This window comes from Ursus maritimus, unplaced genomic scaffold (assembly GCF_017311325.1).
Source record: "Ursus maritimus isolate PB19 unplaced genomic scaffold, ASM1731132v1 scaffold_6, whole genome shotgun sequence".
NCBI classification, from domain to species: Eukaryota; Metazoa; Chordata; class Mammalia; order Carnivora; family Ursidae; genus Ursus; species Ursus maritimus.
In genome coordinates this window covers 57,937,836-58,009,924 of record NW_024426774.1, presented here as the reverse complement: position 1 = coordinate 58,009,924, position 72,089 = coordinate 57,937,836, and the positions used below count along the sequence as shown (strand labels likewise).

General features: G+C 38.0%; 1 protein-coding gene across 1 annotated transcript; it reads right to left on the bottom strand.

Annotated features, from left to right (window-relative positions):
- Positions 1–14,806: 14,806 nt before the first annotated feature.
- On the bottom strand, positions 14,807–59,493 carry XPO1 (exportin 1). Its single transcript, XM_040623442.1, has 25 exons — positions 59,326–59,493; positions 55,970–56,101; positions 50,472–50,573; positions 46,941–47,013; positions 31,646–31,707; positions 31,393–31,437; positions 29,780–29,961; positions 28,707–28,755; positions 28,510–28,629; positions 27,350–27,478; positions 26,542–26,700; positions 25,203–25,400; positions 24,665–24,803; positions 24,291–24,472; positions 24,049–24,205; positions 23,789–23,952; positions 22,911–23,045; positions 22,446–22,629; positions 22,027–22,133; positions 20,104–20,298; positions 18,220–18,388; positions 17,425–17,559; positions 16,973–17,132; positions 16,797–16,893; positions 14,807–15,868 (listed from the first exon to the last, which is right to left on the bottom strand). Exons 2-25 carry the CDS (start codon positions 56,093–56,095, stop codon positions 15,722–15,724), a joined length of 3,216 nt encoding a protein of 1,071 aa, XP_040479376.1. The 5' UTR covers positions 56,096–56,101; positions 59,326–59,493; the 3' UTR covers positions 14,807–15,721.
- Between the last annotated feature and the right edge of the window lie 12,596 nt (positions 59,494–72,089).

Below are 72,089 nucleotides of genomic sequence, written 5' to 3'. Positions count from 1 at the left end.
TGGTCTCAGGGTCCTGGGATGGAGCCCCGCATTGGGCTCCCTGCTCAGCGGGGAGCCTGCTTCTCCCTCTCCCTGTTCTTGTGCTCCCACCTGCTCCCTCTCAAATAAATAAATAAATAATCTTAAAAAAACAAAAACCTACAAAGGACATTCTAGAACATTCTTATTTTGTACAGTATACCAAGTTCAGGCTATAGTTTATCATTAGTATTATTTCCCTTTTGTCTCCAATAGATTCAGCAGATTTAGCTTTATATTTTAAAGGAATGTTAAGAAACATTTCCATCTTTTTGTCCTAGGTGTTTTTTATGTTATAAATTATCCAATTTATAAATATCAAAACTATAAACTTACTACCTATACAAGAATATCAAAGCAATAAAGATAAAGCCAAAGTAAAAAGTTAACTAACAACTACATAATTAAAGGGTAAGGATAAACTGGGATCCTCCAAAAGGGCAGTCTTCTATTGTGACATGAATTGAAACGGCAGAAATGCTGCAAGTGTGTCTCCGATGTCACTATGGTAGGAGACCCATTTATCAATGATCATCATGATATCTTAGGACAACTGGCTTGAAGTAACAAGTTTATAGAATTTACATCCTGAATTTCATCACGTTGCAGCAAGTAAGGCCATTTTTCAATGCATATCTACATACATTATACGTGACAAATGCACAAACCCTTTGGTACAAATATTTTGCTTCTAGAAATTTATTGTTTGGGACACCTGGGCAGCTCAGTCAGTTAAGCGTCTGCCTCCGGCTCAGGTCATGATCCCAGGGTCCTGGAATCGAGTCCCTCATCAGGCTCCCTGCTCAGTGGTGATCCTGCTTCTCCCTCTGCTGCTCCCCCTGCTTGTGCTCTGTCTCTCTCTCTGATAAATAAATAAATAAATAAATAAATAAATAAATAAAATCTAAAAAAAAAAGGAATTTATAGTTTGTATATACTCACACATGTAGAAGTTTCTTCAGAGTAATGGCAAGAAGAAATTAGCACTCACCTCTGGACCAGAGACTATGCTAAAAGCTTTACATATATTAACTTATTTGATCCTCATAACCTTAGGAGGTAGGTATTATTCCTATTTTACAGATGGGTAGGTATAAACTTTTGGGGAAGTATTATGGGTAGATATGTTTTGGGTAGGTATTATTCTCATTTTATACATGTTTGGAGAAGTTAACCTTCATAGAGGTTTGGAGAAGTTAAATGATTTGCATTACAATAAGTAAGGTTTTTTTTTTTTAACAAATAAATTCTTATAGACAGATCACCACAATAAAATAAAGTGAAATTTAAGAATGGGAATTTTGGCAATCTGGCAGGCTTCTGTTCTGTCAGCAACTATACAACATACTAGTGAGATGGAAATAAATATGCGGCTCAGAATACTAATAACATGTCTATAGAGTATTGCTCAGTCATAAGTAAAAATTAACCTGATGCATAGGTATTATTCCAGTTTTATAGATGAGGAAAATGAGGTTTGGAAAGGCTAAATGATTTGCCTGAGGTCACAAAATTAGTAAGGGCTGGAGCTGGAGTTCAAACCCAGGCCATATGGCTCTAGACTCCTTTAATCACTATATGATACTATCTATATGCTCATCAGAGTATTATATGGTTAATTTAATTATGGCATATACATCCAATGGAATATAATGCAGCCATAAAAATGGGGAAGCTTTTATTCTTTTTTACAATTTTATTTAAGAAAGAGAGAGAGCGCGCACATGCACACACAAGCATGGGGAAGGGCAGAGGAAGAGGGACAAGCAGACTCCCCACTAAGCACAGAGCCCACTCCCAGGACCCTGAGATCATGACCTCCCCCATGACCTGAGCCAAAGTCAGATGCTTAACTGACTGAGGCACCCAGGCACCACATGAGGAAGACAACACGAAAGCTACATCACTAAGTGAAAAAGACCAGTGTATAATAATCTATTGTTTGTGTGAAACTATATCATGAACCCAGGGACCTGAGATTATATGCAAAATTTGGGCTATATGTGTATTTGCTGAGGGGAAGTTTGCTAACTTCTTTTTTTCTTTAAGACTTTATTTATTTGAGAGAGAGAGAGAGAGAGAGAGAGAATGAGCAGGTGGAGGGGCAGAGGGAGAAGCAGATTCCCTGCTGACCAGGGAGCCTGATGTGGGGCTTGATCCCAGGATCCCAGGATCATGACCTGAGCCCAAAGCAGACACTTAAACAACTGAGCCATCCAGGTGCCCCCAAAGTTTGCTAACTTTTATTGTATTTCCCCAAAAAGTGACGAAGAATCTCTAGACTATGGAGTGCCTGGCTGGTTCAATCAGTACAGCATGCAACTCTTAATCTTGGGGTTGTGAGTTTGAGCCCCACATTGAATGTAGAAATTAAAAATAAAATTTTAAAAAAATTAAAGAAATAAATTTATAAAAATTATCTCTTGGTTATGAATGAACACTTAGTCTTACACAAACTGTATATACACTGTCATTTGTATATACGTATAAAAATACGAACAGGAGGGGCACCTGGGTGGCGCAATCGGTTAAGTGACAACCTTTGGTTTCGGCTCAGGTCAGGATCTGGTCATGAGGTCGTGTTGTACCAGGCTCCCTGCTCAGCTTGGAGTCTGCTTGAGATTTTCTCTCCCCCTGCTCCTCCTGCTTGTGCCCTCTCCCTCTCTCTCAAATAAATACATTTTGAACAAAACATGAACAGGAAAAGACTAAAATAAATAAAGTAAAATAATAGCATCTTACACCAAAAATTCCAGATGGATCAAAGATTTAACTGATTACAAAGGAAAAAAGAAATTACTATAAGAAGCTATAGGGAAATATTTTTATAACTTACTAAGTGTAAGCCCTAACCCAGATCCATACGATAAAAGACATAAGTTCGACTACATACAAACAAGGAAAAATTTCTCTTTCTTTAAATAACTTGGGGGGGGGGAGCGCAGAGGGAGAGAGAAAGACTCTTAAGCAGGTCCCACATCTGGTGCTGAATCCGATGTGGGGCTCAATCTCACAACCCTGAGATCATGACCTGAGCCAAAATCAAGAGTGGGATGCTTAAATGACTGAGCCACCCAGGTGCCTCAAGGAAGAATTTCTTTATGGCAAAACCAACCAACCAACCAGCCAGCCAACCAACCGAAAATTTAAAAAATAGATAGTATATGTAAAGTCAGAAGAGAAAGGGAAAATGTTTGTGAATTATATCTTGGATGAAAGACTAAGTTTTATAAACATCTCCTACAAATCAATAAGAAAGACCAACAACTTGGTAAAAAAAAATTAGTGAAAAATATGTTTTACAGAAAAGTAAACATAAACGGCTTTGAAATATATGAAAATACGGGGTGCCTGGGTGGCTCAGTCAGTTGAGTGTCTGCCTTCGCCTCGGGTCATGATCCCAGGGTACTGGGATTGAGCCCCGCGTCAGGCTCCTTGTTCGGCGGGGAGCCTGCTTCTCCTTCCCCTTCTGCCACTCCCCCTGCTTATGCTCTCTCACTCTCTGTCAAATAAATAAATGAAATATTAAAAAAAAAGAAATATATGAAAATAGTCTCAATTTCACCCATACTAAGAAACCACACTAAGATACCCTTTTTCACCTATCATATTGGCTAAAGTATAGAAGTTTGAGAAGATCTCTTGTCCGAATGTGGGGAAACAAGCACTCTCATGCAAACTGGTTCAACATTTGTGGAAAGCAATATATCAATAATAATATCACAAACATATATATTCTTCGACTCAGCAATTCCACTCTTAGGAATTTATCCAGTAGAAACACTTCAACCTGTGTGAAGTGCCATGTACACATTCGTTGTGGCACAGTTTATAGTAACAAGACAAAAAAACCTGCATGCCCCAAAATAGGAAACTAAATCATAACACATTTATACAATAGAAAACTCTGCAACTAATACTCCCAAATAAATCGAGAAATGATTATATACTAACATGAGAGCAACTCCAAGATGTATTGTTCAGTGAATAAATGAGTTAGAAAACAGTATGTAACATATACTATTTATTTTATCAAATAAAAGGTAGCAGGAGAACATAACTATGTATTTGCTGGTATGTACACAGAGTATCTGTGGAGCTACTTAGAAATGATAACACTGGTTTTGTCCAAGGATGTGGCTGAGGGATTGGGGTAGAGAGGAAACTTCCTATTTATTCTTTGCACCTTCTGAATTTTCTGTCACAAACGTATTATCTTTTTTATTTTTTTAAATTCATTTGCTTCGGAGAGAGAGAGAGCTCGCCCATGCAGGAGCAGGGGGGGAGGGGAGGGAAAGAATCCCAAGTAAACTTCCGGCTGAGCGTGGAACCCAAGTTGGGCTCTCAATTTTCATCTTATTTTATTTTTCCTTCTCTTCCCCTATGTTCATCCGTTTTGCTTTTTAAATTCCACATGAGTGAAATCATATGGTATTTGTCTTTCTCTGACTGACTTATTTTGCTTAGCAAAATACCCTCTATTTCCATCCATGTCATTACAAATGGCAAGATGTCATTCTTTGGATGGCTGAGTACTATTCCATTGGATATATATATATACACCACATCATCTTTATCCATTCATCTGTAGATAGACATCTGGGCTCTTTCCATAGTTTAGCTATTGTGGACATTGCTGCTATAAACATTGGGGTGCAGGTGTCCCTTCGGATCACTATATTTGTATCTTTGTGGTAAATATCCAGTAGTGCAATTGCTGGGTCGTAGGGTAGCTCTATTTTCAACTTTTTGAGGAACCTCCATACTGGTTTCCAGAGTGGCTGCACCAGTTTGCATTCCCACCAGCAGTGTAAGAGGGTTCCCCTTTCTCCACATTCTCACCAACATCTGTTGTTTCCTGAGTTGTTAATTTTAGCCATTCTGACTGGTGTGAGGTGGTATCTCATTGTGGTTTTGATTTGTATTTCCTTGATGCCAAGTGATGTTGAGCATTTTTTCGTGTGCCTGTTGGCCATATGTATGTCTTCCTTGGAGAAGTGTATGTTCATGTCTTCTGCTCATTTCTTGACTGGATTTTTTATTCTTTGGGTATTGAGTTTGATAAGTTCTTTATAGATTTTGGATACTAGCTCTTTATCTGATAAGACATTTGCAAATATCTTCTTGCATTTGTAGGTTGTCTTTTAGTTTTGTTGACTGTTTTCTTTGCGGTGCAAAAGCTTTTTATCTTGATGAAGTCCCAATAGTTCATTTCTGCTTTTGTTTCTCTTGCCTGTCATTGAGGGTTTTTACTAGTCATCAGGACATCCCACTTGTACACTTTATCATAGCCTAGAAACTAACTGGAGACCCCTGAGGTTCTCCTGGTGCAGCAATTCTTAATTGTTTTTATGCCATGAACTCCTTGGGCAATCTGGGGAAGGCTTTGGACTCCTGAGAAAATAAAATACATAAGATTATAAAGAAAATCAATCATATTGAAATAAAGTTATAAAAAGATTTATTTTTATTTTTAAATATTTTATTTATTTGAGAGGGAGAGGGCATGAGCAGGGGGAAGGGCAGAGGGAGAAGCAGGCTCCCCACTGGGCAGGGAGCCCAATACGGGGCTTGAACCCAGGACCCTGGGATCATGACCTGGGCCAAAGGCAGCAGCTCAACAACTGAACCACCCAGGCATCCCCATAAAAAGATTTTTAAAAAGATTTATTTATTTGAAGAGCACCTGGGTGTCTCAGTTAGTTAAACGTCTACTTCTGGCTCAGGTCATGATCTCAGGGTCCTGGGATCCAGCCCCATGTCAGGCTCCCTGCTCAACGGGGTGTCTGCTTCTCCCTCTCCCTCTGACCCTTCCCCTACTTGTGTTCTCTCTCTCTTGCTCACTCTCTCTAATGAATAAAATTTTTTTAAAAAGATTCATTTATTTGAGACAGAGAGAGCGTGAGGGGAAGGGGCAAGGAATCCTTGCACAGACTCCCCACTGACTGCAGAGCCCAAAGCAGGGCTCGATTCCATAGACCCTGAGATCATGACCTGAGCTGAAATCAAGAGCTGGTTGCTTAACCAACTGAGCCACCCAGGCACCCCTATAAAAAGATTTTTAAGACATTATTTGTGATATGGTAATACATGTGTTTATGAAAGCATTAAGTAATAAGGTATAGCTGGGGGAGTCAAGAACTATGGTAAATTTGGGGGCACCCGTCCAGCTCAGTCAGTAGAGCATATGCCTCTTGATCTCAGGGTTGTGAAGTTCGAGCCCCATGTTGGGAGTAGAGATTACTTAAAAATAAAATCCTAGGGGCGCCTGGGTAGCTCAGTTGTTAAATGTCTGCCTTTGGCTCAGGGCGTGATCCTGATGTTATGGGATCGAGCCCCACATCGGGCTCCTCCGCTGCGAGCCTGCTTCTTCCTCTCCCACTCCCCCTGCTTGTGTTCCCTCTCTCGCTGGCTGTCTGTCAAGTAAATAAATAAAATCTTTTAAAATAAATAAAAATAAAATAAAATCCTAAAAAAATAATAACTATGGTAATTTTGAAAAAGTGATGAACACAAATATTTCAAAATATCAGCAGTAACTGTGATATGTGACCTATTGCATCAAGCATTCATTACTTTCATCTTCTTAAAGAAAGTCCCTCCTAGATCTAGACAGACCGCCTTCCATTCCTTGGTGCTTGGCTGGTTATTTGGGGATTTCTTTTCACCATCATCCTGGGGGACAGCTTTCCCACTTTCTGGTGTCAATGTCCTGTTTTCTGTATCTTATGTCTTGTTTATTCCCTTGTTTTGGTGGAGTGTATCCTCCAACTGTTTCTGGGAAAGACTTGTACGGGAGGAAAATTATTTAGATCTTGATTATCTAACCATTCAATATTTTATGATTCATACTTGCTTTGCTGAAAAGAATTCAAGGTTGGGAATCATTTTCTTTCCCAATTTTGACAGCTTTCCAGTGTTAACTATCAAGAAGTCCATTCTGATTTTGGATCCTTTTATGATACTTGCTTTTCTCTCTGGAAACTTGTATATATTATCATATCTTTGTTCCAGTGTTCTGAAATTTTACAACAACATATATAGTTGGGGTCCATTTTCATTTTACGGGAGGAGGGTTTGGTGGGCACCTTCAATCAGCAAATTGATGCCTTTCTAATGTGGGAAATGTTCTTGAATCCTTTCTTTTTTTCCCTTCCCTCCATTTTCTCTGTTCATGCGATTTGGAAATGATAAAACTTTTGAACCGGTCCTCTAATTTGTTTTTAATAGTTTCTTTCCTAGTTTTCATCTTTTTGTCTTTTTACTCTATTTTGGGGAGATTTCCCTAATTTATCCTTCAACTCTTAAGTTCTTCATTTCTGTATTCTTTAATTTGGAAAGGTTCCTTTTTTGTTCTCTCAATTTACCTTTAATATAGTACTCTCTTCTTATTTGCAATAACTTTCCTGAACTCTGAGGGTATGGAGTCGTTCTGTTTTCTTTTCTTGCTTGCACAGTCTCTATTTTTCTATTTCCTATTAATAGCTCACCCATGAACTAGTTGTAAACACCATCAGAAGTAGAAAATTTTCTTCCTGTAGGCTAATAACTGGCTAATTATTTCTTCTCTGAGAGTCTTTTTTTTTTTTTTTAAGATTTTATTTATCTGAGAGAGTGTGAGCAAGCGAGAGATAAGAAGAGCAGGGGGATGAGTGGCACGGGAGAGGGAGAAGCAGACTCCCTGATGAGAGAGCCCAAGGTGTGGCTCAATCCCAGGACTCCAGGATCCTAACCTGGAGCAGATGCTTAACTGACTTGAGCCACCCAGGCTCCCCTCTTAAGAGTCTTTTTTAAAAAAACAACAGGGGCGCCCGGGTAGCCTAGTTGGTTGAGTGTCCAACTCTTGATTTCAGCTCAGGTCACTGTCTCGTGGTTGTGAGATCAAGCCCCAAGTCAGGCCTCACACTAGGTGGGCAGTCCGCTTGAGATTCTCTCCCTCTCTCCTGCCCCTCCCCCCACTCATGCTCACTCACTCTCTCTCAAATAAATAATTCTTAAAAAAGTAAAAAACCCATTCCCCCCCCCCCCCCCTCAAAAAAAAAAATCTTAAAAAAAAAAAAAAAAAAAAAAAAAAAAAAAAAACAACTATCTGTAATGCTTAAGGCAACCCAAAGGGCAAGTTGGCCAACTTCACATCTCAGGACATTGGTTCCACCTCGTGGTGTCCTTGATGATGACGAAGACCCAGGTGGGTCTGAGGAATGACTCAGGGATGGACTCAAGGATGAAAGGATTTCTTGTGGACCCTCAACAATAGTCAGGGAAAAAAAGGGGAGGAGTACAGCACTTATTTCTGTGTCTAAGCAGGCTCCGTGGAGGAGCCTGATGTGGGGCTCGATCCCAGAACCCTGGGATCATGCCTTGAGCAGAAGGCAGACGCTTAACGACTGAGTCACCCAGGTGCCCCAGGAGAAATATATTTAAGAATAGTTTGTTTTTAACTGGTGGGGCATATTGAATAAGGCTGACCTCATTTTGAATATCTGATCTCATTAGTATATGAGACCCAAGACCCAGGGGAAAGGACATTCTGGGTCAGAGATTTCAGGTAGGATAGCAAGTACAGAGAATTAATGTTCAGGCTGGATCTCTTACGTACTCCTCCTGGCATACAAAATATAGTGTATCCCAGCTTGCGTTAAAACTCTTGTCTTGTTCAATAGGCTAACAGAAGAAGAGAGACTTAATAAATTAAGTGCATGTTGACCCACAGTAGGCTCCAATGAAATCCTCCCAGAGAGGACAAAGGAAGATTTTTAAAAAGTAATCTCTACACCCAGTGTGGGGCTTAAACTCACAACTCTGAGATTCAGAGTTACATGCTCTGCCAACTGAGCCAGCCACATGCCCTAAAGAACGATTTCTGAAAGTGGAGCAAATGCTTCCATGTCAGAAAAGAAAGGCCTACTTAGTTGGCATGCTCCAGGGAGAAAAATACAATTTTCTCGGGTATCCTAACAGAGAAGTGAGAGCAGCTGTACTGTTTGGGTATTAGGTCAATCAGGAGTAGATCACGGAAAGGACTTTGGAATCTTAGATACCCATTTTTCCAAAAGACCTTTTTATTTTTTTTGCAATGGAAATGAAAGATTTCCCATCTAAACTTTCCCAACTCTTAAGACATGACTCTTTCCCCTCAATTTCTGTAATTCCTCCTCTCCTTTAGGATGCTTTAAAGTTTTCATTTCCAAGGTCAGGATATCAGTTTTAGTAGTCTCCTTGTACTTATCTTGAAAATTGGACACAGCAATTAGTAACAAAGACAAGTAAAGGGTTTTGTCTGCCACCCTATATAGACAGATTTTTTTTTTTTTTTCAAATTGTGGTCAGTGAATGACAAAGGCAGTTGTCGCGGCCACAGGAGCAATTTCACTGGCATTATCAGTACTTGAGTGCTGGGAAGATTTTGATTTTCGCACTAAGTCAACTGCCTTTTGTCCTTTATTTTCACTTAAGACTTTTTAAGCTTGTGGTAGAGGCTGTTAGTTCAATTTATTCTCCCTCTTCTTGAATAGAAGGCCAATTTTATTCACAACAGCAATGCACCCAGTGTCAAGATTGTGTATCTGAGCTTCTCCTACTGGGTGGGGTATGGAGACGGACTTGAAAGTGTTCTATGAATTTCTGAGACTTTCAAGTCTTACAAGGGAAAGCTTTCTTCCTCTCTGCTATCTAGAATGCAGATACAGTACTTGAAATTCCTGCAGCTGTATTTGAAGTTGGGGCTAATCCAGGTGCCAGGGATACAAAAAATTCCTAAATTGCCAGAAGCCTAGTGATACCATAAAGCCGAGCTTCACAAGATCTATACTGGCTAATTCTGGACTTCACTGATGCAAGTGCAAAATAAACACTGTCATTCTTATTACCTTTTTTGTTACATGGAACAAAACAAAAAACATGTTAAAATGTTTATAACATAGGGATGCCTGGGTGGCTCAGTCGGTTAAGCATCTGCCTTCGGCTCAGGTCATAATCTAGGGTCTTGTAATGGAACTGGGGCTCCCTGCTTATAAGAGAGCCTGCTTCTCCCTCTGCTCCTCCCCCCCCCACCCCATTCCCCAAGAGTGGAGCCCACTCTTGCTAGCTAATAAATAAAATCTTTAAAAAAAGGTTTAGGGGCACGTGGGTGGCTCAGTTGGTTAAGAGTCTGCCTTCGGCTCAGGTCATAGTCCCAGGGTCCTGAGATGGAGCCCCACGTCGGACTCCTTGCTCAGCAGAGAGCCTGCTTCTTCCTCTCCCTGTCTACCGCTCTGCCTACTTGTGCTCTCGGTCAAGTAAATAAATTAAATCTTAAAAAATTTTATTTATTTGACAGAGATAGAGACAGCCAGCGAGAGAGGGAACACAAGCAGGGGGAGTGGGAGAGGAAGAAGCAGGCTCATAGCTGAGGAGCCTGATGTGGGGCCCGAACCCAGAACGCTGGGATCACGCCCTGAGCCGAAAGCAGACGCTTACGCGCTGTGCCACCCAGGCGCCCCTATAACAATGTTCTCTTAAATACACAGTAGTACCATCTTATCTGTGGGAGAATATGTTCCAAGACCCCCAGGGGATGCCTGAAACTGCAGACAGTACTGAATCTATATATACTGTTTTCTCCCCTACCTACATACCTATGATAGAGTTCAATTTCTAAGTTAGGCACAGGAAGCGATTAACAATAATAAAGTGGAACAATTATAAACTTATACTATAATAAAATAAACGTGGTCTCTCTCAAATTTTCTTATACAGTACTCACCCTTCCTGTGATATTGTGATGTCAAAATGCTTATGTGATGAGATGAAAGGAAGTAAATGACACAGGCATTGTGACGTAGCACTAGGCTACTACTGACCTTCCGACGATTGGTCAGAAGGATCACCTGCTTCTGGACTGCAGTTGACCTCCAGTAACTGAAACCACAGAAAGTGAAACCCAGATAAAGGAAGACTACTGTAAAACCACTTTGCAAGCTAGTGTTTTTTCCTTAGGGCCAACAGAATTAAATTTTAAAGGTTACCAGTGGGGAGGTAAGGCAGGGGGGCTTTTTGTCAATCTGAGTAATGGACGCTATAAAATACAAACTATGCTATAATACAGGTGAAAAATGAGAAGACACTTTTAAAAAATAGATTGAAAAAATAACCAAATACAAATTTTAAGTAAGAAATTATCACAAATTAAAAACTCAGTAACGATACAATGCAAAAAGCATGAACCTAAATTGGACTCCTATTTGGAAAAACACAAGCCATGACAGACATTTTCAGAACTTTTGGGGAAACCAGAACATGGACTAGATATTATGGAACTATTTTCCGAATTTACTCAGAACGTCTCACAGAGATGGAAAGCACACAAAATGGTAAGGGAAACTTTGTAACAGTACTTATCAAAGTACTACTTATAGGGGAGCCCGGCTGACTCAGCTGGTGGAGCATGTGACTCCTCATGTCAGGGCTATAAGTTCAAGCCCCATGTTGGGTGTAGAGATTACTTAAAAAATCTTTAAAAAGTACTATTTACAATTAGTAATCTAATTAGTAATTACATACACTTCATTTGCTTTTACCTTTTCAAAAAAAAGATCTTATTTTAGAGAGAAGACAAGTGAACGGGGGAAGGAGCAGCGGCGGAGGGAGAGGGAGGGGAAAGAATCTTAAGTAAGCAGACTCAGACTGGAGCCCAACCGGGGTTCCATCTCACAACCCTGAGCCAAAAGCAAGAGTCCCAGTACTTCACTGACTGGGCCACCCAGGCATCCCTATTCTTACTTTTTTAAAAAAGTAAGCCTTATGCCCAACGTGGGTCTTCAACTCAGGACCCTGAAGTCAAGAGTTGTGGCTCAACCGACTGAAGTCAGCCAGGAGTACCATGACTGTTAGATGAATCTCTTTTCCATGAAGACTTACCTTCGCACTGTTACAGAATTAATTATGCTGGTAACTTTCTCAGAGGAATCCCAACACATACACTACCAAATCAGACCAATTATGTCCTCTATGTATTCTAGTTTTTATTTTTCAAAGTCCATCCTTGCCAATCTGTTGGGATCAAACATGAGAGGTCTGTACCGTAGGAAAGCCTAACAAAGTAACTGGAATCCAAGCGGGGTAAGGAAAAACCTGTTAAGATTGAATTCATACTTGGGTTACTGCTTTATTTCAAATCTAAGAGGACATCTATTTCAAGATGTACCAAGAACAACAAAACACTACCAACTCTGACAATATACTTGAGAATCCTGCAAAATGCATGAATTGGTTATAGCAGTTTTTTTGAAATTTCATCAATCTGTTCACACTTCTCATGAATGAAACTGCATTGCTTGTAATTTGGTAGACAATTCCTTGCATTATAGCCTCTGGGCAGCTCCCCTGCGTAGGTCCCAAGACCCAACTTAGTTGCCACTTTGCAAGAAAATACGGAATTGTGGTTATCCTTCTAACAAGTAAGATTTCCTTAAGATAAAGTTTACGTCCTGCTGCTTCTGTGTGCCTCTTTTTGTACATAGAAGTAACATTTGATGTTGAACTATCCTTCTGAAGATGCTTAGCAATTAAACTAATGCACACCAACAGCTATGATCAATTTCACATGTGGACAGGCAAAGACATGTCAGTTGCATTGCAGGGCCACCAGAAACTGTAAGATGCCATGGATTGTTAAGATATACTCCCAATTTCAGAGGAGCTAAAATGTGAAGGAAAAAAAATGCACCCTAGAGTTAGGTATGGTGTCAGGCATATTGTCGTATTTGTATCTAAATCCTCACAACCATCAAGGGGACTTAGCTTTGCGATCCCATTTTTCAAATAAGATCAAATGACTTAACCAAGATTCCCCATTGAATGAGTGCTTACAACAGGATTCAGACCCACTTAACTATGCGAGATAATTCCAGTTCTCCTCCCAACTTGTAATCACTTAGAGACTGACTTATTACCAAGAGTTAAAAAGCACTATGCCAAACATCTGAAATGGTCACAGTGTGCTCTGCTGTGAAATACCTTGAGGGTGACCCAAATACGATCAATGTACACTTAAGCAAGAAATGCCCACCCTAAATTTAATTTGCTATCACTATTGTTTTTTCTGGTTTTGGTCACATCTCTTTGCTCAAGTCCCACAAGCTTCACACAAGGGAGTTAACTGTGGGATAAAACGTACCTCTGGTGAGAACTTTGTGTAAAGAAAACCTGAGTTTGAGGTTTCTAATTCAGTTGACTTATGTATTTTCCTTGAATTAAGTGTTTAGCTTAAACAATAATTCTTAACCTATAGCTGTACTTATTCAAGGTGTATATTTATGAAGTTTAAAACTTATACAATTGTATGTATTGTGTAATAATATAACATTATATAATTCATTAAAGTACATGACAGTAACATAAGTGAGAAGGGGAAATGGGAGGTAAGGTGTTCTAATCCATTATCTTCCATTTCACTATCTAGGATCTCTGGCTCTTACCATCATATCCGTGTCCCTTTCCTTTAAAGGTGTTTTTCAGAAGTTTATAATCACTTCTGCTTTCATTCCAGTCACAAGACTTCGACCTGGTTGCAAGGGAGGTGGGAAATGTGTCAGCTAGGAGGCTTAAGTACTCAGTTAAAACACAGGGATTCAATTACTAAACCAAATGAATAACACATATTGAGGGACAATTTTCAGTTTTTGTGACATTGTCTTGAGGCCTGTACACAACGTAAAAAGGGAAAAAAGGTAAGTTTACACCTGTTAGTGGCTGAATCCTAGTTGCCAATCATTTCTAAATTAAAAGCGGACTATCCTGGTTTCCAAGCCAAGACTTGTTTTCTTGCAACATCTAGAACATTCCAAGAAAGCAAGGCGTAGAGAGAGTGGATGTGCTGTAAGGTAAGAAAACTGTGGGCATCATTGACAGAAATGGTGACAGATACTCAAAACTAACAACATGCATTTCGTAGCTAAGTCAAAACAGACCAATCATTCTGAACCTAAACTTTTGGCTGATCCAAGAAAACCTCTTACAAAGGGTTTTTAGGCCAAAACCAGTAATTAGTAACACCAAATCAAAGATTTTAACACAGCTTAAGTTTAAAACAAAGTTCTCCAATGTTCTTCTGTTAATACATTCAAACTCTTACCATTTACTGTTCTAGAAAAAAGTTTTATGCAGGATTATATTCTACTGAAATAATAGCTTTTGCCAAAGCCTATAAAGTTAGAAAAGTACAGCAATTACACAAAAATTGCTGACTCTGCACGAACACGAGGCACTTCAAATGCTTAGGTTTTAGTCTAGGTTTATAGAAGGTTAGCTTCAATCCTCTGGAAACGGGTTGACCCAAGCTAGTTTCCCTTTTCTATTCCCTTAGTTCTACCGCCTTTCATGTTTTATAGGACATCTATACATTTTCCCCTTCCTCCTACCTTTCCTAAAGGGATAAGGCAACTTTCTAAGGGTTGTACCTGACAAAAATACAATTAATCAAGAATATCTGCAGTAGTTTCTTATACCTGGGTTCTCATTCTGTTTAATCTGTTACACGTAACTCCTAACCAGGAACCAAAAGATGATGTTGTTTAATTGCAAATAAAGATAAAAGCATGTTAAGCTGTCACATAAGGGATTTGTTTCTTGGGGACAAAAGGTAATGTCCGGAGCATGTCTGATTAACCCAACTGTGCCTTTACTTCCAATAACCCCACAGATCATAAATCAACAGTGTCCAACTTCACTTAAAGATGTTACCTAATACTTAAAACACATATAATCACTTTCATTAATGTAGGAATAATTTTGAGCCAAAAAAGGAAAATAAATGTAAACCAAGTTTATTTTGCTTTTTAAGTAGTGTTCTTAAAGCACTACAGCTTGGTAAACAATGTAAATTAGTATAAGTCATCTCAAAAGCCAGAGTTTTGTTTTGTTTGTTTTTTAATGAGTTGTTAAAAAGATGCAGCCTATTCTAACAGGATAAATATTTTTAACCATTTCACTTCGAGTTAATGAAGGCTCACAAATGAGCAACACTCCTCATTGAGGAAAACAAAAAGCTGTTGTCGACAAGCGACAGCACACACACACAAAAACAAAAAGAACTGTGTAAAAATAACTAACTGTGTTCCCATATTTTTTGAAGTCGCTTTACAATGGGATGATATGCACATGATCTTGCTGCAAACCTGCCATACAGACTCGTAATACATGTAGTCTAGACAAACGATTCAAAGAGGTGCTAACTTCAGACAATTCAGCACTAGAATCCTCTTAACAACGCAATTTGTTTTACTCATTATCTTTTCTTCTAGACTGAAATACAGGCTAGAAAGAAAATGCTCCCTAATTAAAAATTGGTATTGTTTACAGGAAAGTTGTGTAATTTTGCATTAGAATTTACAAGTATATGTTCAAATTGAATTTGCCTCCTCCCCCCATCCCAGCCACAAAATGGGCATGAAGTAAAATTTAAAAATGCCTTAATTTTTAACTTCATGCAAACTAAATAAAGATGACCAAAACAAAAGCTTAAACAATGGAAGGATATTTCACAGAAAATTTCTTATACAAAAAACACATAAGAAAAAGGGCCACTAGGTGACGTTTTAATTTACAAATTGGCATCATTTTGGTCGACAAATATCCAGATGCTGTTTTCTTCTGCTAACAAGAGTTGCGGGGGGGGGGGGGAACCCAACAACAACAACAAAAAAAATCAGCATGACTTCCGATTTTAATCACACATTTCTTCTGGAATTTCATGTGGATTAAGGATGCCAGGGACAGACATTTGAAGTTTATGTTTCTCTTCCTGAGCCTGTCGAAGGGCTGTTTCTCTTTCTTCCAAAAACAGATCAGATGTATCTTCACCTGCAAACTCCTGTGAAAACAAGATAGATGAAGTGTTAACAAAATAAATTTCAATTTTGGAAAAGGACATTTTTGGGGAGAGGCCTTTTTTTTTTTTTAAAGAGGCTTTTCTTTTTAAAAGATTTTATTTATTTATTTGAAAGAGAGAGAGAGAGAGAACACAAGCAGAGGGAGGCGGAAAGAAGACTCCCCGCTGAGCAGGGAGCCCAATGTGAGACTTGATCCCAGGACCCTGGGATCATGACCTGAGCCAAAGACAGATGCTTAACCGAGTCACCCAGGCGCCCTCTTCCCATAAATTTAAATGAAGCATTGTGTAACAGCAGTAACAGTTTGATTATCTGCTAATTTGTCATAATTCCCTAAAATGGATTCCTCACTAACAAAATGGGTATGAAATCCCCAAAGGGTCTACCAGTGTTTCTTTTCCCATATTTCACAATTTATAAATCAGCTGCAGGATGTAATTACAACGTTCCAAGACATTTATGTCATCTAAAATGAATTATATTAATAACAAGTTTCCAAAAACATTTCAAACCCATCCTGTTCTCAACTGTGATTTATAGTTTTTCACTCTGAATCAGTCTAGGACTAGTAAGCCTAAGTATCATTCATTTTGCTTTACCAAGAAAGTGGTTCATCAAGAGAGACTATGGACTATGAGAAACAAACTGAGGGCCACAGAGGGGAGGGGGTGGGGGAATGGGATAGACCGGTGATGGGTAGTAAGGAGGGCACGTATTGCATGGTGCAGTGGGTGTTATACACAACTAATGAATCATCGAGCCTTACATCAGAAACCAGGGATGTACTGTATGGTGACTAACATAATATAATAAAAAATCATTAAAAAAAAAAAAAAGCGGTTCATTACACAATGCAACAACTAAATCATATTTATTCTTAGTATTTCTCCAAGCAAACAAAACACATACCTTTATTTGTACTAGGAAATCCCTAAGATGTTCCTTGAAAGCAGGAATATCTTGATTTAAGCTGAAAAGCCCTGTCACAAAGAGCTTTACTTGAGCACTGCAAATCAAAATACGACAATTAAATAATCACTATTTTTTTAACTGAAAAATGTATGTGTACTAAAAAGCATATTTACTCTTGTAGATGAGGGAATGCTGATTTAAGGAGATTTGCCACATATTCCTGAATGAACATTTGGTTGTTAACTGGATTTCCAGGATTTAACGGTGTACTTATTTTTCCTTCTTCAACCAAATTAAACATATATGCAAGTATTGACGCATGCATTGTCAAACCTGTTGATATAAAGAACATTATTAACTCCAACAGGTAATAACAACTGGAACACTTAACATTTTCACAGTTATAAATTTTTTTTTTAAATTTTATTTATTTATTCAACAGAGATAGAGACAGCCAGCGAGAGAGGGAACACAAGCAGGGGGAGTGGGAGAGGAAGAAGCAGGCTCCCAGTGGAGGAACCTAACGTGGGGCTCAATCCCGTAACACCGGGATCACGCCCTGAGCCGAAGGCAGACGCTTAACCGCTGTGCCACCCAGGCGCCCCTCACAGTTATAAATTCTTACCAGCAGTATGTGAGGTGTCTGTCACAACAGAAAAGATATGCTGAAGAATATCACAAAAATAAGTTTGATAGAAACTCTGAGCTGCAGCTTCTTCTTGTGCAACATTTTGTAAGAGTGTAAAAAGTATCTGTAAGCCTAAAATGTACAGAACCCCAACAAAGTTATTACAGACTAGTAACACTCATATAGAATTTCCAGATTCTCATTCAAAGGCCATTCTTAACCCCCCTTTCCGCTAACAACTAGCAATTATTTGCTTAAGGTATCTTGAATAATGGGAGTTCAATTAGCATCAATGCCTGCTTAGTTACAGACTACAAGTAATAACTACTAGCAACTTTCCACTATTTCTGAAGGTTTAGTTGATTCTCTCCAAATCAACTCTAAAAACATCATTACCAAGTACACACCGATTACACAAACCAATTTCTATTTTAAAAAAACAAATTAAATAAAAACCTCTCCTGCTAAAGATACTGTGTTTTATTCTTATTTTGACCCTTAGTGGCACCAGTGAAAAGCAGACGGGGAAAAGGACACACTGGTGAGGATGTGGAGAAGTGATGTCGCTCTACTTTGAATGTTACGCCTATCTCCCTAGAACTCAATCCTGCCTGTGCACTCAACCATGGAAGAGAGGATTCGCCTGCTTTGACTTACTTAGACCTACATATGAAAGTGATGCACTCCAACAAAACCTTGATAACAAGTGTCATCTACCCGACCATACCTACAGATCTATCTCGAAGAGCCTGTGGACTGATAGGGCAAGTGAATAAAAGGATGTGTATTTACCTGTATCTGCAACGTTCCTCATAGTATGTTTGAAAGCCCAAATAATGGAATCCAAAACAAGTTTAAATTGTGCAGGTGGTATAGCCAGGAATGCTGGGAAACAATGAGAATTGACAGCCTGAAGTAGTAAGAAAAAGTTCGTTCTGTGTTCAGGATATTCTTCAAAGTCCTAAAAACAAATGGCGAGAACAAAATAATGTTTCAATGCCTTAATTATGTTCAATAAGAGAGAAAAAGTAAACCCTAATTTAGTATAAATGTTTGGAGTTTTTAGTGGGCCCCATAAGGTATATGACCTCCTGACTGGAAACCTGAAGACATTATAATTTGCCTCCCATGGAAGATGAAATCACCATGTATTACACAAATGAATTACTAAAATGAAGGAACACAAGGCCACATTATAAAAATTAATCAAAACCCAAAGAACATCACATTTTCTAGTTACTCTGAGACTACCTACTACCATGTTATGAGAGTGACCTCAAGATCACGAATACAGATCTGAAAATTATTTCTGAAAATTGTTTTAGCTACTGTGTACATTTGTAACTCTTATCTGCATTTTCCCTTCTTTTTTTTTTTTTTTTTTTAAAGATTTTATTTATTTATGTGACAGAGAGATAGCCAGCGAGAGAGGGAACACAGCAGGGGGAGTGGGAGAGGAAGAAGCAGGCTCACAGCGGAAGAGCCTGATGTGGGACTCGATCCCCGATCGCCAGGATCACGCCCTGAGCCGAAGGCAGACGCTTTAACGACTGCGCCACCCAGGCGCCCCTGCATTTTCCCTTCTTGATTAATGTATTTTCCTACTGTGTGTGTTTGTGTATATACATATACATACTTTTTAAAGACTTTACTTTTAAATAATCTCTATACCCAACGTCGGGCTCCAACTTACAACCCTGAGATCAAGAGTCACATGCTACACCAACTGAGCCAGCCATGCGCCCCCTGTAATAGACTTTTATAACTGAAAATGCACACCTGCCTTTTCATTTAAAGAATTAGTATCACAATTTTTAAGATTCTGTTTATGTATTTGACATGGAGAGAAGCACAAGCAGTGGGAGCGGCAGAGGGAGAGGGAGAGGGAGAAGAAGGCTCCCTGTGAAACAGAGAGCCCCAATGCAGGGCTTGATCCCAGGACCCTGGAATCATGACCTGAGCCAAAGGCAGATGTTTAAACTACTGAGTCACCCAGGCAATCCAGTATCACTAAATTCTTAATGCTTAAAATGCAGCAACTTTTCACTAAATGCTAGCTGCTATCTGAATGCTACAATCTATCAAATTTAGTAAGATATTTTTATTTTTTTAAAGATTTATTTAGTTGAGGGGGGAGTGCACGTTAACGGGGGGGGCGCCAGAGGGAGAGAATCTTCAAGCAGACGGGGGGGGGGCAGGGGGAGAGAATCTTCAAGCAGACTCCCCACTGAGCGCAGAGTTGGGGCTTTATCTCACAACCCGGAGATCAAGACCCAAGCCACCGAGTCAGAAGCTCAATTGACTGAACCACCCAGGTACCCCAAGATCTTTTAAACTGTAAAATTTTTAAAAAACCTGGTTGGCTCAGTCAGTTTAGTGTCTGCCTTTGGCTCAGGTCATGATCCCAGGGTCCTGGGATAGATCCCCGCTTTTGGCTCCCTGCTCAGCGGGGAGTCTGTTTCTCCCTCTCCCCCTCACCCAACTCATGCTTGTGCGCTCTAAAATAAATAAATAAAATCTTTTAAGAAAAGGTAAATATTTCTCTGATCTAGAAGTTCAAATACTTAAACTCCAGAGCTTAAAACTTATGCTAATCTCCTAGCTGTAACTTATGCTTTCAAGACTTAAAGGATATATATGGCAGAATTTCCCATAACTGCAATGTAAACCACATACCTTATTTATCATATTCAATGTGCATTCAAAAACAGCATCAAATATTTGAGGTATTTCAGCTGTTATATGTCCTCCTAACTTGTTGACAATAATAGCCATAGTACTAAGCACTTCTGGTTCTCTAGCAGCTGGGACATTTCTCTGATAATCAATGAGAACTGCATCCAAGAGAGGAGGAACAAAATTTTCAGCTACCTATTAAAAAAAAAAAAAAAAAAAAAACCAACACCACTTTCAAGTTTTATTCTATGCACCTGCTAAACCATTATAAACAGCTAGATTGTTGTTGTATTGAGATTTGGGTTGAGTATCTGGAAAATATTGTTTTTTAATTTGGTTTTGGACAGTAAAACTTTTTACCAAAAGAAACTAAGAAATCCTAATAGGCTGGGAAGAGCCACAGACATATTCAGAGTTCAAATCTGTAATTATTAAGGTAACTGAGGCCCAAAATCAAGTGACTGGCTCCAAGTTACTATGGCAGGGCCAGGATTCTAGGGTTACTGTACGTGGGATCACTTACCTAAAGGAATGAAACCAATACTATATCAATTTTGTCAATGAATAACATCTATAAAAACCAAGCAGCTCGTATTTAATATAAAGTAGATACCCATTCAATTATTTTTTTTAACTTTGTGAATGCTACCTGTAAACACTTAATAAACACAAATAAAAACCACTTACTCTTGTAAAAGGAATTGGTACTGTACCAGAAAGACCTTGAGTTTCCATGAGTCTCAATAAACAAGGTCATATTAAGGTGTAACTTACATGCTTTTAATAGGTTCTTCATTAAGACATGGGCAATTACAAATAATGTTTCTTGCAAATGAAGGTTACCAGTGTTAGTAGTGTCCTACTATACAAAATAGGCCTAGTAAAAATTTTAAGGATAAGCACATTATTTTTCAGATAACCCAACTGCTCTGTTAGACCAGAACTGGTTCTCATTTTACTCGTAACATTGCAGTAATTCTTACTCCACAAACTGGATAAGTGTGTTTTTGAGTTATTTTTTTAAATTCACCGTCCCAACACACAATACAAATCTTGATTGTAAAATGATACCCGCTCCTTGTTATTATCACTGATACTCCTAAAATCTGCCCAAGCTATTGTAAATTATGAACTTCACAATTCCTTTAATTCATCTTATCTTCTCCTTTCCAATTTTAAATACAGTTCTGATCTCATAATACACATGTTCAAAACCTTTCAACATTTGGTATGTTGATAATTCCACAACTGTCTTCTGAACAAGTTCCCTGAAAAGTATCTCATCTGTAGGAACAATACTGAAATTTCAAAATGATGAAAGTAAACAGCACACTTGTCAACCACTATTTGCATACGGCAAAAATTAACACGACAGGATTCTTTGTAATATTCCAAGGATCAAGAGAAAGAAATGGTAGAATAAATTAAAAATACACACTTAAAAAAAAAAATACTAATACACATTTTCCCAAGTTGAGGCATATTATGGAGCCTGGTTTAGCTTCTGAATATCATTTTCCTTTCTGGAAAATGATTTAAAACTAAAAGAAGAGTGAAAGAGACCTTTAAAACTTCCACTGAGAAAGCTATTACTTTCACTGCAGAGGCAAACAAATGACAGCTTTGTAAATTGCTCCAAAGAATCATGAAGAAACACAAAAAATTTCATCGGAACATCTATTTATAAGGGGATAAAAGTGACTCAAACTACCTTGTTACGTATCATCACTGACCCCACTAACAGCAATTTCTTAGGAAGATGGTATATATAATATTTTTAAGTATTCAAGGACTCTAAAAAAAAAATCGGACACTGTAAAATAATCCCAAACATACCCATTGAAATTACCTTTAAATGAGCTATATGCATATTATCAGAGAATACAGCATCAACTTAAAAGCATTAATTAACATTTCACATACCATTTGTGGATCATTGGACCGGCTCACCCAACCAGATATTAACTTTAAAGTTTCCCTTTTCACTGTTCGCATACTTCTAATCAACGGTTGCTTTGTAACCATCTCACCTAAAAAATACAATCCAATGAAATCCAACTTCACAACTAAAATTCTACATTGGTAGTTAAATGTACTTCAGATCTAACAGTTCTCATTTACCACTCAAAAACATAAAGACAAGGGCCCATAGATGAATGTACAAACTAAGACTAACTTTACAAGGAAAAGGTGTATGCAACTCATCAAAAATGATTGTCTAGGGTCATTTGGGACACTGGGAGGGTTAACTCGAATCTGTGAAAAATGAATGCTTACACTAACACTGTGAACATGGAACTGATTTACTATTCACCATTCCACAAAAATTCAGAATCACTTACCATTAGCTTGGATAGCTGCTGAAATATTTTCACTGAGGCACTTGTATACATTAAGCATATCTAAATAAATTCTCCCAAGCTGAATTACAAAGGGATGTCCGACAGCTTTGCAGGCTCTAACATTTGTTTTCAATATGCTACCGAGCTGCTTAACTGTTTCAGGATCTTTAAGTATATCCACATTCTGTGAAAGACAAATAACAGATTTATCACATGAAAATTATCTTTGTAATTACTAAAGCGAGAAACACTACCCACACCTTACTCCAAACCACCATCACATTTATAATCCATAACAGTAAAACAAAGAAATCTTTATTACCTACAGGTACAACTAAGAATAGAGTAACAGTCCCAGTATACCAGCAAACAGAGCAAAATTACAGTGTAATTTTCACTACTTTTGTAAACAACACTGTCTTCTTGAATTCCATTAGAACTTTGAGAAAAAGTAGTAAAACTTACTTTGGTTGCCTGCTGGATTATGCTATCCCAAACCTGATTAGGGAGTAGCATATATTTTTCTATCAAATGTTCTTGTACAGTTTGGTCTGTTTGTGCACCAATCATGTACCCCACAGCTTCATAAAATGTATGGACCTATGTAAAAAGGCAGACATTTGATGCATCATAAGGAAAACTACACACAAGCAATTCACATATGTATTAGAACTTGTTTGTGAGTCTGAGAAATAACTTAACATTAAGTAGGAAAATAGCCTAACAAACTTCTGCCTAAATTTTGGCCACTATGAAAATTTAACCACTCCAGCAGAGGTGGGTAGGTGGGAGATAAAATAGTGTTGGGGACTGAGAAGTGCACTGGGTGATGTATGGAACTGCTGAATCACTATATTATACACCCAAAACTAATTTAACACTGTATGTTAACTATACAAAAAAAATTCAGCCACAGAGACACATGAACGGAGTCCAATGGTGTCACTCTATTGCCATTAATGAATTCTGAGTAAAACAGTAGTCATGGGGCACCTGAGTGTCTCAGTTAAATATGATTCTTGGTTTCAGCTTAGGTCATTGTCTCACGGTCCTGAGATCAAGCCCTCCTGCACCCCCATATGCACTCTGTCAAATAAACCTTAAAAAAAAAAAAAAAAAAGTAATCTTTTTTTTTTTTTTTTTTTTGGCGGGGGGTGGGGGGAGAAGAGTGGAGGGAGGGAGAGAATCTTCAGTAGGCTCCACGTCCAGTGCAGAGCTGGATCTTATGACCCAGAGAGCACGACCTGGGCCAAAATCAAGAGTCGGATGCTCAAATGACTGAGCTACTCAGGAGCCCAATACTATTCACTTTCTAAGAAAAATATGCCCAGTGCCATACGTACCTGTTGAGGCTGAAGATCACAAATTATAGTGTTGATATTGTTCAAAATTTCATCAATAAATGGCATTACTTCTCCAACCTGAACCTGAACAAAATGCCTGCGGCATTTCTGAGCGATTTTAATGAAAGTATCACAAGCCATGTCTTGAACTCCATCATGGGTCTCTAACGAAACAAGATTTTTCAAAAAATTTTCAAGAAAAATTTTGGGTTTTTTTGTTCAATAAATATAAATGACTAAATAATATAAAGAGGATTTACCATGCATGAATTCAAACAACTTGTTAACTACAGTCTTCAAAAACTTCCAGTGAGCTCTTAAAAACCTTGGATATTGACCTACTATGTACATGATATTTGATGCAATAATAGCTTTATTATCTTTGCCTCTTTTCTGTTCACATAATCCTAATAGATCCTGTAAAATGAAAGCAATTTCAGTCATTTATAATAACACAATACAGTTACTTAACAGTTCCAGTTCATATGTATCACTTGAGTACCTTTATAACAGTAACGAGGAAGCGTTTTTCATCCTCTTCATGCATTGCTCCACTAATGGAGCCTATTGCCCAACACAATGTATTCAAATTTTTCCATGACCACTCTGTACCATTCACTTGATTGTGAAGCTTCTCAGTCATTATTCTTTCTGTATCTACATAATCCAGATGAGTAAGATAAACTAGAAAGGAAGGGAAAAGGTTCCAAAAGTTCAAATGCAACTCTATGATCAAAAAAATTTAATAAGAAATAATAGCAGATTAATAAAAGTAGTTATTAACAGATTCAGAAAAGTATATTTCTTTAGAAAGTATTTCCACCCCAGAAGAGAATTACAAAAATAAAGATTAAATTGGCAGTATTATTGACTCACCTAATGTTTCTCTCATATTCTTATACAAATTAATGGAATCTGTATCCTTCATGAATTCTCTTACAACTTCTCCCTGATCATTTTCTACAACCAATACTTCCTCTGGTTTAGCCATACGACTCACCATCAATAAACGGACCTGCTCAACAATAAATAAGAAAAATCTATTACATCTTTGAAATCAGTCACATCCAATGTAGGAAAAAAAATTAAGATAAGCACTTCGCGCTTTAGACAAATATACCCCCCAAATGGTTCTCACAATATAAAAAAATATAAACATTTAAAAAATGTAAGTCTAGGGGTACCTGGCTGGCTAACCCAGGCATCCTGAGAACCATAACTCTTAAATCAATCCCTTTCAATCTTCGAGCTTTGAACATGAATGGAGACGTTGTTGGATTCTCTTTTTGTAGCTCTTTTATTTGGACAGATTATAAAAGCCAAAAGAAAATAAATATAAAACCCACTACTTGTTTAGTTTTAAAAATCACAGCAAGGAACAGGCAAAGCACTCAATAACCCACTTTATTACTACCTTGGATAACACGGGCAAATACAGCTGTCTCCTGGGAGGAACATCAAAATGCTGACTTCCAGATAGCAATGGAGAAGCAGATGTAGAGAATGGGCTCTCTCTATAGAGTTCAGCTGCCAAATGATTCCAGTACTCAAGACAAATCTTAAAGATTTCAGTTTCCTCCACTTCTGATACCAACAACATATAATGAAGGGCCTACAAAGAAGACCAACAGTATTAAAATAATCCTTAGACATTATTATCCTACCACAGATTGCCTTCCACTTGTTACATTAACAGAATAAAAATTCATGTTTCATTTTACACAACTTATTGATGAACTCATTGTTCATCGAATAGACTAGAAATTCTCAGGGAGCAAATTGTGTTTTCTTCGAACATGTCCTAGAACACTTTAAAAACTTTATGTAGTTGTTGGCCAGTATGTACGTTAAGTTCCCTAAAAAGCTATGGACATTAAACGACACTTGGTACCAATACTCAAAAGGTGTAAATAATCCAAACGTCCATCAACTCACAACTGGGCATACAATATATAACCATTCAGCTATAAAAAGATGAAATGGTACATGCTGCAATGTGAAAGAACCCTAAAAACACACTAAGTGAAAAACGCTAATTACAAAAGACCATATACTAGGAGTCTATTTATATGAGAGGTTCAGAATAGATAAAATCCAGAGAACAAATTAGAAGTTGGCTAGAGGCTGGAGAAGAGCAGAATAAGGGACTATTTTAATAGTTACATTATTCTTTCCAGGTGAATGAAAATGTTTTAGAATAGGTGACAGTTGACAATACTGTGAATGTCACCGAAATTGTATACTTTAAGATAGACAGCTTTATGTTATATGCATTATACCTCAGTTTTTAAACATATTTACTTTTCATCTCAGAAATGTCTGAATACCCTTTGGGAATTTAATTTTGATTATCAATTATTGATCTTATATTATGTGGAACACACAACAAATTCAACTTGTAATTCAGAATTAACATTTTTATGCACTGACAATAGGTAAGAAGATATGTCAAAGGCACAGACATTTTATTTTTCTTTTTAAAAATTTTATTTATTTCAGAGAGTGCGCGTGCGTGCACAAGCATAAGTGGGGGGGAGGGGAAGACGGAGAAGCAGACTCCCCGATGGAGCGGGCAGACCAAGGGACGCAACCAGGACATGAGCCTAAGGCAGACGCTTAAATGACTGAGCCACCCAGGCGCCCCAAAGGTATAGACATTTAAAGAAAGGTAGGCATTTTAGAACAAAGGCATTTTTGAAAGGGCTTTCATCATATAAAAGAATTTCAGAAGCCAAAGGGTCCACAAAGCCTACCTCCATGAGTGTTTCCCTGAGATTTAACCTTTTCTCTATAAGTTGACCATGTTCCTTAAGAAAGGTGCAGAGAAACAAACTGAGATTTTGAATAAAGTTCTGTTCATCATCTTTTCCATTTGAGTATGCAAGTCGAATATTGGTATTTAAAGGAAGCATCTACAAGTTTAAATATGGACCATTAGTTTGCATTCTAAAACCAACAAAAAATATTACCTTTAAATACTAACATCTCATCACCTTGTTACTAATATAAACCAGATTATTCTTCACTAGAAATCCTTGGTCTGTTATAGTATTTTTGTACTCTAGCTTTTGATTTTTTAAAATGTTACAAATAGTAAGATTTCCACAAATTACCTTCTCAATTTTTCCCTTTATCAGACTTTTCCTTTCTTTAGTGTTATTAAAAACAAAAATATTTAAGTAATTCATTGGAACACAAACACATACTGTATTATTGTTAATATTCTAAATAATCTCTTATATACCTTATCAAGATTACAAATGGACAATCTCTTCATTTCAGAGGCAAAGTCAGAAGCAGAGCTAACTTAATTAAAACCCCAGGTTTCCAAGCTTCTAAATTCTACGTAAATAAATTACTACGATACTCCCAGAATCTTTATTTCAAGGAATTTTCAAAATGTTCAATAAAATTTCTACCTGATCTTATTTTATGTAATAAATATACAATCACATTATAGCTGATTTGTTACAATTAGTTGTAACAAAACGGTTCAACTCCAACCCAACTTTTTCTAAGGCACTAAAATTGTTCAGTCAGTTGTTAAGAGTGTTGTATTACCTGTTTCAGCTGCATCATTGTCAGTGTAAATAGCGTTACAAATTGTTCCTCGTATTGGCTTACACTTACACCAGCAATCTCAGTGAGGCACTTCAGAGAGACATTTCGAAACATTGGAACATTCAGGAACTATTTTAAAATAATAAAAGAAAAAAAGGAAGCATAAAATTAAATGGCATGTAATACTCTATTTAACAAGAAAAATAAAGGTTTTAACAATATGGAATGTAAGAGGGAAAACACCAGATAAATGGATGGATATTTTGTTTTGCACACAAATCTTGAGGAAATTTCCTTATCCACTCAACAGACAGTATATGTTTTAGGAATAAACTGTGCTTTTTCTGATGTGTCTTCAGATATCTAAACACAAAGTCACTTAATAACTTTCCCAGGAACGATTATATGACTTTTAAGAACATCATATTTTATGTATAGTCTAAAAAAAGACCCAAGATCTAAAATTGCTTAGGATTTTAGATGATGGGCAATACGTTAACAAACGTATGGTAAAACTGACTCTTTCACTTTCTTTGTTGAGAAGGTATACAAATGGCATACCATTTGTGGATGGCAATTTGGTTAAGCATCAAAAACCTTAAAATGGATATGCCCATTGGCCTGATACTTACTTACGTGTATTAAAGTTGTATTACTTAATAACAATGTTTCCTTTGCAGTACCACTGAGAACAGCGAACAGTAAACTGTCTACCAATAAAATATCTCCAATATTGTAAATTCATATTTTAGAATAGAGTATTACCTCATCAAGCCCTGAACTACAAAATCTCAAATGTTAAGTTATAATGAGGTCTCAATTAAGCATTCAAATTTATTCCTTCTATATGCCAAGAAAGCATATGGAAAGATAATACAACCAACTGGTAGGTAGTCATCTCTGGAAAAACCGAGACCTTCCACTTTACAGAAACATTCCTAAAATCAAATCCCTTAACAGTTGTTCACATGGGATTCCTGAAATTTTTGACACCATTTCAAAGAATTATTAGCTGAAAGTTCTTCTGAGCAGTTTCTTGTCTTAGAAACAACACTGGTTACACCTACAAACGCATAATGGTTTTCCTATAGCAAAGAACATTACAAATTAATAATATATGCAACTATCCAGTGGTAAGAGCTGAGACGTATTCACTATACCTTATAAATTAATGTGCTGATTAACTTGGTCTCAAAAATATATCCCAGTGGAATCCAATTAAGAAATCTGAGCAATGTTTCCAAAGTTGCATGTACAAGTGGAGCATTTTGGGAATTTTCCTATAACAAAAACACACCTGTAAATAATCCTCTTCCTATAATTAGTACCTAAAAAAAATGAAATCAAAAGCACTTACCATCACAAACTGACACAGCTGAAAAATTTGTGAGAATTCATTGCACATGCTAAAAAAAAAGTGAGAAGTTTAGAAGACACACAGAAATACTATAATTATTCACACACTAACAAGATTACAAAAAATTTCACCAATGTAGTCATTAAGAACTTGAGTCACTTCTATTTAAACAAATATCAGTAATGTCATCAAAAGCTATCAAGTTGCTAAAGCTATATGTAATATCACTCCTTCAAAGCTTATCATAAAAAATTCTACAAAGAGCATGTGATTCCATTCTGAGGATTCTGTCATCCTCACTCTAATTTGAAATCATTTAATCAATCTTTTAAAGAAAGATTTTATTTTTTTAAGTAATCTCCACTCACAAAGTGGGGCTTGAACTCATGACCCCAAGATCAAGAGTCACATGCTCTACTGACTGAGCCAGGCAGGTAGCTTCAATCGCTTTGGTCTTCCAAATCAAGATAGTTGAAACAAAACTCTCCAAATTAAGAGTAAGAGAGGAGGCATTTTATATATATATATCCCAAATCCTACAATGTGCTTACACACCAAAACAGAGGCAAAACTGTAAATTCCCAAGTTAGTCTGAATATATAAGGTGAAATACTGCTGTGCCCTAATGACTAGAACAAGTTTTTATTACTAAAGTCAAAGAAAATGAAGTGTCACAATCCCACGATGCAGGACTGGTAACAATTCAGCTGACATTTGGACCCAAGTCATTTCCTTCACTTATATTTAAGTAATATATATATATAAGTATCACCATATAAAAACAGATCCCAAAGGTTTCTGGGAACTCCTGACCTACATTCCTTTTGCATGAGATGTATAAAGTTATTTTGCTGTGACAATGAAGTATGACAAACTATATCGCCACACATACTTTTCAAGTCTCCAGATTTAGAATATTAGGTCCACTCTAGGACTATTTAAATTTGTACTAAAAAACAAAAGTAATTTGATATATTAACAATCAGTTTCTCAAAAAATTACAATCAACCTCCAAATTTCTTTAAATCTTCTCAGAAATAACTTAAGAATTCTGAAGCAAAATAATTACTTGCCTGTCTTTTAAATGCTTAGCTTTCACTTGAGTTATCTGTCCACTAGAGAAATCAAATACTTCTTCACTCAAGAGTTTAAGAATCACCATATTATTCTGACAGAGACTTTCACTGGTCCTACTTGCTCCAACAATGTCACTGATAAAAGTTGGCCAGTGTTTTGGCCATTCTTGTTTTAGTATCTAAAATAAGATAAGAAATGTTAATTTAATTTCACCTCTCAATGGCAAAACAAACTTAAAGAAGTTGTGTGATATTAAAACAGGAGCAAACACCCACTTTCATTTTCTCCCCCTTGATTAAAAGAGAAGAAATGTGCCATCCTATACAGAATACACTAGGTAAAGTATAACACAGATGAAGTTTTTGGCCTCAAATGCCTAGGACTCTTCTCAGTTATCCCAGCTGATTGATCTAGTCTGGTTTTTTTCTTCTTTCATTGAAGATTTTATCTTAAGTAATCTCTACACCTAATGTGGGTCTTCAACTCACACTCCTGAGATGAAGAGTTGCATGATCCACCAACTGAGCCAGCCATGCACCCTGGTCTAGGCTGTTCTAATGTGCACGCATCTCACTATTAGCCAGATACAGAGGTTTAAATTATCCTAAGTGACTCAAAGATAAAACTCTAAGTAATAAAAAAGGGGTGGGCAGGGAGAGGCATTTTCTTTGGGTGGAATCTGAGCCCTGAACTATAACAGCATTTGTTCGTATTAATCTGGGAGAGAGACGGCATTACAGTTGGGGATGGAACCATCTTTGATCAAAATCTAATGGACTGTATTGTATTAAACTTTCAAGTCTGTACTGTATATTTTGTACACCAGTGATTTTCCTAACCAGATTATTCCCTAATTGCTCCTGTTAATAAGCAGTAACTAATTTCTTTGTACTCCTCCTGCATCCCAAAGATAGCTAACAACAAACGTCCTCAGTATAAAAGCCAGTGTAGGGGACGCCTGGGTGGCACAGCGGTTAAGCGTCTGCCTTCAGCTCAGGGCGTGATCCCGGTGTTATGGGATTGAGCCCCACATCAGGCTCCTCCGCTATGAGCCTGCTTCTTCCTCTCCCACTCCCCCTGCTTGTGTTCCCTCTCGCTGGCTGTTTCTATCTCTGTCAAATAAATAAATAAAATCTTAAAAAAAAAACAAACAAACAACAGTGTAACTTAGTGAAAACACAAATGTTTTTGTAACTTATTAAATAGAAAAATCTATTTGTTCTCACATACCAATTAATGTTCTCAGGACAATTTTTTCTCATATTAAAAAAATATGTAAATATAAAAATTTGAAGCTGAGACTATTTAGAAAGTTTGAAAAACAGACTAAGTATAGAGATCAATTTAAGGAATGCTGGATTCAAAGGAATGATTTATGAATTAAAATGCAGATGACATGGAAAGGAAATATGCAATCAACGGGCAAATGAGAAAACTGTAACATGTCTGATCCATATTGGAGCCACAGGAGTGACAGGTTTACAGCATCTGATGTTTCCTACCATAGGAAATTTACAATTTCAAATGTTAAATAGTAGCTTAACTGTAATCAGCCTAACTGAAGCATTTAATTCTTTTAAGGAAAACAATGAATCAAGTAAAAGCTTACCTGAACAAGAATCATATTTAATTTCCCAATATACACCTTTTCCTTCTAAGAAAAGAAAAAAGTTTAGATTAAAACATAGTCTAAAATAGGTGTAAGAAGAATATAAGCAAAGAAATTCCTCTAAGAAAAATTACAGATCTACTATAAATGATTGTTCTTATGCCTACATGTCTGTGATATAAGCATATTTAAGTTGAAGATTCAATATTTAAATGATTTTACATTCTCACACTAATCTCCAAAATGGTCTTACCTCTACACAAGTTGGGTCGGATGACGTCTTGATAATGAGTCCAACAACGTATTTTTTAATTCCTATTAAAAAAAATTATTCAACACTTTTATAGCGTGTCAATAAATCTTCATTAAGAAAAAATGGGGGAGGGGAAGGTGAAAGTAAAGTCAGATAATAAACCCCAGTCCCATTAGCAATACTGGCATTTTTTTGAATGATGCCAATCATTTTTGTGTACTACTCCTTTAAACTTCAATTTTTGTTTACTAAGTACAGGTTTAACAATTACAAATTATCTTTTGAGATGTTCTTTAATGCTATACTAGTTAGGTACACCAACATGTAATTTTTTAAATTAAAAAAAATAAAACACAAAGGACTAATATGTTGTTCATTTAACTAAATACGCACCTAAACTTATTTTTATGGGTTAAAACTACAAAACCCCTGAAGATGTAATTTTGTAATAAGCATTATGAAGTTTATGTAAAATATCACTAAATCAAGATCAGATATTGTTATCCTTTTCTAATTTAACTGTAACTTTAACGTAATCCTAAAAAGGGGATTTTAACTTGTCCCCCGCTACAATATAGAATAACAGTTAAGGAGAAAGTTTGGTTTCTAATGTTTTTAAAGGGTATCTTAATAGTACAAACTATTCTTAACTTATTCAACACAGTGGGGAGGGGGCTCAGGCACATGCCAGAAGGAGAAGAGGAGAGACTTTTTTTTTTAAGATTTTATTTATTGTCAGAGAGAGCAGGAGAGAGAGACAGAGAGCAAGCATAAGCAGGGGGAGTGGAAGGCAGAAGGTAAGCAGGCTCCCCGCAGATCAAGGAGCCCAATGCAGGGACTGGATCCCAGGACCCTGGGATCATGACCTGAGCTGAAGGCAGACACTTAACCGACTGAGCTGCCCAGGCGTCCCAAAGAGAGAAAATCTAAAGCAAGCTCCAAGTCCGGAGTCAGGATCCAGGGTTAGAGCGGAGTCGGCTTGAAATTCTCTCCCCCTCTCCCTCTTCCACTCATGTTTGAGTGCACGGGCGCTCTTTCTCTCTCTCATAAATGAATAAATCTCTTATAATAAGAGCCAGGTGCTTAACCAACTAAGCCACCCTGGCACCCTGGTACCCTTAAGTTTTAAAGTTAAATGGTACACATACATTAACATACCCAATGGGTTTGGGAAGTAGAATTCCATAAACAAAATTATCATTTCCTACTATATGGAATAAAGACTACTCTCACATTTGTTTAATTTAGGCTTTCCTACCAAATGATCTATGAAGATCTTCTTTCACAGCTATCTGACTTCTGGAAATATAGTTAAGAGTTACTGGAACAATGTCCTCCAAGCCTTATCTAACAAATCTGGAACTCTGGACTCAAGCTTTCATGGAGGAGGGATTTGCTAAGAAATTTACCCATAATAATAAGCAGGAAATATAGCCAACATGAAAGCAATAAAATACTGACTTGATTGTAAAACTACCTTAATAATCTTCACGAGCTGAAGTATTAAATTTATTCCCCCATTCATTTGCATTTCAAGTAATATTTATTATGGCACAAATGTCCATTTCCTTTCATATTCCAAATAACAACTAAACACTTAAAAACACTAATTATGAAAATAATTTCCTTAGTGTGGAAAAACTATCAGCACAATAAAGTCACATAATGAGGGTTATTTATCAACTGAAAATGTGATGTCAAATGGTATCGATACTCAGTTTAAGAGACATTAAAAAACTGTTAGGTGACAAAAATTTGACTGACTGTTACATACCATCTAATGTAACTATGTCATTTACATTTTTAAAAAGTTAGTTGTACGAGGCAGTCCATAATACTGAATGTCGCAGACAAGATCCACCAATCAACGCTAAAAAGAATGGGCAATCTCTCAGAAAAAATTAGACCACCAATGTAGTCTCAAATTATCTTCCCAAGATCATTTGAGGAAAAAAAAAAAAACACAGTAATTTTATAAATAGAAAAGCAGCAGGAACCACCATTACCCACTAATAAATGTTAGTAAAAATGAATAATTAAAGGTACTAACATCATGTGCCCTATGTCTTGGTAGACTGAGGACACCACATCACTGTGGTATCTTGCCAAAAACATGGAATCTCAGCCTAATCATGAGAAAGCAGACAAACCTAAATTGAAATACACTCTACAAAATAATGACTGACCAGAACTCAACGAAAGTATCAAAGACCTATCAAGCAGGGATTAAGAGCTGTCATAGATTAGGGGACTAAGAAGACCCAACTAACTGAACTGTGGAACAGAAAAAAGACTTTAGAGAGAAAACTTCTGAAATCTGAATTAATGCCCATAGTTAATAGTACTGACCAATGTTCATTTTATGGCTTTGATAATTTTATTATGGTTGTAGAAGTTGTTAATATTAGAATAAGGTAAAAGATGGTAAGTGCATTCTGTACTTTTTGGGCAACATTTTTACCATCTCAAAATAATAAAGAGCCTTTGTGGACACAAAAATCAGGTCTAGTTTGTGCCTTGTTCAATTAGGAGCATCAAACTTATTTTAAAAAGAGTGCCTCTATACACTTTAATGACAACTACACATTAATTTTAAAATACAAGCTAAATTATACCAATTATTTAGGGTAACCCAAAAAACAATCCCACGTGTCCTCAATACCCAGAAAACGTAACCAAAACATAGTTCTACCACTGCTGGCCCTTCGGTTCTTTACACATAAATTAATATCACTGAGGCCTCTTTAAAAAGTTGAGGAAATGGCAGTTCTAAAAAAATATAAAGAGTAACAGGCATCCTTCTGGAACCTCTTAATACAGGAAACACACAGCCTAAAAACAGAAACAAAAATACTGACTTCTCAGACTGAATGAATGACAATACCATATAATGAGAGATTAAGTAGTTTTCTTCTTAATCTGTAAAAAGGAATGAGGCCAATGTCTAAAACTACTATTGCTGCTTCTAGCTGGAAATATATTTGGAGGCTTTTTTCAGCCTCAGAGAATAGGAAAATAGGATCAAACAGATCCTTCAACTCTTCTGTTACCAATTAAATCAATTAAGTATCTTCTCCCTCTTTTCAGAGGCTTCTGAAGTCCACCTGTAGATGGAGCAAAGGGTAAAAGATGAAAACAGGAAAAAAGTGAAATAATAAAAAAGGAAGTTTCCCACAGCCAATACAATCTCAATTTAATGTCACTCTACAATGATCGTACTTCAAATCCCTTCAGAACATTGGAACAACACCTTTTCTTTCTTTTAAAGATTTTATTTATTTATTTGACAGAGAGAAAGTACAAGCAGGGGGAGTGGCAGGGAGATGGAGAAGCAGGCTCCCTGTTCAACAGGGAGTCTGAGGCAGGGTCCGGGATCCCAACCCGGGAAAGGCAGATGCTTAACCCACCTGCCCAGGAGGCCCAAGGAACAACACTTTTCTGATCAAGTAGTGCTGCACATAAAATTGTCTGTCTAGAATCTCCTACTGCTAGGTACCAAGGTTATTTCACTAAGTACTGTAACTTCTTTCCCAAATCTGTTTCAACCGAGCCACCCAGGCACCCCAGTATCTTTTATCTGTAACCCCTCATCCTATTCTTCTCAATTTGAACAAAAATTCACCTCAAAAGTTTAAATTAACCTTCAAATTATTGAAAAGTGCTATTTAAAACAGAGACCAGCATGGGGCACCTGGGTGGCTCAGTCAGCTGAGCATCTAACTTGATTTCGGCTCAGGCCATGATCTCATAGCCATGGGATGGAGCCCTGACTAGGGCTCCCTGCTCAGCAGGGAGTCTACTTGTCTCTCTCCCTCTAGCCCCTGCCCCAGCTCCTGTGTGGGAGGGTGCTCTCTCAAATAAATAAATCAATCCTAAAAAAATAAAAAATATTAAAACAAAACAAACATCACCCCCCCAGCCATGTACAATTTCATTAAAACAAGATACACCAGTATATTGAAAAAAAAAAAAAAAAAAGTCTAACTAGTCCGGGAAGGCACATCATGACATGTAATTTTTCCAAATCCCAGAGGTTATGCATTCATCTTTTATAATCTATTTTCTCAAGGCCAAGAAAAATGTCTTTGACCTTTGACAGTCCCACTTAAAAAAAGAGCAATATCAAATAATCAACATAAACTTAGGAAGTGGATAGTGTCAACTTCAGCTAGCTAAAAAGGTTTAAATAAGTTTAAAATAAGCCCCAAATAAATAAAACTCCATCCTGTCTTAGAAGTTACACATCATCTTGCAAGTTATTTACGCAATAATACTAATAATCCGCAACAATACTAATAATCTTATCACCTAGGAACATCTTTTAAAAAGTGGTCCTTAATGACAAGGGTAAAAGAAAAGCCATTATCAAATCTGATTTTCATAGAGGATTCACTATAAACCTTTACAAATGGTTTCCCCCACACCCCACTTTTTAAGTAGGCTCCTGCCTAGCATGAAGTCCAATACGGGGCTTGAATTCACCACTCTGAGATCAAGACCTGAGCTGAGATCAAGAGTTGGACTCTTAAGTGACTGAGCCACCAGGCGCCCCCTCACTAAAACCCTTTAAAATATGACAACTTACTGACTACAAAAACTTACCGATGGTGTCATATTCCCATGGAAGCAAAAGCCCAACACTTTTAAAAAATATATTTTATTAAAGTTTTATTTATTTTTATTTTAGAGAGAGAACAGGAGGAAGAGCAGAGGGAGAGGGACGAGCAGACTCCATGCCGGGCATGGAGCGCAATGCCCCCACATGGGGCTCAATCCCACAACCCTGAGATCATAACCAGAGCTGAAATCAAGAGTCAGACACTTAACCAAACGAGGCACTCAGGTGCCCCAAAAGCCCTATTTTTCAAAATTTAAATCATAAAGTTGTACCTCACCATCCTATATGGTCAGTGATAGATTGCCATTAAGTAACTTCAAACAAATACATGATTCTACCTACTAAAAAAATTGCATTCCTAGACAAATTATAAAATATGTTGAATAAAAAAGTTACACATTCTGATTTCTCTTTCGCGGTGGCTGATTTTCATATATTAGAGAAAATGAAAAGTCTTAACACACTATTATAAAAGTAAAACTTTTATAAAACAGACAAAACCGAATTCACTCCAGTTCCAACTACTGTGCGATACTTGAAAGTATCCAATTCTACTTTATTATTTTTTAAAGTTAATTTATTTGAAGTAATCTCTACAACCAATATGGGGCTCAAACTCACAACCCCGAGATCAAGAGTCACATGCTCTTCCAACTGAGCCAGCCAGGTGTCCCTATTTGTTATTTTTTTAAAGTAAACTCTACCCACATGGTGGGCCTCAAGCTCACAACCCTCAGATCAAGTGTCATATGCTCTACTGATTGAGCCAGCCAGGGGTCCCTCCAATTCAACAAATATTTGTTTACTCTCTAACCTCTCACAATGCAAATTTGGTACATTCCTCTGTCAATGCCATTTTAATCAAAGTAAGGTTCTTTTACCCTGACAAACGTTTATTACAAGTATCTGTCCATTTAAACCACCAACACTGTTCAACAGAAGAACAGATACTAAAATATACTTATCTATCCTCTTTATACCTTCTGGTCCAGATGAATCCTGAGTACAGTTCCTACTCCTTACTCAATGAAATACTTGAGAGAACAAACAGCAAAATGAGAGACAAATAGCTAAAATCAATTCAAAAGCAGGAATTCTTAACCTAGGGCTCACACAAATAGACTAGAACCACACTGTAATTTATTACCTACATGTTTAGTCATTTTAAGAAGAATGAGCTATAAGAACATCGATCATTAATTTTTAAAGATTTATTTGAGAGAGAGAGTGAGAGAGCGCGAGAGCGCACGAGAGCGTGTGCGCGCCCGTGCACAAGCAGGGGGGAGGAGTTGAGGGAGCAGCAGATTCCCCGCTGAGCAGGGAGCCTGATGGCGGGGCTTGAGCCCAGGCACTGGGATCATGACCTGAGCCGAAGGCAGACGTTTAACTGACTGAGCCACCCAGGCACCCCCATCAATCACTCTTGAAAGGGTTATGGCCTCAGATATCAAACAAGTATAAAAGATATAGGAATTATTAAGTTTACAGCATCACTATCCACCTACAGACAAACCAGTCAACAAAATGTGGTATACAATGCAATATCCAGCCATTTACAAAAATGAAATTCAGGGGTGCCTGGGTGGCTCAGTCGTTAACCATCTGCCTTCGGCTCAGGTCATGATCCCAGCATTCTGGGATCAAGCCCCTCGTTGGGCTCCCTGCTCAGTGGGAAGCCTGCTTCTCCCTCTCCCACTCCCCCTGCTTGTGTTCCCTCTCTCGCTATGTCTCTGTCAAATAAATAAAAATCTTAAAAAAAAAAAATGAAATTCAGATACTGTTGAAGACTGCAACACGGATGAACCTTGGAAACATATGCTAAGTGAAATTAACCAGACAGAAAACAAATACTGTTGAGAATGCCCCTGCATGGGGCGCCTGCGTGGCTTAGTGGGTTAAGAGTCTGGCCTTTGGCTCAGGTCATAATCCCAGGGTCCTAGGATCGAGCCTGCTCAGTGGGGGGGTCTGCTTCTCCCTGTCCTCCCCGCTCATGCTCTCTGTTGCTCTCTCTCAAATAAACAAGTAAAATCTTAAAGACTGCACCTACAGGAGTTTCTTAGAAAGGCAAATTCATAGAGACACAAAGGGTGTAATAGTGGTTAAGAGAGACTGGGGAGTCAGTATAATGGACAGTTAATGTTTAATAGGTACAATTTCAATTTGGGATGATGAAAAAATTTTGGGAGATAGTGATAATGGTACAATACTGTGAATGTACTTATTTGATACTGAACCGTACACTTCAAATGGTAAATATCATTATGTACATTTCATCACAAAACCACCTTTATTAAAGATTCAATAATTACAGCTGACACTTGAACAACACAGGTCCACTTATTTGTGTTTTTTTTTAAATAAACACAGTACAGTACTGTAAATGTTATTTCCTTATGATTTTCTAAACATTTTCTCTTGTCTAGCTTACTCTAGTCTAAGAGTATTAACACATGTAACATACAAAAATACGTGCTCATTGACTACTACTAGTGAGACTTCCAGTTTATCAGTAGGCTATTAATGATTAAATTTGGGGGGAGTCAAAAGTTTTACATGGATTTACGATCTCCAGGGGGTCAGTTCCCCTAACCCCTCAACATTGTTCACAAGTCAACTGTACCGCTAGTGAAAATGTGAAACGACACAACGATGTTAGAAAATAGTTTGGCAGTTACACACACGCCTACCATATGATCCAGCCATTCTACTCTAGCTAATCAAATGAGTGACAGAAAGACTGGGGAGGAGGAAGGGTAAAAGAGAAGGCAATCACAAAGGTGAAGATCTTGATTATAATGGTGGTTTCATGGGCATATAGTTAAGTCAAAACTTACCAAATTGTACACTTAAACAGCTTCTAGGTTCTGGCAACCACCTCTTTCCTTTTGTTCCCCCATTCCCAAGGTTAGTAGCTGCCTCCTGTGTTTACTAACATCTAGGTTACCTGAACGGCCCTCTCTTGGCCTTACCAAACCTGTCAATTCCTTGCATTAAAACCCCTTGTCTGAAAACAAAAACAAAAACAAACCATGCTAAATTATTTGTGGTGAAAGTAGATATTAAGGACCCCAGTTAGGAAGCTACTGCAAAAATTTCAAGGTGATCTGAGACTAATATATGGTTATTTGGTGAAATGAAGATATTTTTGTGGAAAAAGACTGGCAACATGCATGCTGTGTTTATTCATACTTAGCACTCAGAAGTGCACAAAGCTTTGTACACATTACCTCTTCTATCATATCCCAATAAGGCTGGAAGGCAGTCAAGATTCAGAGAGGTAAAGTATCTTCTGCAAGATCATACTAACAAGGCACTGAGTAAAACCTTATGGGTAATCTATTGGTTTAGCAACTTTCCAAATTAAAAGAGGCATATGTAACTCAAACTTTAACTGCCCAGGTACCTTTAAGCACCCAAACTTCCAAAATGTCCAATTATGACTTTATTACTTTGAACTAATGATAAATTCACCATTCCTCTTTTCAGTATCAGCAAGTTCTCATCTATCTCATGAAATGAAATGACCTGTAAACCATACACCTCAACAGATTAAATCATCTTTTGGTTTAAAAAACAAAACAGGGGCGCCTGGGTGGCACAGCGGTTAGGCGCCTGCCTTCGTCTCAGGGCGTGATCCCAGCGTTATGGGATCGAGCCCCACATCGGGCTCCTCTGCTATGAGCCTGCTTCTTTCTCTCCCACTCCCCCTGCTTGTGTTCCCTCTCTCGCTGGCTGTCTCTATCCCTGTCGAATAAATAAATAAAATCTTTAAAAAAAAAACAAAACAAAACAAAACAAAATGCTACCCTTTACACAGATGAATTTTTTTCCGGGCAGGGGGGTCAGAGGGGGTTCCCCCTTCTTTAACATTTAAATTTTCTAATCCAAATACAAAGATTTTTAAAAAGGGAGGTGGATTACCTGGATAATGAAAGCTGATGGGCAGCCAAGACAGAGAAGCAACATCACTGACAGTTCTGGTATACCTTTAATCACATCAGGAACTAGCAACCAATCTCTATTACTCTATTCCCCGTATTAAAATTTCCCCTTCAACATAGATCAATGGAACAGAATAGAGCGCCCAAAAATAAACCCATGCTAAGTTGGTCAATTTATCTATGACAAAAGAGCCAAGAATATACAATGGGGAAACACAAACTCTCTTCATTAAACAGTGCTGGGAAAAATGGACAGCTACATGCAGAAGAATGAAATTGGACCACTTTCTCACACCACACAAAAATAAACTCAAAATAGGTTAAAAACCTAAGTATGAAACTTAGGTCTGTAAAACTCCTACAAGAAAACATAGGCAAGTAATCTCTCAGATCTTGGCATTAGCAACATTTTCTAGATGTGTCTCATCAGGCAAAGGAAACAAAAGCAAAAATAAACTACTGGGACTACACCAAAACAAAAGGCTTTTACATAGCAAAGGAAAACATCAACAAAACAAGGCAACCTATTGAATGGGAAAAGATATTTGCAAATGATATATCCAATAAGGGATTAATACCAAAAATGCATAAAAAACATACAACTCAACATCACCCCCCCCTCAAATCTGATAAGAAATGGGCAGGGGGGGCGCCTGGGTGGCACAGCGGTTGAGCGTCTGAGCGTCTGCCTTCGGCTCAGGGCGTGATCCCGGCGTTACGGGATCGAGCCCCACATCAGGCTCCTCCACTATGAGCCTGCTTCTTCCTCTCCCACTCCCCCCTGCTTGTGTTCCCTCTCTCGCTGGCTGTCTCTATCTCTGTCAAATAAATAAGTAAAATCTTTAAAAAAAAAAAAAAAAGAAATGGGCAGGGGACTTTAGAATAGTTATTTTCTAAATTTTCTAAAGAAGACATACAGTTGGCAAACAGACACATGAAAAGATACTCAACATCACAAATCATCAGGGAAATGCAGACCAAAATCACAATGAGAGACCTTCCATCTGTCAGAATGGCTAGAATCAGACAAGAAATAATGAGTGCTGGTGAGAATATGGAGAAAAAGGAACCTAATGCACTCCTGGTGGGAATGTAAATTGGTGCAGCCACTGTGAAAAACAGTATGGAGGTTCCTCAAAAAATTACAAATACAACTACCATATGATCCAGTTATTTCACCACTGGGTATTTACCCAAATAAAATGAAAACACGAATTCACAAAGATAAATGCACCCCTATGTTTACTGCAGCATTATTTACAATAGCCAAGATATGGAAGCAACCTAAGTGTCCACTGATGGATGAACGGATAAAGAAGATGTGGGCTGGACACACACACACACACACACCGGAATAGTACCAAAAAAAAAAAAGAGTTCTTGAAGGTATAATGCTAAGTGAATAAAGTCAGACAGAGAAAGACAAAATACCATATCATTTTACTTGTAAGTGGAATCTAAAAAACGGGAACAAAAAAAAAAAGCAGAAACAGACCCATAAATACAGAGAAAACTAGTGGTTACTAGAGGGGAGATGTTTAGGGGGATAGGCAAAAGGGATGAAGGGGACTGGATTGTACAGGCTTCCAGTACAGAATGAATAAATCACAGGAATAAAAGGTACAGCACAGAAAATACAGCCAATAATATTATAATAGCATTGTATGGTAACAAATGGTAGCTATACTTGTGGTGAGCATGGCATTATGTTGTACACCTGAAACTAATAAAACATCGTATGTAAACTATACTTTAAAAAAAAGTTTTTAGTTGAAACAAAAATTCTCCCTTCATTTTTTCTCAGTCAAAAATTCAGTCTCTGACCTACATAACTCACCATGCAAATATTCACTTCGAAGCTTCAAAAATACTATATAAACAATTATATAATATATATACATAATATATATAAGATACATATGTTAACAATTAAAATACATAAACAATTTACAAATATGTACGAGCAAAAATATTGGGGAACTCATTAGGCCCTTAAAGTAGAGGAATGAAGTAAACTGGAGAAACACTAAAAATAGTAATTCGCTAATTTAGTAATTACATACCAAGCATAAGAATGCAATCAACAGGGGTGCCTGGGTGGATCAGTCAGCTAAGTGTCTGCCTTTGGCTTAGGTCACCATCCCCGGTGTTGGGATAGAACACTGCACTGGGCTCCCTGCTCAGCAGGAGCCTGCTTCTTCCTCCCCCTCGGCCCTTCCCACCACCTCCCCCCCCATCCTACTTGTGCTTGCTCTCTTTCTCAAATAAATAGATGAAGATGAATAAAATCTTAAAAAAAAAAAAAAAGAATGCATAACATTCTTGGATCCTTAACATCATTAAACTTATACTTGAGGGGACAGGAGATGGAAATATTTTTCTGGACTAACGCAAAATGATAAAAACCAGAGAAATGTAGTAAATTTTTAAGTCTAAATTTGTTAAAATGTTCTACTATGAAATAGATCTCCCTTTTAAAAAATTATAATCTTTTTTTCTTTTTTTAAAGATTTTATTTATTTATTCGACAGAGATAGAGACAGCCAGCGAGAGAGGGAGCACAAGCAGGGGGAGTGGGAGAGGAAGAAGCAGGCTCCCAGCGGAAGAGCCTGATGTGGGGCTCGATCCCATAACGCCGGGATCACGCCCTGAGCCGAAGGCAGACGCTTAACCGCTGTGCCACCCAGGCGCCCCTAAAAAATTATAATCTTCTAATTTAATGTTTTGCAACACTTTTACTTGGCTAATTGTTATCTGTTGTGTATTTTCTTTTTGAAATTTTATTCATTTGTGGTCCACTGGAACAGGATACACTTAAGGGAATACAGCAAGAGACATCTAACATAGTCTAGAATGGTCAGGGATTTTCCTGGCAAAGTGCTTTAGACAAAAGGGCTAAAATGAAAATGTCATTACCCTTAAAAAAAGAAAGGAAAAGAAAAGAAAAAAGAAAATCAACATATACTTATGGACAAAAACCTGAAAGCAGATTAAAAAATAAGTTATTTTGGCTTGCTGTCTGTGTGGTCAAACTTATTCTTCCTTTAAAATGTATCTAGCACTGCTATTTGCGTGAAGGAGCTCGTTTAAGGGCCCAACCTGATCATCACTGCCCTCTTTTAAGCAAGAGTAGCACTCATATTTACATAATTTAACTTTTTCTCTACGTCCATGTGTATCTTCCCACCTATAACACTTTGATATAGGAATATATTTACATAGTCTTAATACCTACTAGTGCTTTGTACAAAGCAGATACACAATATATGTACCAGATAAATAAATATATATGCTAAGTTGGAGAAGGAATACCTAACAAGTGGAGACAACAGTTTTAAAACATTTATAAGAGTTATAGCAAAAATATATACTATTAGTGGGTTATACAAATTTTTTCCCAATACTTATGTTACTTAAAGGTGAAGGAAAAGTAACATTCAGAAATTTTTTTATTTTAAAGATTTTTGACAGAGAGAGAGCTAGCGAGAGAGGGAACACAAACAGGAGGAGTGGGAGAGGAAGAAGGAGGCTCCCAGCGAAAGAGCCTGATGTGGGGCTCGATCCCAGGACTCTGGGATCATGCCCTGAGCCGAAGGCAGAGCTTAATGACTGAGCCACCCAGGCGCCCCAGAAATGTTAATGTATTTTGTGAGATACAAAATCTTAAGATTGGAGAAGCCTCTCAGGATTGACAACGTTGAAAATAATTATAAATTAACATAGTACTGCATTTATTTTCCAATGTTTTACCTTAAAAAAAACAAATCACTAAATGCATAGTGCAAAGCTGTTGTCTATCTAAATCTAGAGTTCACAAACATTCTCTTGAGAGGTATTTTATATGTTTTTTTTAAAAAAAGATTTATTCAGAATGAAGCATGAGAGACTATGGACTCTGAGAAACCAACTGAGGGCTTCAGAGGGGAGGGGGTGAGGGAAGGGGATAGGCTGGTGATGAGTAGTAAGGAGGGCACGTATTGCATGGTGCACTGGGTGTTATATGCAACTAATGAATCATCAAATAAAATAAATAAAAATTAAAAAATAAATTAAAAAAATTTTAAAAAAAGATTTATTCATTTGGAAGGGGGGTAAGCAAGACAGCATGCATGCAAAGGAGGGGGGGGAGTACAGGGAGAGAGTCAAGCAGACTCCACACTGTGCGTGGAGCCCAATGCTGGGCTCCATCCCGTGACCCCAAGATCATGACCTGAGCTAAAATCAAGAGTCAGACACTTAACCGATTGAGCCACCCAGGCGCCCCTTACATGCTCTGCTAATGAGCTTGTGTAAGATTCTTTTTTTTTTTTTTTTAAAGATTTTATTTATTCATTTGAGACAGATACAGAGAGAAAGCATGAGTACGGGAGAAGCAGAGGGGGAGGGAGAAGCAGAATCCCTGCTGAGTCAGGAGCCCGACGTGGGGCTTGATCCCAGTACGTGGAGATCCTGGCCTGAGCTGAAGGCAGACAGTTAACCACCTGAGCCACCCAGGCGCCCCCATGTGTAACATTCTAGAGTTACAGCACACTTTTTCCTCCAAATAATGACCTCACTAACAATGGCAACCATTATGTGAGCAGTGGAGTATCTTCAGCTGCCTCATCTTATTACTAGTCTTGAGCGGAAAAACCCAGGGAAAGGTGATTCTGATACATCTTTTTTATAGATACAGCTGATCCTTGAACAACATGGGCTTGAAATGGACAAGTCCATTCATATGCGCATTAAAAATACATATACAGTACAGTACTGTAAATGTATATTCTCCTTGATTTTCTTAATAACGTTCTTTTCCCCAGAAATGTTACATTACATAAAAGTACAGTATAGAATATAAATTATATACAAAATAGGTGTTCATCAACTTTATTATTGGCGAGGCTTCCAGTCAACAGTAGGCCATCAGTAGTTATGTTTTGGAGAGTCCAAAGTTATACATGGATTTTCAATTGCATGGGGGTGGTGGTGGTGGTGTTACCCCTAAACCCTATGCTATTCAGGGGCCAACTGTATTATTTGTAGAGAAACAAAGAAGTATCTCACAACACAGAATAGAACACATGAATAAAACAGAACTCTCTTTTAAGTCAAGCAGAATCACTACCACTTCTCTCCAGTTTTTTCCAACATGACAGATTTTCAAAAGTAAACAGTCTTATGCACCCTGGAATATGTGTACATTTGATACTTATACATAAATATGAGAGCTATTGTGACTTCAGGATAAAAACCAAAACATACATACTACTACTTCCATTCACGTAGAAAGCTAAAAATGCCAAATCCTCAGGGAGATCGTTAGTTCTAATTTTTTCAGTAACAAACAGAACCATGACTTTGGTATCATTTTCAATCATTTAATTTTAAAGCTGGAAAAAATGTTGAAGATCATCTAGTACAATCCTTATGTGGTAAGAGGTCTAAGCCTAGGTGTTTAGAAAAAGAAGAGGGGCTTAACCAATAGCAGCCAAAGAACAAGAACTACACCTAAGATTCCTGAGAGCAGTGACAAAGTATGGAGATCTATGTGGGCCACACAGCCAAACTGTACTCATAACTTCTGAGGTCACACATCATCATATAAAATGGTTGCAACCCCAAATAAAACATTTAAACAGGAACCTCTTTTGGAGGTACTATTTCCCCCCCAATGGTTTATGGGACAGTAAGGATATTGCCATTAACAACTATCTTATTCACCTCTAAATACGCTAAAAAGATACCAGCTTTCTACAGAAAGACTAGATGCATAAATCCAGGACTCTTTCCCACCATAAAGAGGACATGAGAAAGCAAGTGAAAGACATATTAAAGATCAACAAAGAAAGGAGACCATAATTTAATAGGGAAAAAAAAATGCCACCAGTAGTAGCATACTCCCCATCGTAAAGTCTAGGCTTATATTTATGTATTCCTCAGAGATTAAACAAACAAGTGATATAAAGCAGGTGATAAGAGGCAGTATATGAAAACTGGAAGTAATTTTATCAATATATCCAAGAGGCCAAGCTTGTTCCAAGTTTCTCAAACTAGGACTACCTTTACTAACTTAGCGTAAGGGCAAAAGTTAAGTATCTATGGCAGGCATCATCACACCTTCATTTTCTCTTCTTTCCCTAATTTAGAAGCTGACCTCTTCTGAAGCAAGCCCAGAAGTTTCCTAAGGTAAAGCTTTGTGATTTTTAAAATTTTAAGTAGTCTCCATGCCCTGCGCCAACACGAGGCTTGAACTCATGACCCCAAGATCAAGATCTGAGGGGAGATCAAGAGTTGGACACTTAACCGACGGAGCCACCCAGGTGCCCCAATCTTTGATTTTTAGTTTTTCTTTGTTTTGTTAAATTTATGTACTATTTAACATGCTACAATACTTATTACTCATCCAGTTACTGTTTGGCAAACAAAAACATGTATAAGAACACATATTCAAATTCATTCACTTTAGTCATGGTCCTGATTAACTCTACAAGCTGATATGTATTTTTTCACCACATCATTTATTGTGAACAGTTTGACCACTTTGGTCTCCTCTTTCCCCCAAAGAGTAAGCTTTCTCCTCCCGTGCCCCCAAATATAGAGAACCTGCCTTGCCACATATGAAAGCAGTAATCTCCATCAGAGCTGAACTACTGAAGATTTAACACCACTGCCCCCCTGCCCAATATTCAACTATAATAAAAATAACAAAACTAATACAATTCTGAATTTACAATTCTTTAAAACATTTTCCTACCTTCACACTGGTTCCTTGGAAGAATCTTCCACCTTGTTTTTATCACATTTTCCAAAATTTGTAGTCCATAATACTGAAAATTGGAGAATAGAAACATGTGAATATATTGCTGTAATACTGGCAACTTTCAGGAATCACAAATGGACAGACATTCACACATTTACATCTAAAGTTTCAAAAACATTATGCTACCAAGTTTAATTACATATATTAAACAAGAATCTATTCACCCATATACTGAGTTTTCATGCATTTTCCTCATTGTATTGTTTACTACTCTATTTAACGTCCTGCTGTTTATACATGCTCACACCAGGAGGAAGAACCAAATAAAAAGCCCTTTAGCAGCCAAATGGGCTTATCTGTAGAAGGAAAAGTAGCAGCCAGATATGAATTCACAGCATAAATGACTGCTCATAGGCTCACGTACTTTAACACGACTAGGCTCCTAAGAATTTAGCAGCTTGGATGCTCTCAAGCTTCCTACCATCCTCTAGGAGATGTAAGCTCTTGGCCAAGTATTAAAGTATTGTCACAGATACTTTCTATAGAAAGTGTTTTATAAAACATCTCTGGTGTGTTACTTAAGGAGCAGCAAGACAGCCCACGGGTTTAATTTTAAAATTTTAACCCCACCCTTACATTTGCTATTTCTACTAATTTAAAGATAAACTTTTGTGCACAGTCAAAAATAATACACAAACACATGTTGCAATCTGTTTTTACCTTTCAGGTATTCCTTCCTAAATATAAAAGTCTTAACTAAAAGTATAAGAAAGTTAATAAATAGATACCACTTTCAAGCCATTTTGTCCCTCCTGCTGATTACTCACTCTAAATAGTCAACAACATTCACAACAATTTATAATGCTATAGGAGTTACTACCCAAAATTATTACCATGACCAATTAGTGTGGATAGACAGGAGGAAGAAAAGGGACAAAATTGTTGTGGTATGTTTCAACAGTCTCAAGTAGGGAAGAATGAACTATAATACCTGAAAGGTAAACTCATTCATATATAGACATAGAACCTCAGATTGCAAGTTTTGGCTGAGAATAAGAGTTCATCTTTAAAATGGTTAGTCATCACACAATAAAATAGGAGCATTAGTATTTCAACCAAAGGGATCATGTGAATGCTCATTTTATCCAAAGCACAATATAGACTGTCCCAAACTACATTGTGCTCAAATAGTAAATGTTTTTGCTGTTTTCTTTTATTTTAACATTTCTTACTTTTCAAGAAAATTTTGCCATTTCAACTAAAATCCTACATTTGCAGAACATTCCTTAAAAAGACTTCCAAAATAAAAACAAGGCCAAAGCAAAATTCTGAAATTACAAATTTGATACCATCAAAGGGTTTCATAATCAGCAGTAAATACTGAAACTTTCTAACCTGTTCATTTACAATCCCTTTACAGGTCTAGGTCTCAGAAAAATATAGATAGGCAAAGGTTTCTGATTGACTCAAATTTTAAATTAACCTTTGAGAACATACTAACCTAAAAACTTTGAATTTTATAGACACGAAATGACACTGTCAAAGTTTTACTAAGTCAAAACAATGCACTTCTTACTACATGGAATATATCCTCTTGCTAATTCTGAACCAATTAAAAAGATCTTTAAAAAACTAAAAATCCACCATAAATATACCAGTAAGAAGCAATAATCTCAATAACTTCACCCTATTTGGCCAATGTTTTTCAGCTTATGCTATTACCCTGCTTCCTTTATGTTTGATACTTTGTTATCTAAATTACCTATTTAATAACCTCTACTCCTTTCTCCAACTGTAAAAAAGTAGCATTAGCTTGCTGAAGATACAATTCATTTTTCTCCTTCTGCCAACCCCACTGAGGCAGTAAGCCCGATAAAAGCTTTTTGAGTTAAGTCAAAGGAATACAAAGATCACCATCATAATATCCTAAAACCCAATCTCACCTAAAGATTAAGACTCCACATATGAAGAGAATTCACATTTTTCGAAATATAGTATTCTGATAAAAAAAAATCTTAACTGCTAGCCAAATCTAAGGCCCAATGATAAATGACTATTTTGGAAATACCCATAAATTATCCAAAATATCATTCTAAAGAATTAATTACATTTCTGCTTTATATCTCAGGACTTGAGAAATCCACTGCTGAGTTATGAAGATGAGGGACAGATAACAGCAAAGACTAAATGAAAAAATAAATGCATGAAATGATCCCTATGGTAGAAATTTCTACTGAGCCCTTAGAAATACTTATTTTATGCATTGAATTCCCCTTTCCCCCCCCACCGCCCATGAAACAAAAACAATTGATGAACAGAATTCAGTTAAAGGGAATCAAAAGGGTAGACCTTGTGGAGGCCTGCCGTCAAAGCCTAGCTGTGTCAGTTGCACAGGAAGACACCCCTTTTCTTCCTATTACAAGCAATCAACATAATGGAACATTATGATTAATATCAGGTAGTGTTAACATCTTTAAAGAAAAAAAAATGATTGCATAAAAGCCAAATGTAATAGTGCATAAATTTAGCACCAAATCATTTGTAATTTATGTAAATTGAAGAATTCTTTACCTGTTGCTTTCTTTCTGTTCCTCTAATCATCTCATTTTTCACAAGACAAATTTGAGTTTTTAAAAATACTGTTGATAAATCAACTTAAACATTAGTAATGTCTGTCAGTATAAAAAGCAAAATTTACCAGGCAAGCAAACAGGCAAACACTATTATGTTACTTAAGGTTAGCACTTTGAGGAAGTTCTGGACTGTATTTTTGCCCTAAAATTTACAAGATGTCAAAACTAATTAATATTTTAAAACTGTTAATTAATACAGTCTGATTTCAGAAACAAATGTGAAAATGGCTATTTTCTGTTTTAACACAATGTATACCAAGTGGAAATCTTGTGTGTATTAAACAGAATGCCATGCATGGTATTTTATTACTTTAAGGCAGTTTAAAGAGAAGTGTGAATCATCAAGCCTAAAACAGTCAAAACACATTTTGATCAACCCTTCTGTTCAAACTAGGAAAAAAGGACCCAAATTATAACATTTTTCAATTGCAAATAAAAACTGAGTGCTGTCCCATTAAAAGCATTGGTACCATGGAGCAGGGTTTTATGCTGCCCATACAACTTGGTGTTGGAGGTGCCTAGCCTGTATTATTATATTGATTACTTGCCCAAAATAATTCCTCTGATGTTATGTTTCATCTCTGAATAACATTCAGAATTTATGCTACTTAAATCTGTATACATATTCTAAAAAGAAAAACAAAAACAAAACCAAAAAAGCAACCAAAAAAAGCCACCTTGCATACTAGTCCCAATTACAAAACTTCATTCATAATTCTTAGGACTATTTGCAAGAATTAATTCTATGTTTAAGACTAAATTTTGAAATAAGTTAACAATATTAAATAATTTGAGATAACAAATGCTAATACTAAAAATGAGATACCTTCCTCAAAGTTTATGACTGGAAGAAAAGAAGAAATAATGGGTTTTAAAACCACCACTTGCTTACTTTCGTGTTCATATTCTGTGAAAATTCCAAAATTGTGTCGACTCTTGTCCATGCATCAGGATGCTCCTTTAAATGTGTCAGTACTTCTTGAGCCATTCTTTGCTAAAATATTACATGAAAATAATTTTAAGCTCGCTTGTTCTTTTTAAACATTCATTAAAGGTATTGAGCAAGGCACAAATCCTAATAGGACAGTGATTCTATTAACTTTCTGAAACACTCAAGAAATTAATTAGTCCATAGAAATAAAAATGTATCCATTACCACTCTTAAACTTCAATTTAAAATGGGAATTTATATCCCTTTGAAACAGGTTTTTTTATTTTGCAATTTACTTTATTTGGTATTCTCAAAATGGAACTTAAATTCAACCAATGCTAACAAAGATTTCTCTAACATGAAGGAAGCTCTCAGCACTTAACAATCAACTGAAAGCAACATACAAAAATTCACATATACTTAAATTATGTTATGGTACTGCCTGCCTTACAAGTTACCAAGATTATCTCCAATGAACTTTACCTATAAAAATATATTTCGTGCAGAAAAAAAATGTTTTTTTCCTTGAGAAAACTGATAAAAACTAGGTCTAAGTAAGGCCACAAACATCAAATACCCATATCTATATATACCCAATCATATATAGAAAACATGAAGACCCTGAAACCCTTTACAAAGTCTCTTAAATTTATTATAAATACACTTTTCATTCTCTAAAAGTCTTCTAAATTTCATATAAATTCCTAGATTATGAAAGTTTTGTTTTCATATCTTTAAGATCTTATTTATTTGAGAGGGAGCGCAGGCGTGCGGGGGGAGAGAATCACAAGCAGACTCTTCACTGAGCACAGAGCCTGATGGGGGTGGGTTCGATCTCAGGACCCTGGATCATGACCTGAGCTGAAACCAAGAGTCAGACTTTTGACCTACTGAGCCACCCAGGCACCCCTACTTTCATCTTTAAAATGCAAACCCAGGGCGCCTGGGTAGCGCAGTCGTTAAAGCGTCTGCCTTCGGCTCAGGGCGTGATCCCGGCGTTCTGGGATCGAGTCCCGCATCGAGCTCCTCTGCTTGGAGCCTGCTTCTTCTCCCACTCCCCCTGCTTGTGTTCCCTTTCTCGCGGGCTGTCTCTGTCACATAAATAAATAAAAAAAAAACCTTAAAATGCAAACCCAGAAATAATAAAAACCTATATAGCCATCACCTACAATTAACAAACATTAACACTTTTTTTTTTTTAAAGATTTTATTTATCTGACAGAGAGACAGCGAGAGAGGGAACACAAGCAAGGGGAGTGGGAGAGGGAGAAGCAGACTTCCCGCTGAGCAGGGAGCCCAATGCAGGGCTTGATCCCAGGACCCCCGGATCATGACCTGAGCCGAAGGCAGATGCTTAACGGCTGAGCCACCCAGGCACCCCAAATGTTAACACTTTCACTTGTATTTGTTTTTCTTTTAAACATAAAAGATCCAAAACTTATGGAAATCACCTTTATACCTTTTCTCCAGTGCCATTTCCTTCCTTTGTCCTTCTTTAGAGGTAATGACTTTCATGAATTTGGTGTCTTTTTCCTGTCCATATTTTCTCAGCATGTGCATAAATTTCACAAATGATATAACTGTGTGGTCACTAAATTTTATATAAATAGTATACTATAAAAACATTACAATCTCTTTTCAATTGACATATTCCCTTAGCTTTATCATATGGTATATAAGACAACCGAGTTTTAGAGATCTAGCCATATTGACATTATGTATCTAGTCTCTTCATTTTAACCATTATAGTTTTTTCATGATATGAACATATTTTACCAAAGGCTGTTCATTCTATTGATTTTTTTCAAGAAGAAATAGCTTAATCTTTTCACCTTTAAAGGCAGTTTTGTAGCTCAACTGCATCCTCCCTTATTACCTTTTACCTATTTCTGTCACATGTAAGTAAAAAGTTTTGAGAATTTTAAAGTTTGTCAATTAGCTTTCTATTACACTGATTCACTCGATCAAGGGTTTAATTCTATGGGATATAAAGCAAGTATCAAAGAGGGAGAAAGAAGCATTCCAATTTGAACCATCTCTAACAGACACCTCAAAATCTTCTTTAACTTAGGTTTTATTCCCACTTACAAAAAAAAAAAATCATGTTCCTTATTTTGGCTTTGATGTTAAGGAATTATTTTCCTTAGGTAGCATATATATTGGTTTCTCCCATCAACCAACTAGCAATATACACTACTTATTGTTTACAAGAAAACTGAAAATACACACCCACTAAGTAGTGGTTTTGTACCTTGAGACCACCATCAGAACCACCATAGAACCTGGAAGAAAAACCAGTTGCCTGGGTTCCAACCTACAAGTATAGGGTTAGAGCTACAGTATAAGCTCTTATAAATACATACTTTGATTAGATTTCATTAAGGGACTAACAGTTTTAAGGAGTTATAACTATGCTGTATGACAAAAAGCAGAAAGAATAGTGATCTGAGTTATCTAGGGCCAAAGCACACTTTAGCAATGTTTTGATTCTCTCCCAGAGAGTATCTAACTAGATCTATTCATTTCTCACTAGTTTTAATAGTCTTGCACATAAAATAGTAACAAATACCAAGAGCATGAGGTATATCAAAGATCCATGATGCCTAGTAAAAGTTATTTGGTCAAGATACTCTATCAGAGCTTTTGAAATGATGACCATTGTGCACGTAAGTGAATACTCACCACACTATTATCGTTAATACTGCAAAAACCATGTCCTTTCCTTTTAGCTGTCCTTTTACTCTTTAAAGTCACTTCTAGTGTTTGCATCTTAGTGTCTTTATTTTGTCCTAACCCCACTATCCTTACGTAATATTCTTTTATTAACTTAAAACTCCAGGAGGGGTTAAAAAAGACACAAAAGGAAACTAAAGGAGAAAATTTGGTATCTCCCTGTGTTACTTACTGAATGGTGAAAGTATTTTAGTTGCTAAGCAATAGATTAAGAGTTCAAGTCACTTAACACAGCATTGGAGAAAACACCAAACTCTTCCATATATTTTTCCTGCTGGCTGCCTAACTTGGCTAAAAATAGAAAAATACTTAGAAGAGAAGATAGTCCTAATGTTAGTGTTAAATATCCTTCTCTATTGCCCATTTGGACATAAGCTCTGGGTACAGATTAAAAGGCACCATTCTAACAATTTCTTCCCCTCCAAAATTATGTAATCCTTTAAAAAAATATTAACTTTCTCTGAGTTTCAATGTTAGTGTAATTCCTATAGTTGCCATTTTTAGCACATATTCTAAGAGACTGGGAAAAAATTAAGAAATCATAACATATTTTAAAACGATGAGTTTACACCGTATGCTAAATCTTCTTCACTATACTTCCAAAAGTACCCTTCAAACAGAATGCCTTCTAAGTATGAGGCACTGTAACAGGTGCTTTTACAAACCCTACTATCTTCCAGTCTCATGTAAGGTAGGTAACTTTGTAGCTGAAACTCTAGATCAAGGACTAGAAAATTTACTGGACTAAAACCAAGACATCCGTCACTAAAAACATGTCTGCCACACAGCTTTTTTTCCTCTTTTTATTCATGATAAGACCCCCACAAAGAGGTGGCATATGAAAAATCCACTGAACTAGAAGTGTAAAGACACACTTTTAGAAAAAAGTTTTTAGCTGACTTTAAGCTCTAAGCCTCCATTTCTTTATCTATTAACAATGACCAATATCAGTTTTTGACTATCTTTATGTAACGGATTTGTCTCATGACATAACTAGACATAAAATTCTTACTTTTGCGAAAGTTTATTTTGCCTTGATAAATAGAAAACTTTACTAAGGCTACATTTTATTAAAAAGTCAAATTTACAACAATCATTAAATATCAATAATGTGAAACATTATTAAAAGCAGCAGCAGCACCACCAATATATTAGTTTTTAAAGTCTTTTTTTTTAAAGTAATCTCTAAACCCAACATGGGCCTTGAACTCACGTCTGTGAGACTGAGTCAGATGCTCTTCCAACTGAGCCCACCAGGAACCCCACCAATACATTCTTCATGATAATAATTACTACTACTTCTTAGTTATAAAGCCTAGAAGAACATTGGTCTCTTTTGTTTATCCATCATACTTTTAGATGTTGTGAGTCATGTTAAAAAAGAAAAGCAGCAGTGGCAGCTAAGTGATGTGACAAAATTAAATGCCCATCTTCTTAATGGCTTCAAGACCTGTGCTTCCAATATATTCAAAGTTGAGCCCAACCTTACTTCTGTACTTTCTTCCAAAAGCAGCTTTCTATACATGCATGTTAGAATGAAATGAAGCTTAAAGCTCCATGTTGAATGTACAGCACAAAGAAACAACTACATGGTATGTGTAATACATGAGGGTGGAATAACTTTTCAGGAAGGCTTTTGGAGACAAGAACGAGGACCAAAAGCCCCTAGGAGTTATAAAACTGGACCAAGCTTACAAAATGCAGAATAATTTTTGCCACTCATACAACTTTCATGGCCCCCTTCAAGTTTTCTCTTTGTTATATATATAGTAAAACCAATTATGTTGGATTTCAGAGGGAATGGAAATATTTATGCACATGCTAGTATTTACACATCATGCTTTTTGGACCATCTATAAAAGATACAATTTCTACCTTTCAGGTTTCTAAAAAGTATGATAGCACTCAGGGTTTGACTATGCAAATATAAACTAGTATCTTGAAGATATGAAGAACTTCATATGTACCAACCAGACATCATCTATTAGGAATATAACATTTTGGCAACAAAATTTTACTGGTTTTTGTCACATCTACCTTAACAGCCTTTTAAATCCAACAGAAAATTTTACGATTTAAAACTCTTCATGTGATTAACTCCAAAGAGTGAAGATTCAAGATTGCCCAGTTTCTTGTAACATAAACTAAAATTTATGAACATTCCTTTCTCATCTATCATTCAATTGGGTGTTTTAAAAAAATGAAAACCCAAAAACTTTAAACTGATCAAAACATGGATTATGTGTAAGATAACTGCCTACATTAATAGACCACTTTTACAAGTCTCAAATTCAAATAATTTAAGATGCTTGGTATTGCTGGACTTTTAAAATAACTCTTACCAGTGAAGTACTTCTGTAATTCAAATGTTTCAAAAATACAAGAATCTTTTAACTCCAAATATGTTACATACATAAAAGATATACAACCGTTAGTATCTATAAAACATTTAATACATTAGGTTCTTTCACTAAATTGGCTAAAGGTTTCTTAAAGACAGAACAAGTAATAAAAATAATACCCCAAAACATCTCATTCTAAGTCAAAATATAATACATATAATAATGCAATTTCTCCAGACCGCTTCTCATTGGTTAATATATAGTTCCAATTTAATACAAACTATGGAACACTTTTTAAAAAGGTGATAATTTAAAATCTTATTCTAAACCGAGTAACTTCAATACACTGCAATAATGTTAAAAAGTTTTGCTCAGCTACTTTACCTGGGCTCCTTCTCCATGGTACAAGCAATTCACCACATTGTCTAGGAGGTTGATATCCAGTTTTTGGCTGAAATCGAGCAGCTGACGAGCTGCATGGTCTGCTAACATTGTCATAATTGCTGGCATAGATTACTGTAAATAAAGAAAAAAATTTAAGGTGCCTATGAAATTTTGGTATTACCAATCAGAAACTATCTACTCAAATTATTTTACTTCAACCATGTTCTTACAAGTATTTTAGAGACTACCTAAGTAACAGTAAAAGCAACTAAATGCTAAGATACTTAGCTACTCCTTAACTGCTTTAGTTAAAGGTCCATTCAACTTTTCTAGTGCCTATTTTAAATTCCCAGAAAAATCTTACTGTTCTAATATTCAAATAAAATTACTCCCAACCTGTTTTAATGAAACCATTATTAGGAATTTATGGCCCTAAAAACTGATACAAAGTCTTAATCTCAAACTTTTATGTACAGATGAAGTTTAAGTGGATATCCCCCCTTCCTAAGTAGAGTCTTCTATTTGAGTAAAAGCTCCCTTCCCTGTATGCTACCTTAATTTTTAAGATATGCCGAAAAAACAAGATGCTGAAAGTTAAATGTGGTATCCAAGTTTTCTGGTTGTCTATACCAATGATTAGCAGAACTTAAAATTTTTATATTCAAATCACGTATTTGCTTCTTTCAACCCTCAACAAATTTGGAGTTTAAAATTCCTTGAACATATGTCTAGAAAAACACTTTACGGTAATATGTCAAACTTTTTTTATTAATTTCCAGGTATTCACTGGCAAGGTAAGTAACTGTAAAAGCTTGCCAACTATTTTCCAAATAAAAACAAATTCTATGCTAACAGAGAAACTTCTTCACCTCACATAATGCACTGGGCTAAAACCTACCAGTTTCATATGCAATGCTATCCTTTTAAGAGGATAAATCCAAGATGCTGGCACACATTCACATTTTTGTTGCCCAGCATTATAAAAATCTTTGCTTTTTCTTCAAAGCCAGTGCCACTCAAGTCTGACTGGCTAAATCAGTACTCCTTAACCTTTTTGGGTCAAGATGCCTTACAATCAGAAGAACACGATAGCTCCTGTCAAATTTTAAAAACTCACAATTTTGTATATAATTATAGAAAATCCAGGACCCCTTGAAAGCCATGCATGAACCTTCAGGTTAAGAACCCCTGGTTGACTGTAGTTAGACCCAACAAGGTCAGTTGGTCATCTCACCTCTCCCCCTCTAAAAACCTTCCAGGTTCAGGAAATGGGTGGGATTTGATTACATTATTTTTGATAGGAAAAAGACGTTACTTCTTGGCTATTCGAGAGCAGTTTAAAAAAGTTCTTAACAATGGCAGCAATTTCAAACTCAACGCCAATGCTTTACTTAATGATAATGCCAATTACAAAAAATGTAAGTGTAAATGATGTCAATAAGTTAGAGATAATGTAAAAATCGAGAAATGAAGAGTTCAAGGATTTTTATTCCTCTGAAATCTTTCAGCCCATTACTGACACAGAGATCTCAAACAAATTTATAGCAGTTATTAATGTTTTTAATACCTAAATACCTGACATGCAACAAAATCATTCATCTACATACGGATATAAAAATAGAAATATATATATATTCAACCAACAAATGGGTAAATTTCCTCGCATCAAATACCATTAAAATTTAAAGATCAGAACGGTCTTAAAAATTGAGGTTGAACAACAATGCCCACAAAGCACCAAGATGTACATATCAAAAGTTTTCAATTTTCGGTTAAAAACTGAACGAACTTTTCTATGTAGTCCTATCATAATTTAATAACCCAAACAAAATAGACAATTTGACGCTAAAAAGTTTCATTTTCAAGTACAACGTTCTTACACAGTTCTTCGAGCTAAATTCTTGTGAAAAACCAGGTTTAGAACAGAAGCTCGTGTTAAACACAGTAGTTTGCCATTCTTAGAACTAGCGGCTATCTTCGAAATGACCTACCTACTCTTGAACTGTACAGAAATGGCGGCTTTCTGGTCAATGCCAAGCACATTTAGTCCCCCAAATCAGAGAGCTTCCAAAACATTCTTTCCACTAACAGCAGTGTCCCACACGCTTAAGATACACAATCAGGGAGATAGCAAACAGCCATCGCGGGAGAGCGTGAAACCACAATCGCTTTCTTTTCTTCTTGGGACACTCAATCCTAAAATCCACTCACTGGATAGCATATACAAGGGATTATCCAGCAATGTGACTCTACAAGTGACTACCAAAATACCTTCACTGCCACTTCAAACTGAATAAGCAGGCAGCTACACACGGCCAGCTCCCATCCAAACCATAACCGTTGCTTTATGATTACTAAGTAGTAGGTCAAAAAACAAGTCGCTACAAGGAAAGACTGCTACTTAGATGTGTGGGCAATTGCTTGCTTCATTCAGTAGAAACACACCTCACTAAGGCCCGCCCTCCCCTCGCTTCCCACCCGAACCGATTTGCAGCAGTTCTAACTATAGCATACCGGAGCACGCACTCACCCCGCCCATACTCGGAGGCGGCATTTAGACCAGGCGCCTGAAGTTCACCGCCCCATTCTCAATGCAGCATGGCCTCTGCGTGATCAGAGGAGGTCCGGGCTGGGCAAATCTTTAAAGCTTCTCTAGTACACCACTTCTTCCCACCCATCCCAAACTCGGAGACATCGGAATGAAGGAGAATCAGGGCATCATGCACAGTACAATGCCAGCAGTAAACGATTCGGTCACTTAACACACTCCGTCCCCCCAAACAAACTACAGCCCAGAATCCCATTTACAGAACCTTGAACAATGAACTAACCTTTCCTACTTCTAATGCTACTCTGCAAAAAAAACAGAAAGATTTCTAGTTTCCTTGCAGGAGGAGGAGGGACTCGGCAGCCCCTCCCTCCCCCGATCCCAAGCTCTCCACCGAGGGGCCACGTGATGCAGGCGGACGTTTCAATGCTGCTGCACTAAATATTTCTGGAAACTTCCACTCCTAATAATTTACAGAGATGTTCCTGAAATCACCCCAACTTCTCCCCAGCCCCCTGGGCTGGGGAAGCCCTTCTACCACCACACCGGACCCGCTTCACTATCACGCTCCTCGCTTCCTTCACCGCCACCCGCACACGCGAATAACCCAGCAAGCGCTACCCTCTCGCGGCCGCCTCCCCGCCTCCATCCCCCAGCGGCAGAAGCGGCTCCATTCAATCGCAGGCTCTGCTGTGGGCCCGCCGCCGCCTCCCGGGCTCGCCTCCCGCGGCCGGCGCCGCGCCCCACGCCGGCCTCCTCCCGTCCGGCCGCCGCCCGACCCTCGGCCCCGAAGACACAGTCGACTTACCCAGAGATTGAACCAACTGCTTCTTCTTTCCTTGTCGGGGGATTAGGGCGAGGGAAGGTGGGGAGGGGGGAGAGGGGAGGAAATCAAGGTGGGTTTCACAGTTTTCCCACCTTAAAAAAGGAAATTAAAAAAAAACGAAGATAAGGGCAAAAAAAGCTCAACAATATTTACTATTTTAGGGACACCCCCCCACGACACACACCCACCCGCCCCCCCAAAAAAGGAAGGAGAATTAATCCGTGGAATAAATGCTCCCGCCTGGCTGGGGAGTGAGGGAAGGGGGAGGGGAAAGGGGTCAAGTCCCAAAGATTTAGCCCCAGGGGGACCCTCCAGCCACAGGCGGCAGCAGAAGCGGCAGGAGTAGGGGGTATAGAGTCCACAAGGTCGGGGGACGCTCTGCTGCCAGTTGCAGTCCGACTCCCCCCTACCAAAATACGGCTCCCTCTCTCACGCGGCTCCGGCGCTGGGCCCCCCCACCCAGGCTCGCCTAAACTTTCCCCCCTTCTCCTGCTCCTCAGCGACTGGTGGTTCCCCCCTCCCCCTCTGGGTGGTTGCACGGACTGCAGCAGCAAAGACTGGAACAGGCACCGCCGCCGGGGCTGTAGCTACTGTTGCTCTTGCTGATGCTGTAGCTCCCGCTGCTCCTGCCGCGGCCGCTGCAGCCGCTTCTCCCCCTCCTCCTAGTGCCTCAAACTCGGAACCGGTTGAAACCGGTTCAGACTGGGAGATTCCATCTCGGTTGAGTTTTCAGCCCATGGCGCCGCGGAGCGTTTGGAACCTGGGCCTCCGCCCCCAGCCCGCCTGCCCATTGGCCCGTTCCAGCCACAGCCGCGCCATCAGCCTACCTCTTATTGGTCAGATTGCCCGTCAATCCCACCTCAAGTCTCCACACGAGCCCGCCGCTTCGGCCCCCGCCTCTTTCCAGCAGCGATTTGCCTGCAGAGTGGGGGAGGGGAAGTGGGGCGGGTCGAAAAGGAGCAAGGAGGGGGGTGGAGGAGGAGGAGGTGGGACGAAGAGCTGAGCCCAGCTGAGAAGAGAGCGAAGACAAGACGCGCGGAGGATTGGTGCGAGCGGCCTGTCAATCAAGTGCCGCCCGCCCTCGACTTCCCGTCTCCCTCCCGCTGCTCCCCCTCCCAATGCTTAGCCCGCAGGCCCGGCCTTTTCGACCCGCTCATTGGCTGGGCGCCTTTGGTGACGGAGAGGGTGGGGCGCCGCTCGTGAGCTGGTGGCGGCGCGAGTTTGAGCGCGGCGCGCGCAGCGTTCGCTCGGCTTTCTCCGGATCCGCTCCGGACCGCCCCCGCCTGCTCCCGCCAACCTGCGGGGCTTGAGCCCGCCGTGATCAGGACCCGCCCCCTCGGAAGGGAGCCCCGCTTTGAGAAGGGAGGGCACACCCAGTTGTTTTTTTTTAATCGGGGAGGGGTGGGAAAAAAAGGAGCGAAAAGAACCCACCAGAGGCCAGTTGTAGGCCTCGGACCTCTCTGATCCGTTTTAAAAGCCTGTGTTTGGGGACTGGAAGTTGAGGGTGAGAGCAATCGTGAAAGAGGTTAGGGTGAGATGTAGGGGCATGCACTCTTGGCGCCTCGTGATCTCAAGAGTCGTGGAAAAAAAGGTACCTGAATGGATCTTGAGAAAGGCTCCTTCAAATTTTAACTCGGTGTCTCCCCGGAATTTGGCTGCTCCAATAACCAACCCTTCCTAGAAACGAAGACACTATAATCCCTGTAGTTGGCGTAACAGGTATTTTTGCTGGATTAGGGTGCATGCCAACAGCCTCCCACCAGGTGCCCTTGATCTGCCCCTACCCTTGACTTCTTTACAGCATAGCTGCCCTTCACATTCTTCATCACCCCAAATAGTATTTTCTATGAAAGTCACATGCACGTGGCCTTTCACGTGGTTGCCTCGCTTGTTGTCCCCAAGTGCCCTCCAAATCAGCTTTACGGATTTTTCTTTGCTTAAACAGCAAGTTAGCCCACCAAGATTTTCTAGGCCCATTGTGCCACCAAGAGGTTAATCAATGATTTATTAAATTGCAATTTCAACAGCAGATCTTTTCTCGGAACGAACAATGGCTAACACCAAAACTACTTAAGAATAACTCCCTCTCAGGGCACTCGGTGGCTCAGTTGATTAAGCTTTTGGCTCAGGTCATGATATTAGGATTGTGAGATCCGACTCCCTGTAGCCCCTCCCTCTGCTTGCTTGTTCTCTCTCTCTAATGAAATAAATGTTAATACATAAATAAATCCCTCATCCTCCAATAAAGAAAAACTATAACTCAACTTTTGGATTTACCAAAATAGTATTTATTGGGTGACTTTCAGGCCTAAGATTTTTATTCATTGCCTAACTGAATAATATCAAACCATAATACATAACATACCTGCTATACACTGGTCATTTGGAATGTTTATATTCTATTACCAGGAAAACTGGAGCTGTCCTGTTTTTTAAAAAAAGACTTTTTCCCTGGACATTTTCAGGTCTTGGACCAGGCCACTGATTTTTTTTTTTTTTTTTTTTTTTTTTTTTTTAATGGCAGAATAATAGCAGTAAAAACTGACTAGGTGTAAGACCTGGCTTTGCTCAGAGTGTGCCCTTGGTCAAGTCATTTCCCCTCTTTGGGCCTCGGTTTCCTTCTCACCCATCTCACCCATTCAATGAGACTGACATCATCAATGCCTGTCTCATCCATGAAGGATCAAATGGGTGTGAAGGAACAGTGTGACCCATAAAGCACTGTGTGGATTGTAAAGTTCAAATAGTCTCAGTTTCTGTCCCTTTGTCTCTTTTCATCCCATCTTTAAATCATAACCCCTTAGGAGGTCATCTCTGTCTGACTATCATGAATCAGATGTAAATATTTAGCCCATCATTTTTGCCCAGAATTAGCGAAAATGGAGTGTTCAGTATCAGCTTGTTATTACCAAGTGTAAAAAGAAGTGATGGGAACAGATGTTTGATCACTGTATTTTCAAGCTCAAATTCAAAACACAGTTCTGGTGGGTCTAATATTTTTTTCATTACCTTCATTTACTGGAATCAAACAGATTTCAAACCTTGGAGTGGGATATGGATAAAGAAATGTAAGTAAACTGTATTGAGTGCCTGCCAGCTGTCCAGCAGGCTGAGACTTTTTTGTACGATATTTTACTGAATTCTCATAGTAATCCTGTCAGAAAGTTATTATTTTGCAGTTTCATTCTTGATTCCCCCTCTTCAAACACACATACATACACACATAGGTACACACCACCTCACAGTAGTTGAGTCAACATTAGAACCTATGTGTTCTTTCTACTAGTTCACATTGTCTTACAAAACAACATTCATTGGAAATACGAGAAACAGAAACTCATAAATTCCTTTTAGCACTCACTACTTATTTCTATTTAAAAATTTTTTTTAAAGATTTTATTTTTAAGTAATGTCTACAACCCAATGTGGGGCTCAAACTCACAACCCCAAAATCAAGACTTACGTGCTCCACCAAATGAGCCAGCCAGGTGCCACTATTTTTTTAAAATTATTTTTAATTTAGAAATTAATACATGATCATGGCTAGCAATTCAAAAATAGAGAAAGAAGTATCTACAGTAAAAAAGTAAAATTCCCTTCTCTATATCCCCCCAGTTATTTTTCCTGCCCAGAAATAATCATTGTTAAGGGTGTGGTATGTATGCTTTGAGGTATTTTCTATGCATTTACAAATATATTTGCTTTGTGTTTTGTTAAATATATAAGACATCATACCATACATATTTGTCAGTGACTTGCTTTTTGCTTAAAAGATTAGTATATATAAATCCACTTCATCCTTGTTAACAGTTCCATAGCATTCCACATCTTCTCAGTACAATAAATGACTCAACCATTCCCCTACTGAGGACAATAGGCTATTTCTGGTTTTCTCTCTTAGAAATAATGCTGCAGTGAATATCCCTGTACATTTATCTTTGGGCACAAATGTGAATATATCTCTAAGTTAACATCCTAAAAGTGGAACAACGGTGTGAAAGACATTATATTTGTTATTGTGATCTGTACTACCAAGGTATCCCCTACAAAGGTTATATCAGTTTACATACCCATCACAATATGTGAATATTACCTGTTTATTCCCTATCAAAGCCATAAATATTTGCAACTACAATCACATCAGAGTCAAATAAGCACTTTAATTTAATCTTTTGGCTCTGAAGACAATCTCCTCTGACTGTGAGCTCTTCAAGGAATGCATAAATAAGATTAAATGTCCATATAATATAGCAAAAAAAAGTTAAAAGTAAGAATATGCAGTAAATCTATTATCTTAATGGAATTGGTCATTTCACCCTTTTTGAGAAACTTGATACCACTTTGTTCTCAGAGATACAGCACTGACCTTCCAACATGTACTTCTTCCTACCAGTCATAAAAAAATGGGCATTGGACTGAACATGAGTATGACTCACTGGGTGTATTCATGTATTGAGAACAAATTCACAATTCCATGGGCTTTTTCTTCCAATGAATTTCTATGGCATGATTGTAACATTGTAAGTTCTGAAAGGAAATACTGGGAGAAATATTTCTTTGTGAATATCTTACAAGGCAACTGTTTTTCTATTTGCTCTTAAAAATACTTCATAAAACAGTACATCACATCACAACCATAGATTTAAAAAACATTACCAATATAATTTGGATAACAGTATAATTGTGTATGGTGCTTAGACATGAAGGCGAGAGAGAAGAGATACCCTTTTCAAGAAAAAAATTAACCTGGGAAAACAGTCCTATTCCTATCAACCTTTTACAATGTCGAAAATGTTTATGGAAAATTATGAATAATCCAATTGTGGAGCTAAATTCCCTTACATGTCCAAGACCTCAGGAAATAATCTATATGCAGTCTCAAACCTCAAATCAATCAGGAGCAGAACCAGCAACTGTCTGCAAGTAAGTTGCTGCCTTTTTGAGAACATAGCAAAAAAAAGCATCTGACAAGGCTGCCAAGTCTCAGAGTTATAGTCTGACAGTCAGAAATTTATACGGTTCTATGAGGTGACATGCAACAATAGGTCCCAGACTCTCTTACTCATGGAGAAATGAGAAATGAAATATTATTTAACCAGGATCATTTTCAAGCAGGTTAGGGGAAACCACAGAGCTGTATTTCTAAGTCAAAAGTAAAAATATGTAAGAAGTAAAACAATATGGAGGACACTGGAAGTAAATAAGTCAGAGAAATGATGTGTTGTATGGTGATAAGTGCTAAGGTTAAAAATGAATCAAGGTATTGAAGTAAGAAGGTGGGGGTGGGAGCATTTTCATAGCCTGATGTTGGCCATAGTAGGAGTACTTATACTATAGAAGTCAGGTAAAATTCAGGACTTCTTCTCCTCAGAGCTTGTTGTCAAATCTTTACCATCAAGGAGGCCAGAGTTGTGATCAGAGCTGACTGAGCAAGAGGGAAATGAAGTCATAGCAATAAAGGGGCCAGGTAAGGGGTGTAGATGATGTAGGGCCTTACTGTAGGCCACTGTAAATGCATTGGCTTGTTTTATCAGTGAGACTGGGAACGACCCAAGTGACTAAACAGAGACATGATGACTTGACCTGACTTCAAATCTTAACAGGATCACTCTAGATGCTGTGATGAGAATAGCCTGGGAGCAAGGGTAGAACTAGGGAGACCACTTAGGAGACCCCACATTCATCCACAGATTGAATGTGGCTTGGACCAGAAATGTAGTTTTGGAAGTACTCAAATTCCAAATGTTTTGAAAGTAGAGTCAAAGGACTTTATATAGGATTGGTTTGGGATGTGTGAGAAAGAGAGGATTCAAGGATGACTCTAAGGATTCTGGCCTGAATGACTGGAAGGGTGGAGTTACTGTTTTTCTGAGATTGGCTGCAGGAGCAACAGTTTGGGGGGAGTGGGCGAATTAGGATCTTAATTTTCCATCACCCATAAATTTTTGGAAGGCAGGGGCTTTGTGCCAACTTCTTAGTTGTACTTAATAAATATTTGTTGAATTCACAAATTAATCTTTTTTTGGCTTTTGTAATCAAATGAAGTCCTGGAAATTAATGTTGATGAGATGTTACCAGATACGAACTTCTCTAGCTCTGTAACTCTAAACAAAACGAGAGAAGATGGGACACCTGGGTGGCTCAGTCCATTAAGCATCTGCCTTCGGTTCCTGAGTCCTGGGATTGAGTCCTGCGTTGTGCTCCTTGCTCTGTGGGGAGCCTGCTTCTCCCTCTGCCTGCTGCTCCCCCTGCTTGTGCTCTCTCTCTGACAAATAAATAAATAAAATCTTAAAAAGAAGAGAGAGAGAGAGAGAAGCTACTAGATGCCACTCCAGGGAAGGCCCATTTTACTTCCTTTAATTCTCACACTTAGTAGATCTGACTCATTTGTCTCATCACAAGAAGTTCAGATATTACCGCCATTCACAGAAAACTTGAAAAGCAGACAAGAATAGTAATATCAAGTTTTCATAATTCCTTATCAAAATTATGTTTCAAAGCCTTCTTCTCATATAATAAACTGAAAATAGATTACAACAACAATAGAAAATGTTCTATCCCGTGCTCTGACTTTAGAAGAAATGAAGAACCTGGCAAAATTAGTGAGTCTATTTCAGTGATTCTCTACAGGGGGCAATTTTGCTCCCAAGGAGACATTTAGCAATCATACTTTGCCTCACAAAACAACATTGTTAGCCAATGTCAGAATCAAACACAGCACGTTATAAGCCTAGATAGATCAGAAGGTGAAGGCCATAATACACACCAGTACACTGATGACTAATACGAAGACACTGTTGGTGGTTACAAGTGGTCAGGGATAGGATGCTGCTGGCATCTAGTGAGTTGCCGCCAGGGAGGCTGCTACACATCCTGTATGCATAGGACAGGACCCCCACAACAAAGAATTATTCAGCCCCCAAAATCAATAGTACAGTGTGGTATGGACAGATGGTAGCTACACTTGTGGTGAGCAGAGCATAATGTATAGAGTTGTGGAATCACTATGTTGTGGAACACCTGAAACTAATGTAACATTGTGTGTCAACTATACTTCCAAAAAAAAAAAAAAAAATCCATAGTGCAGGGGTTGAGGAATCCTTATCCTGGCTCACGGGAGGAGAAAAAAAGCGGAACCTCAACTAGATCAGTGTTTCTCAAACTTTACCGTATATGTAAATTGCCTGGGGAGCCTATTGAAATGCAGATTATGTTTCAGTAGGTTTGGGGAAAGGCCTAAAATTCTGCATTTCCAACAAACTCCCAGGAAATGCTAATACTAATCCTGATAGTCTGCTGACCACACTTTGAGTAACAAAGCACTAGATTATGCCACTGTGGTGTCTGCTGGGGTGGGATGGGGACAGGGATTCCTTAAGAATTTGTCCTGAGGTCCCCCCAAATAATGTTTGGAGCATGGTATGTGCAGTTTGTACTGGGCTTATTAAAAAATACATTATTTTGGGGGCGCCTGGCTGGCTCAGTCGGTGGAACATGCAACTCTCGATCTCAGGGTTGTGAGTTCGAGGCCCACGTTGGGTGTAGAAATAATTTAAAAATAAAATCTTTGAAAAAAATACATTATTTTGGGGTATTCTGTATTGTGCAATTCTTTGCTGTTGGAAGAAGTTTTAAAACATGTTTCCAGAGGCGAAGGAATTCCTCTCTGAAGAGATCAAATAAGCATCATAAATATTAGTAGAAGAATCTCAGCACCTCCCCCTGTCTTCAGGGTACTAGGCTTGAACAATTTCAAACTGATTTCAATGTACTTATTGAGAATGTTAGAATTAAACAGCAGCCAGATCATAACCCCAGAGAGATCAGAAGGTGAAGGTAGTATAAAAACAGCGGGTATGATAATGGCTAACATTTACTGAGCACTTAATATGTGTCAGGGACTTTTCTAAGCACTTTATGATGTGTATTCACTTAATTTTCATGATAACCCAACGAGGTAGTAACTATTACTATTGCCATTTTAAGATGGGGAAATAAACACAGAAAGTTAAGGCCTTTGAAAATAAAGGGAAAGTATGTCAGGATACCTTGATACAAGGTAAATAAATGAATAAAGCATGAAGAAGTTTGCTAGAAGGAACAAGCTCTTTTCTGTTCTTATTCCATTTGAAGGTAAATTCCAAAACATTGAAAGAAAGAAAAGATAGTAAAAGAGTATCACCTGGAGGGACTGCAACATAGAGTGTAATGGGGTCTTTTTTTTTTTTTTAAGAGCTTCATTCTAATTTAGCTAAATTAGAAATTTTCAAGTTTTCATAAAATTTATTTCAGAACTATGGTTAAAATCCAGAAGAAAAAGAATATAAACCCTAGAAGTTGATTGTTTGTTTCATATTAATTTAAGCATTCAATTATCTTTACCTTAAGAAATGTTATAGAAACAAAAGATTTATTTCAATAATGGGTACCTTTCATAGGCATTTTGAAAATTGCCACAATTAATGGAATATTTTCTTAAGACTGGTCTGGCATGTTACTAAAATAAATTAGGAAACTTAAAAAAAAAAAAAATGAGGGGGGTCGCCTGGCTGGCTCAGTCAGAGGAGCGTGAGACTCTTGATCTCAGGGTTGGAAGTTTGAGCCCCACGATGGGTGTAGAGATTACTAAAAAAAAAAAACAAATAAGCTTAAAAAAAAAAAAAGGAATGGTCTGGCATGACTTGCCTGTACAACTTTTTATTTGTAATGTAATGAAGATTTTCAGATGAATAATATTTAATATTTAATAATATTTCCACATGAAAAGAGAAGTGAAAAAACGTTACATAACAATATGGGCTATTATAGTCATATTCAATAATTCTAATCCTCTGTAGATGAGACTGGATGCCATTTACCTATGAAATGCAGAAAATGATATATACATGTAAGCATGAGATCATAATATCCTCCTCTACAAATTCCTTTTATCACAGTTGTTCAATTGCACAGAAGTATAAAAAAAATCTTTGTACATGCATACATTCATTCTTCCTCACCATCTTTCTTCACACTTTCAGAAACTGGAAAGAAAAAGGGGGCGGTGCTCATGGAATTCAAGAAATCTGATGAAAATTCTCTTCTCACTCAACATTTTCCAACAACAACAAAAAATCTCCATGATACACTTGGAGGTTGCAAAATGGTTTCTTTACAAGGCTCTGAATCTTGGACACTTACTGTTTCTAGTTGGATAAAGTCATCTGCTGGAAATCAAATAATAATAATTGTTTGTAAGAAAATTGTCTGGTAAATTTACCATTTATCAGTATCTACTATTTGCCAGATGTTTTATATATGTAAGCAGTTTTAAATGAGTCAGAAAAAAGGCCAGAGGTAATTCAAATTTCTAAATGTTTGAATGTTTAATAAAATAAAAAGCAAGATTAAAAAAAATCCGGGGCACCTGGGTGTCTCAGTCAGTTGAGCATCTGCCTTCTGCTCAGGTCATGATCCTGGGGTCCTGGGATCGAGTCCTGCATCAGGCTCCCTGCTCAGTGGGGAGCCTGCTTCTCCCTCTCCCTCTGCAGCTCCCCCTGCTTGTGCTCTCTCACTCTCTCTCAAATAAATAAATAAATAAAATCTTAAAAAAAAAAGATTAAAAAAATCTTTATATACAGGGAAATTTGGGTTGTGCCATAATGCCATGAACATAGAAAATGTATGACAGTATAAATTCAAACTAAAATGATTTCTTCTCGATTTATCCAGATAATTATTTCATGACACTTTTCTTTGCCTGTAGAGGTCCACCCTATTGAACAGATTTTGTAAAAAAGAATTTCAATGTGTTTTCATGTTTGAAAATGTTTAAACTATGCTGAGATCCATGAAAGCTGAAGTATTTGAAAATATTTCTGAAGTCTTTCCTACATAAGTCAAATTACACCAAAGGACACATTGAAATAGTTTGCCTAGGGGCACCTGGGTGCCTCAGTCAGTTAAGCATGGTCATGATCTCAGGGTCCTGACTGGAACCCTTCCTCGTTGTCCTCCTCCGGGTTCTGTGCTCAGCAGGGAGTCTGCTTGAGGATCCACTCTTCTTCTCCCTCTGCCCCTTCCCCTGCTCATTCTCTCTGTCTCAATAGTAAATCTTTAAAAAAAGAAAGTATTTTGCCTGATAATTGAACTACATGTTTTTTGCAGAACATAAATTTAGTCACTAATGTACTACACAGCCTCTTCTTTTGAGATTGTGTTTACACCATGACAAGCAGCACTTCTCTCTTTATTGGGTAACAAAGAGATTCCCCAATAAGGGTTTTGCAGTGAATTCGGGAAGAGGAGAGCACAGAGTGAGCAAATAAAATGGGCAAGGTTGCGTGAAACTGAGACCAAAGCAGAGGGACCACTCAGCAACAGGACAGGGCCATGGCTGGTGGGCTAGCTGAGGGTATGCAGTCGCAGACTGGGTGTGCGCTTGGCAGGAACCACATGCTATCCAGGAGGCTGAGACAAAACAAGCCCACAGACTCACTAGACTGAGGAAATAAGAAAACAGTGTTGGGTTGGCCTTCAGGGACGATGAGATGGGAAACAAAGATCCCAGAATTAATTACCCAGGGGGCAATTTGCACTTTTCTAGGCAGAGCATCATCTTTATGATAAACCAAGAGACTCAACCCAGGGAAGCCATAGAGAAGGAAGAAGGGGGTCTTATGAATGACGCGGGTGGAAACAGTTCCAGCATCTTCCTACTGCGCCATGATACACATCTCCTTAATTTGTACGAAAGTTTCAGTTTTCTTTTTTCTTTTTTTTTAAGATTTTATTTATTTATTGACAGAGAGAGAGACAGCAAGAAAGGGAACACAGGCAGGGGGAGTGGGAGAGGAAGAAACAGGCTTCCCAAAGGAGCCTGATGTGGGGCTCGATATCAGAACGCTGGGATCACGCCCTGAGCCAAAGGCAGATGCTTAACGACTGCGCCACCTAGGCGCCCGAAAAGTTTCAGTTTTCTAACTGGAAAGAGAGTGGGCCAGGAGACCAAGAAATCCGTGCTACAAAGGTTTTAGTCAGGGTTTTAGAGAGCCCCAAGGCCCTGCACTTATTACAGCATTTTCCACATCAAGGGTGGTCCAAAAGAGCCTCAGTTTTCTGAGGAGTTCAGGCTTTCAGAGCTACAGCTAGAAAAGACTAGAGGTAAGTCAGTAGAATTTGTCACTCAGTTGCGCCAGGAGAATTTGTCCAGTCTTGTTTTATAGTAGCATCAGCTCTGATGCTAGAGAAAGATAAAAAACTCAAAACCTGGTACTTGAAGTAAGACAAGCATGGGGCAGCTGGAATGTCACACAGCTCCTGTTCTGTTTCCATCAGTGATTCATCTCTCCCCAACACCTCATTGAAAAGGTAGGCTGCAGCCTGTTTGGGCTTCTAGCTTTCTATTATTCTGGTTAGGAAGCTTGGCAAGGCCATCTGGACCCTCTGGCTGAACCCCCAAGGCAGGAGATATAACTGCCCTTCCAAAGACTGCGACTAAGAAGAGAAGAGCAGGGCTTCCCTTCCCTCTCCCCTAGAGAGGACCCAAAGGCAACCCTAATATCCTCAGGGGCAGTCCTAGCAGAACTGTCTGCTAGGCTCTGTCTCTGGAGATGCAGGGCTAGGGACCGGGCAACTGTTACTCCTCCCTTCTAGTTTTTCTCACCAAATGGTGTGGGTGGGGAGAATGGTTTCAGGCATTCAAGCTTTAGAGGGTATGAGAGCTCTGCCAGTATTTTTTTTTTCTTTGAGAGAGAGAGTGCACATGCATGCGTGGGGGGAGGGGCAGAGGGAGAGGGCGAGAGGGAATCTCAAGCAGACTCCACGGCCCGTGAGGAGCCTCACGCAGGGCTTGATCTCACAACACAGAGATCACAACCTGAGTGGAAATCAAGAGTTGGTTGCTTAACCAACTGAGCCACCCAGGCGCCCCTGCCAGCATATTTTTATGAGGTCAGTGTGACTAAGGGAACAAAAGAGTACCAGTGAGGGAGGACAGAGTAAGTGGGGGTTCAAAGAAAAACTCTGCCTGTCCTGAAATCCGGAAAGTAGAATCACGTGCATATCTGAGAAGGGAACTGGCAGAATGTCATAATGAAGTTCTTGGTAGGAGAGCATGAGAGAATTTGCTTTTATTGGCCCCAGTGAACATGAAATCCCCAAGGTCTTGTGTCCAACATTAACTTCATTGGTTGCTGAAGACTTTAACCAAACAACTTATACTTGCAGAAATAACTGGCATACAGAAAAACATACAAAGTTTACTTGAGGAATAAAAGCACCTTCATTTATGAATTCCACATCTGTATTCCAAATTCTGCTCTTACAGGAGATACAAAGCTCTGTAGTAATTCTGCAGTGGAAAGAGAGGTTTGAGCTGTACCAAAAAAAAGAAAAAAACCCCGTGAGTTTCACAGGATCAAACAATATTTTTATAAATATTTCCACTATAAAATAAATAAATAAATAAAATAAATTAGAGTTGCAAAATGGGACAACGAAAAATGTCTAGAATCCAGAGATCTAGATTCCTCTCAGTTCTGCCCTTAATAGGCAGACAGAGCTCTTGACCATTAGTGAAGTGATCAAACCGCTAAAAGATCCCTAAGCTCCCTCCTGGCTCAATGACACCCCTTAGCTTAGATCCTTTCTTCTTGAAGATTACAGCGGATAAAGAAAGATGCAGACATGTTTTTTTAAATTAGGGATTTAGTGGGGCACCTGGGTGGCTCAGGTCATGATCCCAGGGTCCTGGGATTGAGCCCCAA

Coding starts and splice junctions, on each gene's coding strand:
- XPO1 (XM_040623442.1), bottom strand. CDS start 56,095: ATGCCAGCAATTATGACAATGTTAGCAGACCATGCAGCTCGTCAGCTG. Junction 22,630..22,910: donor TAATCCAGCAGGCAACCAAA/GTAAGTTTTACT, acceptor TGTCTTTCACAG/AATGTGGATATACTTAAAGA. Junction 17,560..18,219: donor GAGGAACGTTGCAGATACAG/GTAAATACACAT, acceptor TGTACATTTTAG/GCTTACAGATACTTTTTACA.